This window comes from Triticum aestivum, chromosome 3B (genome assembly GCF_018294505.1).
Source record: "Triticum aestivum cultivar Chinese Spring chromosome 3B, IWGSC CS RefSeq v2.1, whole genome shotgun sequence".
NCBI classification, from domain to species: Eukaryota; Viridiplantae; Streptophyta; class Magnoliopsida; order Poales; family Poaceae; genus Triticum; species Triticum aestivum.
Genome location: NC_057801.1, coordinates 678,925,297 through 678,997,385, shown reverse-complemented (window position 1 = coordinate 678,997,385; position 72,089 = coordinate 678,925,297). Strand labels below are relative to the sequence as shown.

At 43.8% G+C, this 72,089-nt stretch overlaps 1 protein-coding gene across 1 annotated transcript; it reads right to left on the bottom strand.

Moving 5' to 3' along the window:
- Positions 1–42,373: 42,373 nt before the first annotated feature.
- Positions 42,374–70,073, bottom strand: LOC123067688 (protein PLASTID TRANSCRIPTIONALLY ACTIVE 10). Its single transcript, XM_044490381.1, has 13 exons — positions 69,969–70,073; positions 47,052–47,855; positions 45,928–45,987; positions 45,807–45,836; positions 45,636–45,709; positions 45,217–45,298; positions 44,411–44,484; positions 44,191–44,257; positions 43,938–44,030; positions 43,652–43,828; positions 43,491–43,541; positions 43,257–43,408; positions 42,374–43,178 (listed from the first exon to the last, which is right to left on the bottom strand). The coding sequence occupies exons 1-13, from the start codon at positions 70,071–70,073 to the stop codon at positions 42,785–42,787; spliced, it is 2,163 nt and encodes a 720-aa protein (XP_044346316.1). The 3' UTR covers positions 42,374–42,784.
- Positions 70,074–72,089: the final 2,016 nt, after the last annotated feature.

The following is a 72,089-nucleotide window of genomic DNA, read 5'->3' as shown; positions in this document are numbered from 1 at the left end:
TTCAACATAACATACAAACCACGGTGGGCCATCAAGTCACAAGTACTGGCAGACTTTGTCGCCGAATGGACAGAAGCCAAACTCCCTAAAGAGTACGGCGCGTACTCCAACTAGATCATGCACTTCAACGGCTCTAAAATGCTGGCCGGATTGGGAGCGGGTGTAGTCTTGACGTCTCCCACCGGAGACACGGTCCAGTATGTCCTCCAAATATTATACACAGACTCCCAACAATGCAGCCGAATATGAGGCTCTGTTGCACGGTCTTCGGATGGCAGTCTCTATGGGCATCCAACACCTAGAAGTGCGTGGGGATTCGAACCTCGAAATATCACAAATTAACGGAGACATTGATGCCAAGGATCCAAAAATGGCGGCCTACCGTAATGCCGTCCTCAAAATGTCAGCTCGGTTCGAGGGGCTCGAATTCCACCATGTGGCTCAAGAAAACAATCAAGCGGCTGACGTCCTCGCCCGCATCGGTGCTAAACGCGACCCTGTCCCACCTAACATATTCCTGGAAAGGTTGTTCAAACAATCCGTAGTATGGGAAGGGGAGTCCGGCAATACTAGCACGGACCTGAACTCACCCCCAGATTTCGAACCGTCAGACATAATCGGAGGCTCTGCCACCAAAATTACATCTTTGGCCCACGAAATCATGGCCGTAGTTGCCCCGTGGACTGAACCTTTCCTGGCCTACCCAAATAGGCAGGAGCTCCCTGAGGACCAAAATGAAGCACGCTGCATCGTCCGGCATTCTAAGGCTTACAAGGTCCACGAAGGGGAACTCTACAAGAAAAGTGCTACCGGAGTGCTCCAAAGATGCATCTCTGAAGAGGAAGGGCGGCAGCTCTTGGTTGAAATCCATGCCGGACTGGGCGGGTACCATGCCGCGGCTCGAGCACTAGTCAACAAGGCCTTCCGTACAGGCTTTTATTGGCCGATGGCCCGAGCAGACGCACATGACCTTGTCCAACACTGCGTTGGTTGCCAGCTCTTCGCCAATCAGAGTCATATGCCCCCTACCGCTCTCCAAACAATCCCCATAACTTGGCCTTTCGCGGTCTGGGGGCTGGATATGGTCGGACCTCTTAAAGGGGAAGCCATAAGAAAAAATACTTATTGGTCATGGTGGACAAGTTCACCAAATGGATAGAAGCCAAACCAGTCAAAACGGCCGAATCCGGACCAGTCATAGACTTCATATCCGGGGTCGTACACCGATACGCGTCCCTCACAGCATCATCACTGATAATGGCTCCAATTTCACAACCGATGAAGTGAAAACTTAGTGCGGCAAAATGGGCATTAAGCTCGATTACGCTTCCGTCTACCATCCCCAAACAAATGGCCAGGTCGAACGGGCAAACGGTCTCATCATGAGCGGCATCAAACCTAGACTAGTGCGATCTTTGACAGAGTCAGATACGCACTGGGTCAAGGAGCTTGACTTCGTACTCTGGGGGTTGCGGACCATGCCAAATCGCACCACTGGATACACACCATTTTTTATGGTGTACGGCGCGGAAGCAGTACTACCCTGTGACATAATACACAATTCGCCACGCGTACGCATGTACGAAGAGAAGGAAGCCGAATTAGATCGGCAGGATAACTTGGATGCCCTGGAGGAGGAGCACGACGTCGCAAAAGCCCGCTCCACATTCTATCAACAGCAGGCTCGACGATACCAAAGCAGAGAAGTACGGGCCAAAACTCATAATATTGGCGAACTCGTTCTACGCCTACCGGAGAAGAAGAAGAACAAGCTCAAACCCAAGTGGGAAGGTCCCTTCTTCATTGACAAAGTTCTCACCGGAGGAGCATACCGCTTACGTAATGCATCCAATAACAGACTCGAGCCGAACCCATGGAATGCGGCAAGACTCCGGAGATTCTACGCCTAACGCCGAACTCAATGTTCGTCTCCTTATTCCCTCCCTTTTATTTATGCTCCATCCCTTTTCCTTTCTCGACTTTTCTTCCTCTTCACACAAAATATTTAATATAGTACGGACTTTCGGATAACTCCGGCCGCACTGTGTGTGTAAGCAGCACCTGGGGGCTTCCTATATGGAAGCTAAAAATAATTACTCTAATGGCTTTTCTCCCATCACATGTGCATTTCTTTTCCACATGTGCCTTTTCTTCACCATTATATGCATCGATATGACTTAAGATGTGGCCAAGCTGGGTTGCCTGGCTCTTGTGTTTATGCCCTACGTTCCCCTTAATTCGGCTAGGGCATAAGGGGAGCACCTCTGCGCTTGTTACTGCCGGTTCAGCCGGATGTGTACCTCAGACTGGGTGAAGCCGAAAGCTAGTTTCCTTAAGAGAATATTCGGTCGGTGAACAAAAGATGTATTCGTTTATTACAACGTAAATCCCCAGAAGTCTTGTATCCTGCGCCATCATTCGCAGTCCGGACATGTGCATTGTCTCATGCGTACCCAGGGAAAGGAACCCCTAACGGAACTATTCTCCCTGGAAGATGTTTCTTACTATCCATGTAATATAACATAACTAGTTGGGTACTTGTCTATTCAAGCACTTATGACCCCTACGCCTGGTTTCCATGCATACCCCGATTTTGTATAACTGAGTGGGTATTCGGACACACCCCAGACTATAGTATCCAGGGGCTGAAGCGAAAAGGTCCGCCATGACAAATGATTTTAATCCGGCTAGGGGCTAGTTATGCCCATCAAATTACACAGTCACCTAGATTGACTATATTCCTCCTCTATACCATCCAACAGGCTATCTAGCTTACAATCCTATTGAGAATACTTGGCGGCTAATGCTACCTGGTCATATACCAGACTTACGGGAATTTCTTGCCCATCGGGCCCCGCTGGTCCTACTTCAGCCATATGGTTCGGGTCCAGCCTGGTGTAGCGCATCTTCACCATAGCCCAGGCTTCTCTTGCACCTTGCCGGCAAGCTGACACCTTCCACGATCGGAAGCATCGCCGTGCTCCTTGAAGCATATCCACAAGCTCCCCCATGCCATTCGGCAGGGAACTTGTTGGCCACAAGGCTTGAGCAACGCCGTGCAACACCCAACGAGCTCGCTCGTGCAACTGTGAAAGGTCTTGTAGCAAATCGCCCGCAGATGAGGGCATCTCCTCCCCGGGGCGACCCGTTAACATTCCTACAAGCAAAATTCTTTCAATATACTTCCTCGTCGAACTATAATATAGTTTGTCTGGATACTTACCATAAATTCTGCATCGAAGCCTTTTGTTCTCCTTCACGGAGTCCGCCAGCTAAGCGCGGACGTCCTTCAATTCCACGTCTAGCCGGACATTGGCGTCTTGAAGATTGTTCTTCTCCTGCCTAACTTGCGTAAGAATGCGCTCACCAGCCTTTAGCTGCCTTTTGAGATGCGAGTCGTCATCCGTTATGCCCTCCGGATTCACCCCGTGATTGTCTGCAGAATTCTCTGTTAGACTTGTTATACAAATCATTCAATACCTGGTGCATCTTTGTACAATTGAGACAAATGTTACCAGATGAGGCCTTTTGGGATACCTCTAACTTGGCAACCGTGTCCCTCAGCTGGGCCTTGCATTCCTCTAGTTCCCGAGCCAATTGTTCATTCTTATCTACAACAGTCTGTGCATAAATTGATCCTTAAAACAGTTGTTCCAACCATTTCAAGTCTCAGGGGCTACTGTTATACATACTTATCAAAATTTCTTACCCGTATATCTTTGGTATACTGGTCCGTTGCTCGGCAAGCCCGCCTTGAGCTGCTCGGATGTATGTGTCCCCCGAATTGAAGGCATTAAATGCCTCTTTGGAGAAGATGTTGTTCCGAAGCACGGCCCTCCGGAGCCGGTGATTCATGGCGCTCTCTACTTCGGAGTTCGTGGCCGATAGCATATCCGCATCCTCTGTCGGAGAACTATGCGGTGCTGGCCCAGTGTCCGCCTCCGCTCTCGAAGCCGGTTCTGGAACCTGGCTGGTGGAAGCGTGATTGGTGGGAGCCCAGGATATAGTCCGTCTGCTCCTCTTCCTGCCAGGACACGAAGGGCGCCGTTATACTTCAAATACAATAATCGTAGGACAGGTTTTTGCTTTACCTCTGCAGTGGTGTGTCGACCCTCACCGCCTTCCTCTTGAGCCTGCCCAATCCGGACGCCCGTGGTCGACGAGTCCCTAGGGGCTCGACCCCGCGCTCCGACCGTCGTCTCTGCAAACAGCACAACGCCTCAAGGGTAAGGCATGACACCTGAGGGGAGTCCTCTTCGAAGGATAGGGTTTTTAGTTTGGCTTACACGCGACACAGGGAGCAGTCCGGGATAGTCGGCAATAATGGCCACTGAGGCACCATCATAGCTCGCTTGATAAAATACCCCGTTGACAAGCTCCACGGTAATATCCGGATCTTCTTCGAGTCCTGGATCTAGGGCCCTTCCGGGGTCCTCTGGCTGCGGGGAGGGGCTGAAGATTCCTTGTACGGCCCTCCTCAGTTCCTGCTCGGAAACATCGATGCGGGTAATCTTAGCAGAGGGCGCTAAAGTAAGTGAAGCAGGGAAAGGAATGACGACTTACCCACTCTGGGGGGTTGTGCATGGAGAATCTGTCCCGCGGTTTAATGCGAAGGAATTCTTCCTCTTCCCCTTTGTATAAACTGGACAATATCATTGCCAGAGCAGTGGCGGAGTCCGGACCCTTACGGCCGCAGCGGGTGGCGTCGTCTTCCCCGTTGTAGTGCCACATGGGCCTCCCCCGATATTAAAGCGGTTGCACTCCCTGCATTATGCATATTGCCATGACCTCGACTATCATCAGTTCGGATTTGGCTAATAACTTTATCCTGCTCATCAAGAAATTTATTTCCCTGGTATCCTCCTCTTGGGGGCCCCGGGGGCGCCGGCTTAGACGTGCCCTCGGCGGAGCGTTACTGAACTTGGGGAGACCTGTCCAGACTGGATCCGGAAGGGGAACGTCATCAATGTAAAACCACTCTAAAGGCCAGTTCTCTGGTGCCTTCTTGGGAGTGCCGGATAGGTATCCAGTCTCGGCAATGCGCCATACTTCGGCCCCGACCACTTGACATAGGGATTCTCCCTGGGTGCGGGGGACAAGGCAGAATAGCTTCTTCCATAATCCGAAGTGAGGTTCACAACCCAAAAATAGCTCGCAAAGGGCAACGTACCCTGCTATGTGTAGTACGGAGGCAGGGGTAAGGTTGTGCAACTGGAGACCGTAGAACTCCAGGAGCCTGCGAAGAAATGGGTGGATGGGAAACCCGGCGCCCCTTAGCAGATGCGGGATGAGGCATATTCGCTCCTCCGAAGATGGATTAGGAGATCCCTCCGCTTGTTCCTCTCCGTTATAAGTGGCTATTCCGGCTCGAACGGGGACCATAAACGCTGGTGGGAGAAACTCTTGGATTTGTAACTTTATCAAACGACTATGAGGAACTGAACACTCTTCCCAATCCCCCGACTTGGAGCGAGGAGAGCAAGCAGAAGAGCTGCGACGACCGGCCATGTTGGAATGGTTTTTTTCCGGAGCGCTCTGTGAGATGCTTGCTCGAGGGGGGAGAGTGAGGTTTGGATCTGAGAATTCCCGTCTCTTCAAATAGACGGCCAGCCTGAAGGATCGGGGGTAGAAAATGCAAAAATGCCTCGGCTCCTCGCATTCGCTTGACGCGTGGAGATGGTCATTATTGAGGCACTGAAGCCGAGGAGTGCAACATTGATGGGGAGCCGGACACTATTCATCATAGTAGGTACATTGGAGTATTCAGAGAAGGAACCCGCCTTGCAATGCCGAAGACAAGACTGCGCGCCGGACTCATCGTCATTGAAGCCTGGTTCAGGGGCTACTGAGGGAGTCCTGGATTAGGGGGTGTCCGGATAGCCGGACTGTATGCATCGTTCGGACTATTGAAGCGTTAAGATACAAGATTCAAGACTCCGGCCCTTGTCCGGATGGGACTCTCCTTTGCGTGGAAGGCAAGCTTGGCGATCCGGATATTGTTTCCTTCCTTGTAACCGACTCCATGTAAACCCTAGCCCTCTCTGGTGTCTATATAAACTGGAAAGGTTGGTCCTTAGAAGGCCGATCACGATTACAATCATAACATCATAGGCTAGCTCTTAGGGTTTAGCCTCTATGATCTCGTGGTAGATCTACTCTTGTACTACTCATATCTTCAATATTAATCAAGCAGGAAGTAGGGTTTTACCTCCACCGAGAGGGCCCGAACCTGGGTAAATATTGTGTCCCTCGCTTCCTGTTACTATCAGCCTAAGACGCACAGATCGGGACCCCCTACCCGAGATCCGCCGGTTTTGACACCGACAGAGGCCACCAACGATGGGGTGCGATAGAGAAAATGTCTGTAGAGAGGGAAGAGAAGGTGTGTGCGCGTGAGAGGAGTCGATATCTAGAGAACGTGTTTGTTCGAGAGACACCGAGGAAGACTACTATATATGGATGGTGCATGTAGGCGGGAATTAAACAAAGGGATGGTCTTATTGGTTTCAGGGATATAGGGGAAGAGTGAGAGGCGGGTGGGGGTGGGGGGGTAGCTAGAAGGAGATTGTTAAGTGTGAGTGTGTGTTTTACCCATCCAGGCGGAAGTTATGTGCACAAAAGAGGAGAACAATTCGATGTGACATTAGGATTGAGGGTAATTAACTATGTATGGAGACATAGAGACCTTGAACGTGCATGTGTGAGAGTTATACATGTATACGTGGGATGTGTGTGTGTGTGTGCGCGCGCATGATCAAGATAAAAGAAAGAAGACATAAGTCATAAGATCAATGACATGGGAGAGACGGATCGGTATGACAATATGCATGCATGTGAGAATGCAGGGAAGAAGGCCCGACAATTGAGCATGTGTTTTTGTCTTTAAGAGATAGTGGCGTGGGCTGGAGCATGCATCTATGGCGAGCAGAGGGTGTGAGGCACAACGATTGTGCAAAAGAGGTCAACCTATAAATGCATATGTATGGAGAGACATATATAGTGTGGGTGATAGGAAGCAAGACTCCGTGCGGGAAAGAAATGTTGACGGAGAAACTACAGATAGATACAGAGATGGAGATGCTAGCTAGAGGGACATCCGCTAGTTTGGGTGTTGGAGATGACCGCTGGGTGGTTCAGAGGGTGAAGTTATATATGTGTGTGAGATGGCACTTGACTGCATGTAGAGAGAAACATATGTAGTGTGCGTGATAGGAATCAAGAGTGAGGGCGAGAAAGAAGGTTGATGGAGAAACAGATAAATAGAAAGATAAAGATGCTAGCTAGTGTGCGTTAGAGATAGGAGTCGAGTGGATCAGAAGGCTGAGTTATGTGTGTGGGTGTGAAAGAGATAGAGAGAGGGTGCATGTGCGTCACATACAAACAGATATTAGAGAGAAATGAGATCCCGAGAGAGAAAGATATTTCACAACGAGAGTGATAGATAGAGAGACATATGAGGGAACACAAGATATATCTAGGGAGAGAGAGTGTGTGTGAGCGGCATACAAGAGAACAATGGAGAAATATGAGACCCTGGGAGACGGAGTTTGTGTTTGTGTGTGAGAAAGAGATATTTAAGAGGAAGAGTCGTAGGTTCTCATATCTAAGGAGCGAAAGACATCTCTGTATGAGGGGTGTGCGAGTGGCACACATGGGAATAGTAGAGAGAAATGAGACCCCGGGAGACAAAGTTTTGTGTTTGTGTGAGAGAAAGAGAGTCCACATGGAGAATCATAGTTAGAGACACATAGCAGGGAGCGAGATATACTTAGAGAGAGATAGAGTGATGAAGGTCGAGGGAGAGAGTACCATCAGTGTGTTACGAAGATAAAAGATCATTGTCGACATACAAGTAGCACGAGAGATACCTGAGAGACGATGAACGCGTATAGGTCCAGAGAGATAGTCCTATATAAGCATGAGTGATAGCTATATAAGACGAATATATGGATTAAAGGGGATTCAAATATTTAAACTGGAGACCACGACATCGATAATAGCATAACGCAAATTGGTGTATCAAACATGCATATTCATTTGAATTTGGGCACACGTGTAATGTTATATAGTTTATCAATATTGGTGATCCATAGATTCTTTAATTACAAACAATGCATGGTTTATATGCAATTAATGTCTAAATGGGATTACACTATATGTTGCGTGTGTGAAACACATTATACATGTTTGAGAAGTAAAAAAAACTCGCATGAAACACACATTAATTGGAGACAGTTAGCGAGGAATGCATACTTTGGATTTCAACATAAAGTGGTTTCAAATATTTGAAAATCCAAATTGATGGATACAACCTTATGAATTTGAGATCATGCCATTTGTAAACCACATTTATGTATAAATGGTGTTGTGCTTTTGAAAGTATATATAAAAAATGATGTATATAGAATCTAATTCCAATTAAAAATGGATCTCGCCCGAAAAAAATAGAATACAAACGGGATTCGAATTGAGTTGGCACAAGCGTAAATGTCCACTGTGCAAAATTTGAACGAAGCGGGGAAAGTCGCAGTAACCGTCCGAAACCAAAATCTGCGAGACGGAAATTACTACTGCCTATCCCTGTCACGCAAAGCCTATCTGCTGGATTTCTATAGGTTTCGATAGGGGTAGGTTTGTAATTTCACCCAAATGTGACGTAACCGCCTCTCACCTGGATTCATACACGGTGGCCGCCAAAACACAGTGTGTCCTCGGCCGAAATCAACTCCCTCCCCGATTCATATTCATATACACGATGGGCGCCAAAAACAAACTCTCGTCGGCAAATATTCGGTGTATGCGAGATTACCGTCCTATCCCCAACCTACTAATGTTGTTGTGATGTAGTAGAAATTTGAAACGGGGGCTAAGTTTGTAAATTTCCTTGCATTTGAGACAAGCGCGCCCTGAATACATGTTTCCCTCCTTCCTCTCTACCTCCCTTTTCCCCATTCGTACGCCGTGGGCGCCAAAACACCCTCTCCACCCCACCCTCCTCCGTCCGCCATCGCCCACCACCCCATCCACCGCCGTCCTCCTCCACCATGTCGGAGCTGATACACCGACGCCGCCGTCCATTACAAGAGATCGACCTCTCTCATCCACGGCTTCGAACCGGGATCCTTGCATCCCGTCCTCTCGCTTCATCCCCGTCATCATCCACCTTTCTGGTGCCGCTCCTACGACCATCTCGTCCACCGCGCCCCGCCACCACCGTCTACCCTCCTAGATCTGGTTCCACACCGCCAACAGCCATTGCTACCGCAACACCATCAAATTCTCAGCAGATGTGTACACGGCGCCGCACCAGAGGCGGTACTCTTTCATATCTGCTCAACTTATTTATTGCATCAAGAAAATAGATCGCCACTGCTTTACTCTGATTTCTTGTCTTGGTTGCGAAGTTGCCTTTGTCCGGTTTGCACCTTCAGATCCGCCATGACACGCTCAACACTATACTCCCAATGCTTATGGTTTTCCCCTTTTGTATTCCACACTAGTTAAATCACAGTAGACTAAATTTCAAAATTGGGTCAGTCGATTTTTCAGAGCTTGCCGGAGTTCGCCGGTGCGATCCAAGGGGCTCGGGTGGTTGTGGGGCCTCACCGAACAAAGAAAACTAGACGCGGGTGGGGGGTGGGGGTGGCAGAGGAACACGGGCGGTGGGGGCCGGTGGTCCGGCCGGCGGCCCATGCGGTGTTCTGTATGGGAAGAATCAGAGATGAGGAAGAAGAAGGGTTAGGAGACGTAGGATCTTCATCCAACCGCCTGAAATGGTCGAGAGACGGCTGGGAGTTGCATTCTTAATGCGCTCTGGTTCATCATGTGTGGGCACTGCGCAACCAACATTTTATTATCCAAAATCTGCTTTCTCTTCTTTACCATGTTCCCCTTCCGTTCTTCTTTAATATGTACTCTCTCTGTTCCTAAATACAAGTCTTTGTATAGATTCCACCATGGACTACATATGGAGCAAAATGAGTGAATCTACACTCTGAAATGTATCTGGATACATCTGTATGTGATCCATAGTGGAAATCTCTACCAAGACTTATATTTTGGAATGGAGGGAGTTTGATAGTAGTACAGTATGTTCCTTGTACTGAAGATGAGCAGGGACATTTGCAGTGTAGAGGTCTATATGGTCGGTTGTGATGGACACTTTGAGCCTCTTTGATTCGTAGGATCTTGTAAACATAGGAATAGGATTTGTATTGGCCTGCCCACTTGAATCCTATAAGAACAACAAGGAAATGCGGGGAGCTGTGTCGCCTTTGAGAGTTACACTAATATTAACAGTACCACACCTTCACTTGAAGAGAGATGGTATCCGAAGCCTTTCTAGCCGTACCGGCAAACTAGCACATATATTCCAGCAAGTTCCACTTTGCTGATTTTACTCTGATGCTTAAGGTTTTCCCGTTATATCTACACTATGATCTGTGTAGCTGCTTTGTGTCGCACTAGCAGCAGTCCACTCTTGAAGCTAAACACTGCAATGACTCACAAAATTGGCACCAAGGCATTGGGTGCCATTCTGGATGCAATGAAACTCATATGCTCCCCACTTGTTGACTCTTGTTCAGAATATGATCCTAATGACTCATTTTCAAAATTGCCACATATAGAGAGACAACATGGAATTGCATTTCTTTGGGCGTTGTGATTCATCATGAGTGGGCAACCAACATTGTATGCAATGAAGCGGAACCTCAAGAATATGCTTCCTCTTCTGTTCTTTAACATGTTCCTCTTTGTTTATTCTGTATTTAGTACGTACAGTATGTTCCTTGTCAGGAAGGGGCGCAGGGACATCTGCAGTCAACAGCTGATAGAGCTGGCCTGTACGTGATCGATAGGCTTTCAATTACTAGCGGCAATACAACACTGTATTTTCAAGCCAGTTCCACTTTCCCGATTTATATATCGTGGTTATGGTGTACCCCTGTTATGTACACTATGATCTGCCTAGTTGTTGTGTGCTCTTGTTATCATGGTTTGGCAATAAACTCTCTATACAGTATATTATGAACCTGTCATCTGCCAGCTATCCTTACTTCTGGAGCCTATTTTTGTGTGTACTTGTGCCAGATTATATAAATGCACACACCATATTACAGCACACCTGAGCTCTCTCATCAGAATCCAGTGATAGCACACAAGTGTTTATAGGGGCGCGCCTATATTAGAATATCATCTGCATTACAAAGATAATCTCACAACTATTTATGTTTTCATGGTTCTTAGATATTATACGCAATTACAGTGAATATCAGAATCCGTGCATCAGAAGAATATTGTGGAACACTGCAATGACTTACAAAATTGGCACCAAGGCATTGAGTGACATTCTGGAAGCAATGAAACTCATACACTCCCCACCTGTTCATTCTTGTTCAGAATATCATCCTAATGACTATTCTAACCTCGAGGAGTCAAAGGCAGATGGCCTATCCTGTTCACCCATCAAGGTGCCTGTTCTAATTTGGCAAGATTTTATTGATTGCGTGTATCTTGCATATGTTGTCTTGCATTTCTTCTACTTTGTTGCACCGCCATCTGCTTAGTTTACTCATCATATAACTCGAGATGCCATGCCCATCCATTATCAATACATATTCCATCTGTCATCATACCATGTTTTTTCACTCAAATGCTGTTCTTGTGAATCAGACATAAAAAGGAAGAGGGTGATTGCCGAACCCGAAGGAGCACCAGCAAAGTCCTTGGAAAACATGGTGGTGCCGAAAAAATCAGACAGCGCCCCACTTATATTGGTTGTACAACCAGTGACACAAAACATAGGACCGACTCCAGCAGACTGTACCCATACTTCACTGGCCACACCACTAGCCCCACCACACAGGACCTGCACTCCAGCAAAAGGTATACCGATTTCATTTGCCATAGCACTAGCAGTACCACAGAAAAATCCCACTCCAACAAAAAGTACAGCAAGTCCACCGGCCGAAGACCTATCCCAACTATAGAGACGGCCAATTCCTGCAGATTGGAACCCCATTCCATTTATTCCCAATTTAAAAGACAATGCTTTCAATGTTGTTAGGGACTACGTGCATATATTCTCATCATGGGAAGATTATAGTGAAGACAAACACCATTTTCACATCTTCCTGTCCAACTTACGTGTAAGTGCTATTATTCATGGTTATTATTTTCCTGTTTTCTGCTGATCGAACACATCAATGATTTACATTACATTGTTGTAACTAGGCGAGGGTCAATCTGGATAGTCATGACGAGCAAAGCTTGCTTGTGCTTTTCAAGGAAGCATTGCAGCAGTATCGGTGTTACCTGAGGAAATCACACTTTGATGGCAAGTCTATAAACGAATTTCCGGTGAAGTCTCCTGTGCTAAATTTAGAAGACATTGAATGGAAAAACCTTGTTATGCACTGGTCTCATTCCCAGGATGAGGTACTGTCTATGAAATCACATGACAATTTGAACTTCTACTTTTCCGCATGTGCTTTACGGATCTTTTTTGCAGGAAATCTGCTCGAAGAAGAATTCCGGTTTGAAAAGAACGACAGGATATCACAAATATGCTGCCCGCTGCTTTGCTCTTGTTAGTACCTGTTGTCCTGTATCACTGTACTTGCATACATACCTGGTTCATTATGTGACAGCAGTATGCATGATAGCTTGCTTATCAATTGTTCGCTCCAAATTATCTGATCTGTATGAATGGTTACATTAGTGTAGAATATATCCAATGCCAATGAATTTTTTTAGCTCTGCATTGTTCTTGTAAGTACATGATGTCCTTTATCAGTGTACTTATATTGACAGGTAGTTGTTCATGTACCATCACTCTGCAGCTTATTTTCCTTTGCCCTCCATTTTCTACACATCAGATCTATATTTACTCTTACCATAAGGTTGGTACTGAAGAAGTTTAGCTGTGCATTGCTCTTGGCTTGTGCCTTTTGCCTGTATCGCTGCACATACATTTATAGCTACTTGGTTATGTAGCATCACTCTTCATCTTATCTTAAATATTCTCCATTTTTTCGTATATTATCACATCTATATATACTCTTAACAAAATGTAGAATAAAGGCAATGCTTATGAAGAAGATTCTGTGGTAAACGTCTTGAATTGCCCCCCCCCATCAGCATGGACAAGGGCTTTATAGAGCCTGTCTTCACCAGTAATGTAAGTTTGTCCTTCTCAAGCCTTCAAACTTTGTTGTGTATATTTGGTTAGGCATGAATGCAACAGCTGTTTATTTTTGGTGTTTGCATCAAATTGCATGTTTAAAGTTTATTATGTACTCCCTCCGTTCCTAAATATAAGTCTTTCTAGAGATTTCAATATGCACTACATACGGAACAAAACGAGTGAATCTACACTCTAAACTATGTCTATATACATCAGTATGTAGTTCATATTGAAATCTCTAAAAGACTTATGTTTAGGAATGGAGGGAGTAGTTCATAAACAAAAGTTTGTCCTTCTCAATTTAAGTTTTCAGTTGTACAACCAAGTTCCTTCTTCATACCATGTAAATTAAACTATACAGAGCAAGTGATCTTCTTTTGCACTGCATGTATGCTTCTGTTCTTCATCCGTAATCCAGTGGTGTGGTGAACCTACCCACTACAGCACAATGTCATATTCTGCAATGTCTTAACTATGAACAATGTCATATCATTCTACTATTATTTAAACCGTCTCTTTATTTGCCAATCTGAAATGGGATAAATTGACAGCACACTAACCATTGATACTTATGAGTTCTTGATCTGTAATCCAGTGGTGTCGTGAAGCTGCCAACTCCTTCACAATGTCATTTCCTGCCATGTCTTGACCTGAACAATACCATATTGTGTTAATGCATTTTTAAACTGTGTCACTTTATTCGTCAGTAAGAAATGTGATGAATTGTCAGCACTGATACTTTTATGTGCAAAACCTGTCATCTGTCTGCTTGTTTATCTTTCAAAATGAGGAAGATATAAGTGTTGAACAAGCGCAGTCTCATCATCTTGCTCAGGTGCTTGCGCTACAGCTCGCCAGCAGGGCTAACCTTTCTTGAACTCTATTGAAGTGATGTCGGTTTTGTATATTATTTTGTCGGCGTGTTTATTTACACTAGTGGCGATCTTTGATGCCCAGTGTATGTAATCTGTTGTCTGCTTGTGCTTTATTATCATAGTGGCGAACTTTGATGCCCAATGGATATAATATGTCGTAATTTCTTTATTGTATAGTCTAGGTTTTTTCTTATTCATGATGCTGCAATTATTTTACTGTATATATATCCTGTCTTCGCAGTAAAGCGACCAAACCGTAAAATTACGGTACATAATCGGGCCGTCATGCAATCATGATGTATGATCCGCATCATGGGCCCTGTCAAACTGGCCCACTAGTAGATTCGGGCCTTTAATAGGCCGAGTAACCCCCGACCCTCTTTTCGCAAGAAAACTCAATGGGCATTTAGGAGGCTGAGAAGTAGGTTGGGCCCGAAACGTGCCGAACAGCTCACGGGTCGGCAGCAGCCCGAATTGGACCCCGGCCCATGATTGTGCGAATCAAATCACGGGCTTTTAACAGGCCAAAATTGGCTCGGTCCTTGTTTGGCCCAATCAGATATCGGCTGCAAGTAGGCCAGATGCAAACCGAGCCGTAGTTAGGCCCAACTATATGACGGGCTTTTAACAGGCCAAAATTAATATAGGGCCGAAATGTTAAACGGGCCCTTAACAGGCTGAAACTAATATCAGGCTGATTTACTAAATGGGCCTTTAGCAAGTGGGCCCAAAAGCATAGCGTCCAATTAACGGGCCGAATCTGATATGGGCCATAATTGAGGCTGAAGCCTCTTAAAGGGCCGGACCTGATCTGGGCCGTGATTTGGCCCAGAACGTGGGAGGCTTTTAACGGGACGGATCTCATATGGGCCATTATTAGGCCCGGAACGTGGCAGGCCATTAATGGACCGGATCAAATATGGGCCGGCATTTGGCCCAAAACATGGCAGCCAGTTAATGGGCTGGCCTACTAGGGTCCTCAAAATCTTGTGGGCCTACAGCTGGGCCGTCCCATTAGTGTCGGTGAAATCTCGTGGGCCTTTAGCTGGGCCGGCCCATTATGATCCACAAGAATTTTGTGGGTCTTTACCTGGGCCGGCCCATTATGGCACACAAAAATCTTGTGGGCCTTTACCTGGGCCGGCCCATTATGGGCCGCAAAATCTTGTCGGCCTTTAACTGGGCCAGCCCATTATGGTCCGCAAAATCTCGTGAGCGTTTAGCTGGGCTGGCCCATTATGGTCCACAAAATCTTGTGGGCCCTTAGTTGGGCCGGCCCATTTAAACTCGATGGGCCGTGCCACGTGTCGACGTATCATAGGCGCATTCTGTCCAATGAGTGGACGACATCTGTCCCAGCGATGAGCTGACACGTGTTTCCTCCAGCGAATGATGATTTTACATGTGGAAAATCCCCATTGGTCGGGGCTGTTAACGGGTTATCGGATCCAAAACCCAACCCGATAGCTTAACGGTGTTGCGTTACGGTGGATGCCACGTGTCGATCACCCTTGACGAAAGCACTTCTGTGACACATGATTTATCGTCATGGAAGTGGACACTTTCATGATGATAATTTTGGTAATGTCATGGAACACTTCTACGACAGCACAGGTATGACTATCTTGATTCTGTCATAAATTTTTCATGGATGTACATGCATGACAGAAAACGCGACCTACTGTGACAAACACGTATCATCACGGAAGTGTATGTTTTTTGTAGTGGGGATTGCCACTTTTACATAATGCATTGTTGTGTTCACACCATTAGAGTTGCTTTAGCTCAATTCTTAGAGTAAAGCTCCCCCTAGATGTGAGATCCCCCCTAAGAGGGATGAACTAACCTTGGGTTTTGTCGATGATGACTTCATGTATATGTTGAAGATGTGGATGCTCTATGTTGATGTAGATCATTTGGAGCAATCCTTTGGAGTGAGTTGCACTTTCAATAACTACACGGGTTAGTCCCACAAGGAACAAACAAGGATATCCATAGACATAGAGAGAGGCACGCACAAAATGATGTCTATGAAAGCATTGGTTTACCTTGTCCCTTGTCTTACCAACAAGAGGGTTTGTGACTCCATGAACTAGTGCAAGATGTGGAAGTTGATTGCACTTGTTCTTGCCAAAATGATAAGAGTGAAGTATGTTGGCGGAGTCACCCTCAAGAACTCTCTAGTTCTTCTTCTTCGGGATCCACATCATCTTGATGGGAATACTTGGAGTTGTAGTCATACTTTATGAAGTAGAACTTGATGTAGTCTTGGGAACCCACTTGACCAAGGCCTTAGGAGCTTCTTAAAATGCATCAATCTCCTCTTGAAGCTTGTCCTTGCCTTTCTGCTTGTGGTCTTGTGGTGGAAGATCATCTTGAGCTTGTGTCCCTTTGAAAGAAGTAGGATCATACTTATCTTGTTGAGGAACAAACTTCGTCTTGGGGTATTGATCTTCTTCCCACTCAACTCCATTGGCATTGAACTTTCGTTCAAAACCAACACCTTGGTTCTTCCGGTGCCTTCCTTGCTTGTGTACAATTTCCTCGAATTACTTACTTCCGGCAAGGCTCTTGTAAACACCTTTCTCTATAATTCCCTTCAATAAGCTGTTTTCTTGCTCAAGTGTAACTTGGCTAAGAGAATCATTAGTGGAATCAAGAGAACTACTAGAAGCAACAACATTGGATTTAGCATGATGATTGTTGTTACTACTAGAGGATGAATCTTTCTTGTTCTTGTTACTAGACTTGACTGGAGGCATGTAAGTATATAAGAGTAAATGCTTGGCAATGTAAGAAGAACTTTTCTTACGAAGATCATCATTCATTGCCTCTAAGAACTCATGCTCTTGCTCAAGATTGAGCTTTTCAAAGCGTAACTTCTCATGAGTCCTTAAAAGTTCTCGATGATCTCCTAAGATAGTTTCATGAGCCAACTTAAGAGTGTTTAGTTCTTTAGTTAGGAGCTCAATCTTCTCCTTATCATTGTCATTCATTTTATCTTGATTAGCATGATTAATTGACCTTTCATCATACTATTCATCACTAGAGTTGTCAACAAATAAATCATCATCACATAGCAAGTCATCTTCATCACTATTGAAATCAACATACTCGGGGTGTGATACCTTTGGGCCTTTAGCCATGAAGCATCTTCCAAGTCCTTCATTTGGTGAATCAAATATGTCGTAGGAGTTGGTTGACACAAGTGCTAGACCGGCAACACCTTCATCTTGAGTATGTTCTCAGTCGGAGTGATAGCTTCTCCCGGGGTGATGTTCGGAGTCGGAGCCGGATACCCATTCACCAACATGAGCTTGATGTCTTTGTTTTGTGTAGATCTTTGATGATTTGTCCTTCCTTTCCAAATCCTTGCTTCTCCGGGATGTTCTTCATTCATAACGATCATATCTACTCCTTCTCTCTCTTGGTGGTGATTCTTCTCTTCTACTTCTTCTTTTAGGAGAATCTTCTCTTCTTTTGTAGGGTGCCATACACTCATTGGAATAGTGTCCGGGTCTTCCACAATTGTAGCAATTATGCTGTCGACTCAAAGATCTTTTGTCATTGTAGGACCTTGACTTGGAACTTCTTTCCTTGCTTTTACTCTTGTAGAATTTGTTGAAGTTCTTCACCATTAGGCTCAACTCTTCATTGAAGGTTTGTTTCTCAGTTGATGATGTGGGAGCTTCACATGAGGCTTTGTAAGCACCACTTGACTTGTTGTGGAGCTCTTCCTTGTCCTTGAGTGACATCTCATGAGCAACAATTCTTCCAATGACCTCTGTTGGCTTGAGATTCTTGTAATTGGGCATCATTTGGATCAATGTGCACATGGTATCATATTTTCCATCCAAGGCTCTTAGGATCTTCTTGATGATGAATTTTTCCGTCATCTCTTCACTTCCTAAGCCGGCAATCTCATTTGTGATGAGAGCAAGCCTAGAGTACATTTCAGCGACGCCTTCACCATCCTTCATCTTGAACTTGTCAAGTTGACTTTGAAGCACATCCAACTTGCATTCCTTGACGGAGTCGGTACCTTCGTGCTGTCAATCAAAGTGTCCCAAATTTCCTTTGCATTCTCAAGACGGCTGATTTTGTTGAATTCTTCGGGGCACAATCCGTTGAAGAGGATATCACAAGCTTGAGCGTTGTATTGCAGCATCTTCAACTCTTCCGCGCTAGCTTCACGGTTCGGTTCTCTCCCATCAAAGAATTCACCTTGCAAGCCAATACACACAATAGCCCATACGGCGGGGTTGTGTCCAAGAATATGCATTTTCATCTTATGCTTCCAACTAGCAAAATTAGTACCATCAAAGTAAGGACTTCTACGGTGATAGTTTCCCTCGCTAGACGCCATACTCTCCTAGGTTGTGAAACCAAGGCTATGACTACCAAAAGCTATGGAAATCAAAGCAAATGGAGACCAAAGCTATGATACCACTTGTAGGATCGGAAGTATGTCTAGAGGGGGGGTGATTAGACTACTTGACCAAATAAAAGCTTAGCCTTTTCCCAATTTTAATTCTTGGTAGTTTTTAGCAAATTAGCACAAGTCAAGCAATCAACCTACACATGCAATTCTAGGGTATAGCAACGGAATTTAACACAATTGCATATGAAGGTAAAGGGGAGGAGTTTGAGAAGGCAAACACAATTGATGACACGGAGATTTTTGAGCCGTGGTTCTGATAGGTGGTGCTATCATACATCCACGTTGATGGAGACTTCGACCCACGAAGGGTAACGGCTGCGCTACTCCACGGAGGGCTCCACCCATGAAGGGTCCATGAAGAAGCAACCTTGTCTATCCCACCATGGCCGTCGCCCACGAAGGACTTGCCTCACTAGGGGTAGATCTTCACAAAGTAGGCGATCTCCTTGCCCGTACAAACTCCTTGGTTCAACTCCACAATCTTGTCGGAGGCTCCCAAGTGACACCTAGCCAATCTAGGAGACACCACTCTCCAAGAAGTAGAAAATGGTGTGTTGATGATGAACTCATTGCTCTTGTGCTTCAAATGATAGTCTCCCCAACACTCAACTCTCTCTCATAGGATTTGGATTTGGTGGAAAGAAGTTTTGAGTGGAAATCAACTTGGGGAAGGCTAGAGATCAAGATTCATATGGTAGGAATGGAATATCTTGACCTCAACACAAGTGTAGGTGGTTCTCTCTCATAAAATGTAAGTTGGAAGTGTAGGTTCGTTCTGATGGCTCTCTCCACGAGTGAAGAGGGGGTGGAGGGGTATATATAGCCTCCACACAAAATCTAACCGTTACACACAACTTACCAATCTCGGTGGGACCGAATTGAGAAACTCGGTCAGACCGATTTAGCCAATCTAGTGACCGTTAGGATTTTCGGTGGGACCGACATGCAACTCGGTAGGACCGATATGGTTAGGGTTAGGGCATAACTTAATCTCGGTGAGACCGATTACACAAACTCGGTGAGAACGATTTTGGTAATAAGCTAACCAGAGAGTTGGTCAGGCAAACTCGGTGGGACTGATTCGCTCATCTCGGTGAGACCGAAATGTTACGAAAGGGAAATAGAGAGTTTGCATTGCAGTCTCGGTGGGACCGATCGCTCATCTCGGTGGGACCAAAATGTTACGAAGGGAAACAGAGAGATTACAATCCCATGTCGGTGAGACCGAGATCCCTATCGGTGAGACCGATTTGCCTAGGGTTTGTGGCAGTGGCTATGACATCTGAACTCGGTGGCGCCGGATAGAAAGAATTGGTGGGGCCGAGTTTGACTTTTGGTTTAGGTCATATGTGGATGTGAGAAAGTAGTTGAGGGCTTTGGAGCATATCACTATGCATTTTGAGCAAGCACCTCATTAAGCAACACCTCATCCCTTCTTGATAGTATTGGCTTTTCCTATAGACTCAATGTGATCTTGGATCACTAAAATAGATAATGTAGAGTCTTGAGCTTTGAGCTTGAGCCAATCCTTTTGTCCTTAGCATTTTGAGGGGTCCACTTTTCTCATCCATGCCATGCCAATCATTGAGCTTTCCTGAAATATTTATCTTGAAATAGCATTAGCTCAATGAGCTATATGTTGTTAGGAATTACCAAAACCACCTTGGGATAGTTGCACTTTCAACTGACATTACCGATCATGAGGTGGTGAAGAAATTGCTAAGATCACTTGATTCCTCATTCGATACTCTTGCACTGATGATTCAACAGCGAGCTGATTACAAGTCTCTAGATCCCGCTGATATCCTTGAGAGGCTAAACACTCATGAGTTGCAGCTTGCTGAGAAGAGAGACCTCTATGGACCGAGCTATGGTAGATCACGTGCACTGAAGGCCAAGGAAGTCTCTGATTTTGAAGTTGAAGACTCTGGTAGCAGCCTTGGTGATCCTAAATAACTGAGCCCGGAGCTAGCAATGCTCGTGAGGAAATTCTAGAAGTTCTCTCGCCGCGGTCGCTTTGGAAAGTCCTCAAGAAATGATGATTACTCGTCTCGTGACTACAAAAAGAGAACCTGCCACAAATGCAAGAAACCTGGTCACTACATGTCTGATTGTCCTCTGTGGGAAAGGGAATCAAAGAAGAAGAAGTGATGACGATTTTGATGACTCAAAGAAGAAGAAGAAGAAATCTTCAAAGTCTTAATCATCAAAATCTTCATCTCATAAGAAGAGCAGTTCCAAGAAGGCCCGGTCATTCATTGGCAAGGAAATGGACTGTAAAGCTGAATCTGAGGATAATGTGGAAGAGGAGGAATCTGAGCAATCAGACTCTGGTGTGTAGAGCTTAGCCCTCGCTACTGCTTTCGTCGACAAGTCCATCTTCAACACTGAAGAAAATGACCTCCCCAACTCTGCTGACAAAGCGTCAATGACTATGCTCCCACCTACTGCTTCATGGCAAAAGGTGCCAAGGTACTCAAACATTGCCCCTCTGACTCTAGTGAGGATGAATCTGATGACAATCTCAATCCTAGCTATTCCAAACTTACTTAAATTGTTGTTAAAAAATAGAAGGCTTTAGAAAAGATTCAAAATCAACTAGACAGAAGTGATGACCTGTTGGTGAGGAATTGAATCGAACCAAGACTCTGACAAATAATCTTCAAAGACTTCAAACTAAGTTTGACAACCTTCAAAATCACCATAACACTGTCTTAACTGATCATGAGAAGCTTTCTTATGAATTTCTTCAGAGAAAGCAAGATCTTGAGAAGTTAAGAGTGAGTTATGAAGATCTTCAGAAGGAAAACAATTCATTGCTTGCTCAATAGACCAGTTCCGCTCAGGAAGAATTTATTCCACCATGTCTGAAATGCATTAAGCGTGAATCTGCTAATTCATCACCTGAATGTTCAAATGCTTCTATTGCTGCAAATTCTTCAACTGTCTCTGTGGTCACAAATTCCTCATCTGAGGATACCACAAGTATCACTGGTGATAATGCAGGGTTGAAGGAATTGTATGTGACAGGCATTTACAAAAGCCTCAAAGGGCATCAGACTCTATGTGATGTGCTCAAAAAGAAGATCTTGAACAGGAACCCTAGGAAAGAGGGTATTGCCTTTGAGAGGAAACTCAATGCTGATGGGACCTACTAGAAACCTAAGCAGTATCCCAAAACCTCATGGGTTGCTGCGAAAGGACCTCCTATAGATCCATGCACTCTATCTGGCTTTATTTGTGATTCTTCATATTCCTCTGATGAGTCATTTGACTCCAACTATAAACTGTTTAAGAATTAGAATGGTGAAGTATTTGCTCGATATGTTGGAACTAACTGCAGGAACGGTCCCCCTATGAAGAAAATCTGGGTTCCTAAAAGGTGCCTTGAAAATCTTCAGGTGAATGTCATCATGACACCACCCATGAAGAACAGGAACCCCAGATCAAATTCTTCATATGGATCAAATTCCTCACGTGGATCAAAATCCTCATATGAACATCATCGTGCTAACACTTCTGTTTCGTAGGGAAAGTTTAAAGGCTATGAATATGATCATTATTCTTCAAACCATTATGTTCATAAGTCCTCAAAGAATTTCTCTGCTTATTCATATGCTTATCCTAACCAATATTCTGTGAAACGAAGTGCACTGGCTTCAATGCCATCATTTTCATATGGAGCTTGCAGAATGATGAATTCTTTGCCACCCCTCCAGATGTGGATGGTGAAGAAAAAGAACTAACCTCTTATGCAGGGTTAGGTCTCCAAAAGAACTTGATCGTCTGAAGAAATTGCTGGAGCCCTGAATGTGCTTGAATGGACGCAAGCTAATCATGAAGAAATGAATCACTCATTTCTCACGTCCTCATATTACTATGTCTATTACTGTTGATGAAAGTGAAATCATATTCTTCACTGATGAAGTATATGGGTTCGTAAGTTGCACTAATTCATGTGCAGTATGAACAACCTAAAGCTACTGAGTGGGTCCTCGACAATAGATGTACAAATCACATGACCGGGACAGGAACTTGTTGATGGACACTGATTTGTCACCATCTCATCTGAAGCATATCACCTACGCTGACAAAGGCAAAAGCAAGGTATTGGGCCTAGGTAAGGTTGCGATCTCAAAGGATAGACACATGGACAAAGTCATGCTTGTCGAGTCCTTAGGATTCAACCTCATGTCTGTCTCAATGCTTTGTGATCTTGATATGGTTGTTTTCTTTGGCAAATATCGTTGCATTGTGCTGATGGAATCTGACAATTCCAAAGTCTTTGAAGGCTTTAGGAAATGAGACTTGTATATTGTTGATTTCTCTGTAGGACCACAGCCTGCCACATGTCTACTTGCAAACGCTTCAGAATGCTGGCTATGGCATCGACGACTTGGTCATGTTGGCATGAGGAACTTGCATACACTTGCAAAGAAGAAGCATGTCATTGGCATCGAGGGTGTCAAATTCCTCAAAGATCATCTTTGTGGGGCTTGTGAAGCTGGAAAGATCACCAGAGCCAAGCATCCCTCGAAGACTATCATGACCATGTCTCGTCCCTTTGAATTACTTCATATGGATCTCTTTGGCCCTACTCATTATGCCACGTTCTCTAGTTCTGCATCATTATATGGCTTTGTCATAGTTTATGACTATTCTCATTACACATGGGTGCATATCATCACTTAAAAAATGAAGTGCAGGAAGTCTTCAGACGATTTTCCTCAAGAGCTTCTACTAACTTCGGTGTGAAGATCAAGCATATCAGGAGTGATAATGGAACTGAGTTCAAGAACACTGGTCTCGATGAATATCTTGATATACTTGGTATTACTCATGAGTTATCTCCTCCCTATGCTCCTCAGCAGAATGGCGTCATGGAGCGCAAGAACAGAACTCTTGTTGAGATGGCTCGCACCATGCTTGATGAATACAAGACACCTCAGCGCTTCTGGCCTGAAGCCATTGGTACTGCGTGCCACATCATCAACAGGGTATATCTTCACAAATTCATCAAAAAGACCTCATATGAACTCCTCGCCGACAAGAAACCCAATGTAAGTTATTTCAAAGTCTTCGGTGCTAAATGTTGGATTAGAGATCCTCACCATCACTCTAAATTTGCACCGAAAGCACATGAGGGTTTATTGATTGGTTACAGAAAGGACTCGCACACCTACAGAGTCTCAACATCAATCATCACAAGATTGTTGAAAATTTAGATGTGCGGTTTGATGAAATTAATGGCTCGCAAAGAGAGCACCTACCTCCTGGGCTAGATGAAATGTCACCTGAGGAATCCATCAAGTTCAAAGCTACTGAGGATATCATCCCTACTGAAGAATCTGCTGAAGAAGTCATTCCAGATCGTGAAGAAAATCACACTGGTGCTGCTGAAGAAACTGGTCCTGAAGAAATTGCTGGGCCTAAGAAAAGTCATCAACTCGCACATCCTCGCGTTGCAAATGAAGTGCAGATCGAGAAGATCATCGATGACATCAACGCACTAGGTCCTCTCACGCGCTTAAAAGCTTCACATTTATCTAACTTTTGTGGGCATTTTGCGTTTGTCTCTATCACAGAACCCACTAAAGTTGATGAAGCATTCATGGAATCTGAGTGGATCTAAGCCATGCAAGATGAATTGCATCAATTCGAGCTCAACAATGTGTGGGAGCTTGTCAAGCGACCAGACCCACGCAAGCACAACATCATCGGTACTAAATGGATCTACCACAACAAACAAGATGAAAATGGCCTTGTGGTGAGGAATAAGGCTCGTCTTGTAGCTCAAGGCTACTGATAACCCACAAGTGTAGGGGATCAATTGTAGCCTCTTTCGATAAGTAAGAGTGTCGAACCCAACGAGGAGCTAAAGGTAGAACAAATATTCCCTCAAGTTCTATCGACCACCGATACAACTCTACGCACGCTTGACGTTCGCTTTACCTAGAACAAGTATGAAACTAGAAGGACTTTGTAGGTGTTGTTGGATAGGTTTGCGAGATAATAAATAGCACGTAAATATAAACTAGGGGCTGTTTAGATGAAGACACAACTAAGTTAGTTTTAGTTGAGAGCTTTTTGTCACGAGAAAGTTATTTGTCCCTAGGCAATCGATAACTAGACCGGTAATCACTATTGCAATTTTATTTGAGGGAGAGGCATAAGCTAACATACTTTCTCTACTTGGATCATATGCACTTATGATTGGAACTCTAGCAAGCATCTGCAACTGCTAAAGATCATTAAGGTAAAACCCAACCATGGCATTAAAGCATCAAGTCCCCTTTATCCCATACGCCACAACCCCCTTACTTGGGTTTATGCTTCTGTCACTCAAGCAACCCACTATAAGTGAATCATGAACATATTGCAACACCCTACAGCGGGAATCCCGCACGCTTGCGCGACACGGAGAGCACCATAGGACATCACCAATAATAAAACATGCAACTCAAACCAATCACGATCATCAATTAACCCATAGGACAAAACGGATCTACTCAAACATCATAGGATAGCCATACATCACAGGGAAATAATATATAGCGTTGAGCACCATGTTTAAGTAGAGATTACAGCAGGTAAAAGAGAGGTTACACCGCTGCATAGAGGGGGGGGAGTTGGTGATGAGGGCGGTGAAGTTGTTGGTGTAGATCGCGGTGATGATGATGGCCCCCGGCAGTGCTCTGGCACCACCGGAAGCAAGGGGGAGAGATCCCCCCTTCTTCTTCTTCTTCTTCCTTGAACTCCTCCCTAGATGGGAGAAGGGTTTCCACTCTGGTCATTGGCTCGCATGACGTGGGAGGGGCGAGAGCCCCTCCGAGATTGGATTTGTCTCTCTGTCTCTCTCTGTTTCTGTGCTCCCAGATTCTGCCCTTTCGTCGTTTCTTATATATCCGAAGATCTGTAACTCTGATTGGATTGAAACCTTCGCCCGGATTTTTCTCCGAAAATTAGCTTTCTTGCAGCAAAAGAAGAGCGTAAACCGCCTTACGGGGTGCCCACGAGGGTTAGGGGCGTGCCTCCCTGCCTCGTGGCACCCTCGGGCACCGTCTCATGTTGGTTTTTCTTCCCAAAAATCATAAATATTCCAAAAAAATGATCTCCGTCCGTTTTTGTCCCGTTTGGACTCCGTTTGATATTGGGTTTCTGCGAAACATAAAACATGCAAAAAAACAGGAACTGGCACTGGGCATTGGATCAATATGTTAGTCTCAAAAAATAATATAAAAAGTTGCCAAAAGTATATGAAAGTTGTAGAATGTTGGCATGGAACAATCAGAAATTATAGATACGACGGAGACGTATCAGCATCCCCAAGCTTAATTCCTACTCGTCCTCGAGTAGGTAAATGATAAAAAAATAATTTTTGATGTGGAATGCTACCTAGCATAATCTTGATCATATGTCTAATCATGGCATGAATATTAAGACACGAGTGATTCAAATCAATAGTCTATTATTTGACATAAGAACAATAATACTTCAAGTGTACTAATAAAGCAATCATGTCTTTTCAAAACAACATGGCCAAAGAAAGTTACTCCTACAAAATCATATAGTTTGGCTATGCTCCATCTTCATCACACAAAATATTCAAATCATGCACAACCCCGATGACAAGCCAAGCAATTGTTTTATACTTTTGATGTTCTCAAACCTTTTCAACTTTCACACAATACATGAGCGTGAGCCATGAATATAGCACTGTAGGTGGAATATAGTATGATGGTGGAGGTTGTGTGGAGAAGACAAAAAGGAGAAAGTCTCACATCGACACGGCTAATCAACGGGCTATGGAGATGCCCATCAATTGATGTCAATGTGAGGAGTAGGGATTGCCATGCAATGGATGCACTAAGAGCATTAAGTGTATGAAAGCTCAAACTGGAAACTAAGTGGGTGTGCATCCAATTTACTTGCTCATGAAGACCTAGGGCATTTGAGGAAGCCCATCGTTGGAATATACAAGCCAAGTTCTATAATGAAAATTCCCACTAGTATATGAAAGTGATAACTCAAGAGACTCTCTATATGAAGAACATGGTGCCACTTTGAAGCACAAGTGTGGTAAAAGGATAGTAACATTGCCCCCTTTTTTTCTTTTTTTCTTTCTCTTTTTTTTGCGGGCTTCTTTGGCCCCCTTTTTTTTATTTAGGCTTCTTTCGCCTCTCTTTTTTTATATTTTTTTATGGGGCAATGCTCTATAATTATGATCATCACACTTTTATTTACTTACAACCCAATATTACAACTCGATACTAGAACAAAGATATGACTCTATATGAATACCTCCGGCGGTGTACCGGGATGTGCAATGATCTAGCATAGCAAAGATATCAAAAAACAGACAAGCCATTAAAACATCATGCTAGCTATCTTAGGATCATGCAAAGCAATATGACAATAAATTCTCAAGTCATGTATATGATGATGATGGAAGTTGCATGGCAATATATCTCGGAATGTCTATGGAAATGCCATAATAGGTAGGTATGGTGGCTGTTTTGAGGAAGATATAAGGAGGCTTATGTGTGATAGAGCATATCGTATCACGGGGTTTGGATGCACCAGTGAAGTTTGCACCAACTCTCAAGGTGATAAAAGGCAATGCACGGTACCAAAGAGGCTAGCAATGATGGAAGGGTGAGAGTGCGTATAATCCATGGACTCAACATTAGTCATAAAGAACTCACATACTTATTGCAAAAATCTATTAGTCATTTAAACAAAGTACTACACACATGCTCCTGGGGGGGAGGTTGGTAGGAGTTAACCATCTCGCGCCCCCGACCTCCACACAAAGGATGACAATCAAAAAATATCTCATGCTCCAACTTTGTTACATAACGGTTCACCATACGTGCATGCTACGGGAATCACAAACCTCAACACAAGTATTTCTACTAATCCACAGTCACCCACTAGCATGACTCTAATATCACCACCTTTATATCACAAAACTATTGCAAGGAATCAAACATATCATATTCAGCGATCTACAAGTTTATGTAGGATTTTATGACTAACCATGTGAATGACCAATTCCTGTCATCTCTCTGAATAAATATAAGTGAAGCAAGAGAGTTTAATTCTTTCTACAAAAGATATGCCCACGCTCTAACAAATATAAGTGGAGCAAAAGAGCATTCTACAAATGGCGATTTTCTATGTGAAAAGAAACAGGCAATCCAAACTTCAAATGATATAAGTGAAGCACATGAAGCATTCTATAAAGCCACACTCAAGAGATTGAAGTGAAGTGCAATGAGCATTCTATATCAACCAAGACTATCTCATACCAGCATGGTACATAAACGAAAAGTGAAAACTAAATGCAAAAGACGCTCCAAGACTTGCACATATCGCATGAACGAAACAAATCTGAAAACATACTGATACTTGTTGCAGAAAGAGGGGATGCCTTCTGGGGCATCCCCAAGCTTAGACGCTTGAGTCTTCTTGAATATTTACTTGGGGTGCCTTGGGCATCCCCAAGCTTGAGCTCTTGCCTCTCTTCCTTTTCCTCATATTGAGACCTCCTTGATCAAACACTTCATCCACAAAAAACTTCAACAGAAAACTCGGTAAGATCCGTTAGTATAATAAAGCAAATCACTACTCTAAGGACTATTGCAAACCTATTCATATTTTGTTTTTGCATTGTGTCTACTGTAATATAGCTTTTCCATGGCTTAATCCACTGATAGAAATTGATAGTTTCATCAAAACAAGTAAACTATGCATCAAAACAGAATCTGTAAAAAAACAGAGCAGTCTGTAGCAATCTGAACATTCACCATACTTATGGTACCCCAAATATTCTACCAAATTTTGGAAAAATAAACAATTTCTACCGAAAGACAGTGCAAAAGGAATCAGAACCATTTTACGTTCCAGTAAAAAATGTAAAATCACGCACTACAGCCAAAGTTTCTGTCCTGCACCGTACAAACCAACAAACATTGTAAACATCCTAAATGCAAACCTTGGCACATTATCTCTACTCCTAACGGAGCAGTTGGTGAATAGTCTCCACAGTTTATTTTTGCTGAGTTTTTTTTGTCTCTCCTCCCACCACCCCCTCCCATCCTGGTCCATCGGTTTATTTTTCTCTCCATTCTTTATTACAACCAGGACTTTCCTAACGTATAACAAAACATGGATCTAACTTTCTTAAATTATTCATATCAATCGATTCCTTTTATTGGTTCAATTTGTCTTAGGAAACAAATAACAAATTTTTAAGAAACAAATAATAGATTTGAATCTAACTTTCCTAGCTTATCTAAATCAATCGATTTCTCTCATTAGTGAAATTTGTTTTAGGAAACAAATAGCAGACACGTCACAAACTTTCCTCCTAATAAACAGTTTCTTAACATTTGCAAACTTTCCTAATCAGACATGTCACAAACAGGCAGGTACTGATATCATGTTACCAAACAATAAAACCCCATTTGCATAGAAATCAGTTCAAAATCCTAACTTTCCTAAATTTTTACCTTTCCTTGATAACATCCAATATTTCCTATGTTTTCCACCTATTGAAGGAAATCACCCCTCCATTGATATTAGCATTTTTTTGGAATGAGATCTCCAGGTTATGATTTTTTTGCGATTCTTTCCAATTGTGACCTCTCCTTCCGCTCCGGCTCCTTCTCGCATAATCACCTCCACCACAGCCAGCTGACGCCACCCTAGACCTCTTTCCTCCCCACACCTTCTCCGCCACCTCCTCCTCGTACTCCATTGACAATCCCTCCGCCACGTTTGTCCACGGCAGTGTCGAGGGCGTGGTGCAACAGCATACCAGTGGTAGAGCAGCACATAGCAACAGGAAGAAGCACGCAGCAGGCGAGGCGAGCGGTTGATGGTGGAGGGCAGAGATGCGGCCGACATGGCTGAGGGGGCGGCCGACAGAAGATGGCCGCGATAGGAGGCGGCACGAGACAGGGGCGCGACATCAGGGCGAGTGAAGGGATAGGCGGCAGCAGACGGGGCGAGTGCAGCCAGCGAGAGTGTGACGTGCAGCCAGGGTGTGCGTCGCGCGGGGAACAGTGGTGCGGTGGTTGTGGCGAGCGTGATGGCAACGGCGGGCGCGACAGACGCGTTGTGGCACGTGCATGGGCATGGAGAGACATAGAGGGAGTGGCCCCGCGGGCGCAGAAGAAGAGCTGAAGGCTCGGGCATGGGCGCGCATAGGAGCGGGCATGTGCCACGGGGTCAATCCGAGGAGCTCGGTGGCTACCCCTGCAATGGCCATGGCATACGGCGGTTCTGCGGTTCTCGGCCACGGCGAAATACCTAATGAGAGAAAACGAGAGGGGAAACTGGGGAAAGGCAAGAGGAGATCACGGCCGTGTCAATGGCACCCTAGGGGAAGACATGGGAGCTCGGGGCGGTGCGGATCAAACGACAATGTCGCAGTGGCCGAAGGTTGAGGAAGACGGCAACAACATCGATCTGGGGGTGCTGGACTTGATCTCGTTGGCGCAGACGAAGTAGCGGAGGCATTTGGAGCTCCTCGACAAGCTCCTAGCCAGCAGGGAGGGCAGTGGCCGTGTGGACGGGGTCGGTCATGGTGGTCGTGGCATCTGACTTCGTTTAGATAACCGGGATCGAGCGAGCGAGGAGGAGAAGTGGATCTGGGAGGGGGCGTCAAGGAGGAGTGAGGCCATGGGGGCAGGGGAGGCAGGGTGTCACCCTTATCCATTCCCCTTCGATGCCGGCGAGGTGGTCGGGCGGGAGCCCGGCTCTGTAGCGACGGGCTCGGGGAACAGGAGAAGACGACCGTGCAGGGACTGGACCACTGGGCCGGTTCGGTGGCAAGGCTCGGGGGGTCAGGGGAATCCCCTTTTTCATCGTCCTTTTGGTTTTTAATGTATTCTAATCCATTTCTCCTTTTTTAACACCGTTTTATATTTATTCTTATATCAACTAAATGGATTTTGTTAATTGTGAAACTATGCACACAATTCGAGCACAATATTTTTAGGTAGCACAAAAGTTTGGGGCCAAAAGGAAATACATAAAATTAGGTTTATATTTAATTGGTTATTTTAACTACTGTTGGACCTCTTATTAATTTGACAAGATTTAATTTTTGGGTCAAATAATGTTGGGTTCAACATGTCAAAGATCACTGGAATTTATAGAATGTGGTGAACATTTTAGTTTACTGTTTGACAAAATAATTTATTTGACTTTATTTTAAATTTGAATTGGGCTTTGATTTTTATCAAGTGGCAGTTTGGCTTAGCAAGCCTGATGACATGGCATCATTAGGGGGAGGTCACTGTAGATAACGACTTGAGGTGTTACATAATCTTCCCATTTCTGAAATTTCATTGTTAAATGATTGGGGAATATATCACACTATCCATTAGTTCAGTCAAGCTCGCCACAAGTCCACATATTATTGCCAATTGAGTAAGTCTTATTGGCGGGGAGAATATGCTATGTGTGTGTGTTTTAGAGAGTGAGGAAGCGGGAGGGGGAGAGAGTGTGTGTGAGAGGATTTGATGGTAGAAAAGGTCGCCAATGTCGTAATATTGAACTCTTAAAGTTAATGTGGCCCCGTTGCAACGCACGAGCGTTCTTCTAGTTTTTATAATACAATTGAATTGTACAAGGGGATAATTATTTTTGATGAAAAGTTTCTGTAATTAAGATTCACAAAGTTTTTATCCCGTTTGGACTCCGTTTGATATTGGGTTTCTGTGAAACATAAAACATGCAAAAAAACAGGAACTGGCACTGGGCACTGGATCAATATGTTAGTCCCAAAAAATAATATAAAAAGTTGAAGGAATTGATTTCAATGAAACTTTTGCACCTGTTGCTAGACTTGAGGCTATTCGCATATTGCTTGCTTATGCTAACCATCATAATATCATCTTATATCAAATGGATGTGAAAAGTGCATTCCTCAATGGTAAGCTTGAGGAAGAAGTATATGTTGCTCAACCACCAGGTTTCGAGGATCCAAAATTTCCAGATCACGTCTACAGACTAAACAAGGCCCTCTATGGCCTCAAGCAAGCACCTCGGGCGTGGTGTGCCAAATATATGGTGATGATATTATCTTTGGCTGTACTAACCAACATTACAGTGACGAATTTTCCTATATGATGAGTGAAGAATATCAAATGTCTATAATGGAAGAATTCAAATTCTTTTTAGGTCTTCAAATTTGTCAACAATACAATGACATATTCATATCTCAGGAGAAATACCTCAAGGATGTGTTGAGGAAATTCGGCATGCAAGATTGCAAAGGCGTCAAAATCCCTATGCCCACAAATGGCCATCTATGCACTGATGAAAATGGTAAAGACTTCGATCAAAAGGTATACTGCTCCATGATTGGCTCTTTATTGTACCTATGTGCATCTAGGCCGGATATTATGCTTAGTGTTTGCATGTGTGCCTGATTTCAAGCTACACCGAAGAAATCACACCATAAGGCTGTGAAGCATATTCTTTGATATCTATCTCACACACCAACACTTGGATTATGGTATCCCAAGGGCTCTTCCTTTGATCTCATTGGATATTCAGACTCTGACTATGCTGGTGATCGAGTGGACCGCAAGTCAATGTCAGGCACATGTCATTTCCTCGGATAATCCTTGGTATGTTGGTCCCCGAAGAAACAGAACTGTGTATCACTCTCTATTGCTGAAGTTGAATACATTACTGCTGGATCTTGCTGTGCTCAATTGCTATGGATGAAGCAAACCCTTAAGGACTATGGCATCAATGTGAAGAATGTACCACTCTACTGCGACAATGAGAGTGCTATCAAGATTTCTCACAATCCAGTTCAGCACTTGAAGACAAAGCACATCCAGATTCGTCATCATTTTCTTTGTGACCATGTGTTGAAGGGCGACATCTCCATCGACCATGCAAATACTGAAGACCAGCTGGCTGATATCTTCACAAAGCCCTTGGATGATAAGAGATTTAGCAAGTTGTGGTGTGAACTAAATATCTTAGAATCTTTGAATGTTCTTTGAAAAGTACACACATCCTAACACTTATGCAAACTTGATGACTTAGATGTGCAACACACGAAGTAACGTGTTTCTTCAATCAATGAAGACTAACCCTCTAAGTGTGAAGAAATTAATGAAGAATTTGGTTCTCAGAACCCTACGACAATTGTACACGGTGTCTGAAATCATCATTCTTATACGGTGGGTTATGCCACCAACCAAAGTTGAAAATCTTCTATTTGAGTATTTCTTCATTTTTGAAATTTCCTCAGTTTTTTCAAATTCTTCAACTTTGCATTGTCTTCACTCTTTCCGTCGTTGTTCCTCATTGACTATATATACATTTGAGTTTATATCCTCTACAGCATTCACTTATTGCTAATTCTTCAAGTTGATTTTTTCTGCTAAGTGAATGTGACCGGACCCTTTCCCCCTCTATGCTAAACTCAACCCAGTCTGTTCACAAACTCTTCATGTGCATTCTATTTGAAACTCGTTCAAAATCTTCACTGTGTCCTTGTCAGCTAAAGAAATTGCAAATGAAACTTTAAAATATTTTTATCTGAATTTTCGGCTTTTGCCGCTCAAATCGTTACACATCCCATGATAAGAGTTATCTATCCACCCATGATCTTACACGATCTCCACAACACTGTACGTGGGTGACACATGTCGCTAGGATGAGAAGGGTCAGGGGCACGTTCGTCCATTTTCCTTGGCCGAGCGGTTTTTTCACTGTGGTTATAAATACCCCTCACCATCCCCAGACTGCATTTAACCCGCTCGATCTCACTCCCCTCGCTCGATCTCTCAAGCCCTGGCACCGCTGCTACCTTCATCATCGCCGGTGAGGAAGAGCTTCACTGTCTCGACCTCGTCGTCGTCGCACTCGCACCGGCCGCGGACATCTTCTCTCCGCCGTTGTTGTAGCCGTCTTCCTCTACCAAGTTAGGGTGTGGAAGATCTGGACTGACGAACTTCTAAATCTACACTCCCAGTTTGCCATGTTCTTCGTCAAGGGTAAATTAAAAGTTACTTTTATTGCCTTTTGTTCTACTGATTTCATAAAATCTTCAAAAGGTGTTTATTCTTCAACTTCCACACTCTAAACACCTCGCACAATCTGAGAACGCATATGACCTCTCCAAATTCTTCGCACCTATACTCTGTTGACACGTACACATGTCAGCTGCTGAATCACTAGGTTCTCATCAACTTAACTCATTTGCAGCGTTCCTCAAAGAAAAGCTGCATACTTCTTCTAAAAACTCAATAGTTCAAATTCCTCAACTGAAGAAAATGACAGATGGCAAAAGACCTTAGAAGGAAGGAAAGAAACTGGAAGTCAACACTGCTTTTGAGATCCCTGCTGACATCTATGCAGGGTACTGCACACCTGATGAGGCAACTCATGGGAAGGAAACCAATAATGAGCGCAAGGTGCGCATACAGAAAATTGAACGAAGATGGGCACGGGAATGGAGGGAGTACATATATGTTACTCCAAAATATATGAAGAAATTCGCTCTAAACCCTCCTTGCCCAAGACCCCCCTTGGCACCTGGCCAAAGAGCTGATCCCACAAGCATCAAACGTGGTGAGTATTTTGCAAATGAATGGGCCAAGCGGCAAGCCAAGTTGGCCAAGCAGGCCAAAGAAGTAGTGAAGAAATTCAATGAAGATTCTGTTGTTGCTGCTGCTGAGGCAACCACAAGCAAGAAGACAATGCCTAAGAAGCCTGCTCGCAAACCACCATCCTCAGCAATGCCCTCACCAATGCCCTCATGGCCAAGTTCTGCAATGCCCTCGCGGCCAAGCTCATCAGTGCCCTCACGGCAAATACCTCAAGCTTCTCCAGTTCCTCCAGTTGCAAAACCCTCAGCTCCTCCGGCAAAGTCCTCGGCACCTGTGCATCTCGCCACTTGCCAAAGGACCACAGGCATTTCAATTGCCTCAGGAGCTTCTGCAAGTTCTTCAGCTCCTCTTCTGTCTTCAAAAGGCCCTACTTTGCTGAAGACCAAGGCCACTGCAGGACGCGGCACTAGACCAAGTCCTCACAAGAAGCAAGTTGTCTTCCAAGTACCATCTGATGATGATGAAGTTGATGATGAAGAATTAGCCAATATCATCAAAGACAGACAGCAAAGAGCCGCTAGAGCCAAGGGAAGTGTTGTGCCTCTTCTATTGGATCCAAAGAAGATCCTGGATTTCATTGACCTCTGGCACAAAGACCCAAACACTCCTTTGCCAGAGTTAGGCCTCACTCTTGGACAAAGTCACATGTTGACAGCGTTCATCGCTGAAGAAAAATGGAAATATGATCAAGCCAGGACTGGGAAGAAAGCGCAGTATAAGAAACAGCGCTATCTGAAGGACAATGTTCTCAAGCTTTCGCCTGAACAACTCCTCGCTCTGCAAGCTGAGATCAAAACGATCAGTGATGATTTTGACGCCTACAAGGCAGAATGGCTGGGAGCCAAAGTCAGATTTGTCAAACTGATGAAGAAAATCACTTCCAATGTTGCCGATCCAACGCACACTAAAATTCCTCAGGCTGAAGTATCTGCTCCGCAAACTGATGAACATGCCAGCACCGCTGATGAAAATCAGGCTGCTGATGAAACTGCAAGCACCAGGGCTGAAGAAATTCCAGTTGCTAAAGAAACTGCCAGGGCAACCACTAATGGTGCGCCTGAAGAACATGTCAGGCCAGCCGAAACATCTGAAGCTACACCTGAAGAAGCTGAACAAGACAGAACAATTGCATCAGTTGTGCCTGAAGAAATTGCTCCAATTTCCTCTGCTCCTCCTGCACCAACACCAAGCCCAGTTCTTCCTTCTGCTCTGGAAGTGAAGAAACCAAAGGCTGCGGAGCGAGCTGCTCTAAAGAAAAGGAAAGCATCTTGATCCTCAGAATCTTTTGCACCGAAGAAGGCGAAGATTTTGACAAGCTCTCTTGAGAATCCAATTGATGCAGTTCCTCTCTCAAGCCAGCCATCAAAGGAACTTATTCCTTTTGGTGAAGATTATGAGATTCCAGATGAATCTGATGAAGAAAATCCTTCTACTGCTTCAACAGAGCAGATGGATGAAGAAATTGAAGTGGACACTTTCACTTCAACTCCCCTGGTATCATCGCCAATGCCTCAGTTCACTGCTGAAGAGGCAGGCGTGGAAGAAATGAAAGAAGATGAAGATGTGGACATTGGGAGCACCACACCAGTGATGAATGATGACTTTTGGGAAAGTCATCACCCCAACTCTCCTTTGTTCACACCACTGCAACAAATTCCTCAGTCCCTAGTACCTACTGAAGTTCGGATGGGCTCTGATGACATTCATACTGCCCCTTCCATTCCAGAAGATATTCCAGCCACTTGTGTTGATGACGAAGCTGCTGAAGAAATGGAGACCCAGGCTGCTGCTGAAGCAGAAGCTGAAATTCCTCAGCCTGCGGCTCCAGAGATTGATATTCCTGAGGTTATACTACAATTGACTGATACTCCTCTGCCTAAGCCGAAGAATCCATTCTCGAAGATGCCAAAATTCAAGGCTGATGATTTCTTCCATGAGCATGTGTTCTTCACCAACTACAGTCCTTATGACTCTGCTCATCTTAGAAGGAAGCGTTTCTGGACTGCCAGCCAAGCAAACTTCTATTCTTCACTGCTTTTTGATAAGGACAAAATCTTCGATCATGCGCATATTCCTCATGTGGACATGGAATCACTGACGTGCTTCACACCAGTGCTCAGTGCTCTTCATGATGCTGGATTGCTCAACTTTTGCACAAACATATGTGATTGGAATGAAGAACTGATTCTTCAATTCACGCTGCACATCACTGGAAATTTTGACGATGTGAACTCTTGGGTGTTGGACTGGATAACAGAGAATACTCATTTCAAAGCGTCGGCCTCTGAATTACTTCATGTCCTACCTGTAAGTCCTCCCCTTGACAGTGCCCATCGTAGGTATCTTGAGTCTGGACTGTCTGATCACTGCATGCAAGTCCTGATGAAACCGCTGAAGCTTGGTCAAGCCCCAAGAACCAAATTCCTCGTGAAGGAATTGCTATATGTGCCTCAAACTGTCTGTCGCATTCTAACCAAGACATTGAGTCTAATAAAAGACCACGACTCAAATGATGAAGAAGTCATTGGCATCATGAAGAACATGTTGTTCAATATTATGCATGGTATCCCAATAAACTACCATGACTTCTTCATGCGGACTATGGCAAATGTTGCACTGTCTTCCTTTGAATTGAAGCCTTATGCTCCCTGGATTATGAGATTCCTCAGATCAAGGTCTTCAATCAACTACAAGGCTAACACACTCAACCATGGCAGTTACTTGCCCCCTATTGAAGTCTTCAAGCGGACATTTTCCTCATTTGATGAAAAGGGCAAGGCCCCTGCAATTATTGATGAGGGCATTCGTCCATTGGATGGACAATTCTGTAAAGCTGCCTCATACTCCACCAATGATGACTCTGCCACTCATGATTCTGCTGCCAATGCCTCAAAGCTAAGTCCTCAGGCAATGATACGTCTCCAACGTATCTATAATTTTTGATTGTTCCATGCTATTATATTACCTGTTTTGGATGTTTATGGGCTTTATTTTACACATTTATATCATTTTTGGGACTAACCTACTAACCGGAGGCCCAGCCCGTATTGCTGTTTTTTGCCTATTTCAGTATTTCGAAGAAAAGGAATATCAAATGGAGTCCAAATGGAATGAAACCTTCGGGGGCGTGATTTTTGGAACAAACATGATCCGGAGAACTTGGAGTGCAAGTCGAGAAGCAAACGAGGCGGCGAAGAGATAGGAGGGCGCGCTCACCCCTCCTGGGCACGCCCCCTATCTCCTGGGCCCCTCGAGCAGCCACCGACGTACTTCTTCCTCCTATATAAGCCTACGTACCCCGAAAACATTCAGGGAGCCACCAAAGAAATATTTCCGCCACCGTAACCTTATGTATCTGTGAGATCCCATCTTGGAGCCATCGCCGGTGTACTGCCGGAGGGGGAATCCACCATGGAGGGCTTCTACATCAACACCATAGCCCTTCCAATGAGTTGTGAGTAGTTTACCACATACCTTCGGGTCCATAGTTATTAGCTAGATGACTTCTTCTCTCTTTTTGGATCTCAATACAATGTTCCCCCCTCTCTTGTGGAGATCTATTCGATGTAAACTCTTTTTGCGGTGTGTTTGTCAAGATCCGATGAATCGTGGGTTTATGATCAAGTTTATCTATGAGAAATATCTGAATCTTCTCTGAATTCTTTTATGTATGATTGAGTCATCTTTGCAAGTCTCTTCGAATTATCGGTTTGGTTTGGCCTACTAGATTGATCTTTCTTGCCATGGGAGAAGTGCTTAGCTTTGGGTTCAATCTTGTGGTGTCCTTACCCAGTGACAGAAAGGGTTGCAAGGCACATATTGTATTGTTGCCATCGAGGATAAAAATATGGGGTTTATATCATATTGCTTGAGTTTATCCCTCTACATCATGTCATCTTTCTTAACGTGTTACTCTGTTCTTATGAACTTAATACTCTAGATGCATGCTGGATAGCGGTCGATGTGTGGAGTAATAGTAGTAGATGCAGGCAGGAGTCAGTCTACTTGTCACGGACGTGATGCCTATATACATGATCATGCCTAGGTAATCTCATAATTATTCTCTTTTCTATCAATTGCTCGACAGTAATTTGTTCACCCACCGTAATACTTATGCTATCTTGAGAGAAGCCTCTAGTGAAACCTATGGCCCCCGGGTCTATCTTTTATCATATAAGCTTTCAATCTACTTTTATTTGCATCTATATTATAAAATACCAAAAATATATTTATCTTATCATGTTATCTCTATCAGATCTCACTTTCGCAAGTGGCCGTGAAGGGATTCACAATCCCTTTATCGCGTTGGTTGCGAGTTCTTTGTTTGTTTGTGTAGGTTCGTGGGACTTGTGAGGAGCCTTCTACCGGATTGATACCTTGGTTCTCAAAAACTGAGAGAAATATTTACGCTACTGTGTTGCATCACCCTTTCCTCTTCAAGGAAAACCAACGCAAGCTCAAGACGTAGCAGGCAACGGCTCCAAGGGTGATGACTGATCGTGAGCTTCTCCTCAGTCTTCATCAAAAGGTCGATCGCAATCATAAATGGGCCAAGCGTCAGTTTGGTTCAATTCTTCACAACATGACTGCTACGTATAATTCAGTGAAGAAGAACCATTACTACCTCAATGAAGTTTTTGATCGCACCTGGGCTATTCTGTCTCATCTCTACGGTGATGAGGATCTCAAGCAGATGGGTTTCAAGCAGGACGTCAGCTAGTCTAAGCCTCCGGCGAAGAAATTCAAGAAGGTCGAAGTTCCTCCTTTGGTGCCCAGCTCATATTCTTCATCACGCGACACAGATGAAAATGAAGACTTGGACGACACTGTGGCAGGCCCTACTCCAAAAACCGACCCCAACAATGTTGGCGCTCCTCCATCAACTTCGTGATGAAATTCTTCAGGGGCGTTAGTCCTCATTTTTGTCCCTTTTGGTCATTTGATGACAAAGGGAGAGAAATTTGAGTTAGTCTTCAAGCGGGTCTATCTATATGGACGTTTTTTTGTTAAGTTACAATTCTCGCTCTTCTGAAGTGTTTGTTGATTGAGTTGTAACTTAAGTCCGGCGGTGACCTGATACTTTTGCTTTGTTTTCTGCATGCTATTTCCTCATATATGCTATGCACGCATGCTGAATTACATCAGTCACCACATTTCATCATGCATTTCAAATTCTTCATTCGATATGTTAAATGCGTGTATGAATCACAAGATATAGGGGGAGATCTCCTTGATTCTACTATTCAAGTGTTCATTGCTTCAAAAGCAAATTCCTCACTATGCACATCTTCAGGGGGAGTTCTTCTATATCTTGCAATTAAATTCCTCAATATTGAGCACTTTCAATTCATATGTTTATCCCCGTTGAAAACTTAACCTATATTGTCATCAGTCACCAAAAAGGGGGAGATTGTAAGTGCATCTAGTGCCCCTTAGTGATTTTGGTGTATTGAAGACTTATAGATTAAGGGACTAATATGTTTGTGAGTGTACACAGGCTCTATAAGTCGATGAGGAGTTTGGTATTTACAGTGAAAGTCGATCCCTAAAAAAGAATGTCTTCGGCTGAAGACTTTGGTTCTCCTGAAGACTTTGAAAGTGAAGAAATTGGTGTGACCTTGAAGACTTGGATATTCATGCGAGGATTATGAAGCGTGAAGACTTTTGTTTTCGTAGTTTTATTTTCTCCTTCTTGAGTCATAGGAAACACCGTACTGTTAAAGGGGGTCGAGGTAATACTAAGAAAATTGATTTCCAAGTGATGCTCATCTCAAATCCTACACCTACCTAGTCCTTTCTAGTGAAGTCATTGAAAATCTCATATTATCTCAGTCAATTTTTTTAGTGATAGAGACGAAGATCTTTTGGTCTCTGAGGAATTTGTTCTGACTGGGGAGTTAGGAATTCGCCAGTGCGAATTGCCTACATAGTGAGGAACATGATAGCCCTAAGGAATTCGAACCTCAAATCCGACCGTTGTTGTGCTACGCGCTAGTTGTCCAAAATATCCTACCATCTAACGGTCATATCCTGGAAGGGCATTTATGTCTTATCATGTCGGGCTGCTCCCTAGGCTATAAATAGCCGCCCCTTTCAACCACTAACTGGTGGTTGCTTCGAGAGAAACTGACACTTGTCAATTGAGAGCATCCCATCCTCCGAGTACTTTGAGCGAAAATCATCAAGTGAGGAAAACCCAAATCCCAAACCCAAACCTACAAACCCAAAGTGATTGAGCATCACTGAAGAGATTGTTCCTGTGTGAAACCGACGCTTGTTACCTTTGAGGACTGTGTATCCTCCAAACGGTTAGGCGTCATGGTCTGAGCATCCAAGAGGAATTGTGGATTGCCGAGTGACCAAGTCTGTGAAGGTTTGGAAGTCACCTGTGAAGACTTACCACGAGTGTTGGGCGAGGTCTGTGTGATCTTAGCTCAAGGAGAATACGGTGAGGACTGTGTGTCCAGAACTGTGTGTCCTCGAGTTTAAACACTCAGCCGCTCCAACCAGACGTACAACTGTCATAACAGTTGGAACTGGTCTACCAAATCATTGTCTTCACTAAGCCTACTGGTTCTATTTTCTCAACCCTTTCATTTCCTCATTCATATGTTGATAAACCTGATCATTACTGTTTGAAGATTTTGACTGAAGACTTTCTTAATTTTCTCAATTCAATTTCTTTAATCACATTGTCTTCAGCCTGCTTATTCTGTGTTTACGCTTTCTGTACTCTATGTTTGTCTTTCATTTCATGATGATGACTGTGTTATTACCAGCCCCGTTGATGAGGGAGGCCAAGTTGGCCGACCGCACAGGCCCCCAGTCCAGCAAATAATATGTATCTATATATAGAAAAAAAAAGTGGCAGTGAACAAGCAATACATGCACGTGCACAGGCCGGCAGCCCACTCTAGCACTTCCGATTTCTTCGATTTGCAATACATGGACGTACACAGCCCAACAGCCTGCCTGTTAGCACTCCTGATCCAATCGCACGCATCAGTTTCGCTCAGGTTAACCATCCACCGTTAGAACTTAGATCGAGGAGAGAGAGGTCTCGACTCTGGAGCAGGGCGAGGGCGGCAGATGTCGGGTTAGAAGTGCGTACGCGGCCGCCGGCCGGCCATGCCCCACGCCAGAGTTTATATGGCGGCATGTTGCATCGTCCCTTGCCGCCCTTGTCAGCGTAAGTTTTTCATAGGAGGCTCGACTTTATTTTGCTAATGCATGCTACTTTTTGTTAAACTTTTTTTTTTCAAAATCTTGCATCTAGATAAAGTCTTATTGATTATATTAGCTATGAAGTCCTATTCGTAGTGTAAATTGATTCATGTTGTGTTTGTTTTATAAAACAGGAAGAATAATCAATCATGTATCCTAGAAGGAGGTATGATTCCAATACATTCGCGTTCGTATATGATATATTTTATAAATATTATATGAAATAACACATATTTGAAGTTATTTAATTAAGTGAAAGTTTGCTTTACTTACATTGGTTCTTTTTTTTTTTGGAATTTAGAGCCCTATTTTGATTTCGGTCCCGGGCCCCCAAATTTCTGGAGACGGCCCTGGTTATTACTCTCTGATGCTTATACCTGAGTACTTATTTCGCTGCTAGTTGTTTGTGACTTAGGAATTTCCTCACCCTGAAATTCCTTAGTGACGAATTTGTAAAAATCGCATATTCACTCTCCCTCTAGTCGACTTAAAGCATTTTCACTAGGGCAGCACGCCGCCTCGTAGTTTATTTTTTTTTAATATTTAATTAATGTAATGTGGACGTGTGGACTCTCTCGGCCTTCGTAGCCGGCTTTAATGTTTGTTTGTTTTTTGAAATATTTGTGTGTGTGTTTTGCGCGCCGTCAAAATAGGTCGGGCTAGCATTGGGCACATGCGTCGACCCAAATGCAAAAGCGGACGTGGGCGTCCGCCGGACCGATCCAAATGAACAAAAAGCAAACAAAATTATTGTCCGTTTAAATCGGCGCGTTGGAGTTGCTCTAACGGTTCTGGTAAACGACTTGGGTCAGGCATCAGGGACAGGGACGCGGTACTGGCGCCCATTCTTGCAAGCACAAGCATTTGCTTGCACGCACACACGGAACGTCACACACTTGCACCAAAGCTTCACGCATGAACCACTCGTACTACATTCTAGTCTCCTACAATAATAACAACCAGTAAAGGTACCAACAAACAGCTTGTCGCGGCCGTCTCGTTAATTAATAATAATAATAATAATAAACGTACCAAATCCGTCTGGTTGAGCAGAAAAGGGGCTCAAAATGCAGCCTGGTCAACAAAGACAACACCAGATCGCTCTCTCTATGCTTATGACTAGTACTCCACATCTACAAAACCAACCAACCAACAATTTCTTATACTACTACTAGAGTAGAGGCAGGGTCTGATCCATCATCCATTCTAAACAAGGTCAGGTTCACCTGCTTTGACCTGGAACTGTCTCTTCCTAAATTCTCCTTTGCATTTGATCAGAAAGTCATCATAGGCTATTCTAAAAAAAAGTAATCATAGGCACGCACAACCGCACAATTGAGTGCCAAATATTCACATCCCTCGCACACAACAGAACAACAGCTACACCTAAAATCTCTACACCACGCCATCTTCATTTCGTGATGTAGAACCGGTTGTGCGGGGCGCGGGGGTCGGTCATCTTCTCGAAGTCGAGGTCCATGTCGTCGTCGTACTCCTCCTCCTCCTCCTGCGGCTCCGACGCCCTCCGCCGCCGCTCCCGGGCCTCGGCGGCCTCCCGCAGCGTCTTCTTCCGGACGTAGTCCTCGTATGACGTCTCGCACCACTTCTTGGCGTCCCCGATGATCTGCTGGTTGTGCCGCTCCACGTCCCGCTCCAGCTTCACCTTCTCCGTGTTGCGTGGCTCGCCCCAGTAGTCGTACCGGTACATCGGCTTCGACGGGTCGTAGTAGTCCTTCCCGTACACAATGGTCTCGTCCACGTCGTACCGCCCCGGCTCCTCAATGGGGAGGCCCAGGGCCTTCCGGCTGCCGGTTTATATAGATGTTAATGATGAGAGCGTGTGTGTTGGATGTGATGAAACTTGTTGTTCAGTTGCAGGTTACCAGCATATGTCTCTGAGGAGAGCTTCCCTTTCTTCGTAAGAGCGACGCCACTGCAGCAGATCGTACTCGTCCATTTCTTTGTTCCGTCGCATCTTCCCGATTTTGTACTCCTCTCCTCTTTCTTGTGCTTCCGCTTTGAGCCTTTTAATCTCCTGCGTCAGTTAAATTTCAGCATCAGTAAAGGAATGGCAGAGTGGCTAAACAAAATCCAGCTAATGATGGAAGAAACGGTACCTCACGCTCAGCACGAGCAGCCTTCATATCGAGTTCTTTGATGTTTACATTCTACAACAGAGAAAGTTCAGAACCACAATGGGCGTATCATTAAGGGATCGCTGTACTGTGAAATAAACACCCAATGATGATCAACGTAATCATGGCACACAAATGCGTACCACAACTTTCTTTTTAAGCACTGTTTCTTTGACACGTCCTTCAGTGTATTGAATCCTGTTTTCTTCGTCGAATGAGGATGTATCAACTGTTGACTCGTACGTCACATCCTTGAATTTATCTGGATTTTCATCCTCGTGGTCTAAAATCATCTGCTCTGCATTATGCCATTCCCAAAGCTGCAAGCAGATAAAAAACATTCCTGCTAAACCTATCGAATGGGAACCAAATGTAAACACTAGGAGGGAGCAAGAGACACAAGCATGTTAGAGGTAGATATGTGTCTACCGTTTCAACAAAGGGGTGGTCTGACACCAAAGGTTCTGTTTCCATGTCTGTCAAAGGCTTTTTCCTAGGAATGGGCGGCCTTCCACCTTCGCGCTGTCAGTGCATATAAAGGTAAGAAGCACACACAAGCACATAACACTGATGAAGCAAGAACAAAAATAATGTGAAAATCCTTGAGGGAATTACTAGATTTAACGAAGTAGCAGAAAACAGAATCAGGAGAGCAAATGTTAAATCAATTGAAAAGTCATACCCACAGCTGCTCTTCGTTTGTATCCTCCTTTCGGTGAAATATTGGTGGGAAGTCAAACCTATTAAATCTGCAGCAAGGAAGCAGATAGACAACCCTGAGTCAACCGAGACTGAAGGTAAATCGAAGCAATGCATAACACAACGGACATTAAAGCCGTCACACAATCAGGACTCGTCAGAGTGACCGAGGATAAGGATAGTGAGTTAGTGACGGCACTCACATTAGGTGATCAATGTTAGGATAGACAAGGCGCATTTCAAGTGGGAAACGAAACCGGTATGGATCTCGTTTGGCCTGCAAAACAATAGATAGTTATAATTCACTAGTAAGGCATATCTACGAAAGTTACTGAAATTCCAGGGTCCAGGTTGCAAAGAAAAATATATATATCTTATAAAAAAAAACTACTCCCGATCCATATTACTTGTCGCAGCTTAGTATAAAGTTGTACTAAAGCTGTGACAAGTAATATGGATCAGAGGGAGTAACAAAATTGTACTTGAAAGTGCTCATTTGATCCCGAGCTCACATGCTCTCTGATGAACAGTAAAATCATAAAAAAAATCTGATTTTTTTTGTGATAAACATTGATGAAAGTTTTAACATCCTGCAAAATATCGTGATGAAATAACATTCGTGGAGGTCTGGACAAAAAAAATCAATGCTTCCAACAATAGTCTTTTCAGAGCATCGATTTTGATTATTTTTTTTGGCCCAGACCCACATGAATGTCATTTCATCACAAAAAATTGCAGGCGGTAAAAACATTCATCAATGTTTATCACAAAAAAAACAGATTTTTTTTATTTTGCTTACTATTTTTTCGGATGTTACTGTTCATCAGGGACATGCGAGCTCGGGTTCAAATACTCGAGGTCCAATTGTACTTTGGTAATGCCAAAGCACCACTAACATATCATAATGCAATGTGGATAACCAGGCATTCCTCCACTACATATTGTTTACCATTAGATATCTTCAGAAGCAGCAACAGAAATTGGAAAATGAACTTCAAGGATAACTAACCAGAATTTCCACATAGACATTCATGCCAGGTTTGATATGGTGGCGGATCCAATACCAATCGTTTCCTTTTATTGGCACCCACCTAAACATATAAAGAGATGCAACCACACAAATTAAATATTTTCTTTACTATAACAAGTTATGTAAGAACAGTAGAATATTCTAAGAAGGCAAAGGTAGGCCTGAGTGCCATTCATTAATCATCATTCAACATAATGCTATTGGTAGAATATTGTGATGCAGTTTCGTGCCAACATGCAGATGTCCTTAATATTTCCATGTAGTATTATTCACCGTAGCTAACAGGTCACATTTAAAAGCAAGACAACAACAAAATGCTACTAAAATATCATAACACATCATCTTATATCAGCCATGGTAACTCCACAATTGCGCAGAAGATTTAAAGGAGTACATACCCATCATGTGTGCCACCAATGTCCACAAAAGCTCCTTGATGGAGGTGAATAGAGATCACTTTACCGTAACATATCTGCATGTGGTAGATTGAACCATTTACCAAAGGTTAAAATGGTAACAGTCAGCAAGTTACTGAAGAGGGAAGGTACAATCAAAAGTTTAAGTGGAACCTGTCCAGGGTAGAAGAATGGAAGTTCCAGCTGCACAAAAGCAATCAACAAATCAGCAATTAACAGGACCAGGAAAAATAGAACTAAAATAGGCAGCAAATTCAAGAGCAAATGGACATACCATATCTTCTCGGTAGTCCTTACCTCTTTTTCGTCTACCAGGGTAGTAATCCTGATCAAACTGCATAACAAAAATAGCCAAGTAGAATATTACTGCTCAGTCCTGAAATGATGAGAATGGCTACAAACACTTGAGGAGATGACAAGCCAGACTCAAAATCATTGTGATAATCCAAGTATATGAAGAAACCAGAACAATTGAAGGAACCAAAAGTAGTTGACTAGCTTGCAGGGCTATCATTAAAAGGCTGTGTTTCTTAAGTGAAATGCAACCATCGCTGGCCTGGATAGTAATAGTGGCAAAATACAATCATTATTAGCTGTATAGCTTATAGGAAATCATAGTGCTAGGTCCACAATAGTAACGTCCATAACCCGACAAATAACAAGTTAGGCTACTGGCTCCAAAGTTCAGTTACTGGGGAAAGTATGAAGTTAACACTTATTTTGCAGTCCAGGGCAAATGCAAAACAGATATCTTGAGTTTATCTAAAAATAAATAACAAGGCACCGCCAGCCAACACCAATCACAAGAGTTGAAAGTTGAAACAAAGGTGTACGCGGATTGCAGAACAACATTGTTCACAACCAATGTGCAACTAAACAGACACATGACAGGCTACTGAATAGTGTACACTAACATGATACCGTGCTACTGCATTTGAGCATTTATACAGTCTACTTCAACAAGGAAATATATCATGGAACAACTATCACAATGCATCACTATAATCATTCTACAAGGGTCCTCTTGAACTAACTAATAACCATTGAAATAATACTACATCTCCTTTTTGAACTAATCACGAGAAGGTACTTCCTTTCGAAATTATCAAGGGTGATAACATACTGGGGAGCAGTGATCAACACATCTCATGACAAATATGTGGCTGATGAAGCTCCCCTGTATGTGGGCTGCAGATTTGCAGCCACAACAATCATTTAACTACAAGCAGGCCACTAATTTTAAAAGCCAACTTCAATTGCATCATACCAGAACAAATTTACAATGTTCTGCTGTGAGCTGCAATGACGAACTATTTTCTCATAGAATCATAATGGCCATTGCGGATTTGCAGAGTACTGGACACAGATAATTGATCGAGTTATAGTGATATACATTACCTTGTAGGACTCCTCCTCCAGCCTGTCCCTGTTGGTATCCACCCACTCCTTGTACTGCTTCAGGAACACCTTGTACCGCTCCAGCGCCAGATCCTGCGGCGCGTCCTCCACCTTCTCCACGTTGGTCACCCCCTTGGCGGCGGCCGCCTCCATGTCCACCCGCTCCGACGCCGCCCTGTGAGCCTCCCTTATGAAGGCCAGCTCGTCCTGGTCCACCTCCCAGCCGGGCGGCGGCCAGTCCCGCGGCGGGACGAGCCGCAGCGGCAGCCGGCCGGCCCACGAGGTCTCGAGGGGCTCAGGCGTCTCGCGCATGGAGAAGAGGCGCTCGAGGTACCCCGGCTCGGACTCCACCTTCTCGCGGTACGCCGGGGTGAGCATGCGGAACGCCTCGACGGACTCCGGCGAGGTGAGCGGCACCTCCTCGCCCTCGTTCAGGCTGTGGCGCGCGAAGGCGACCTCGGGGCTCATCGCCTCCTCCCAGGGCGCCCACCCGTGCTCGACCCAGCTCCGGCGGCGCGCGACGTCCTCGGGCTCGGTGTTCTTGACGAGGATGGAGGGGAGCACGGGCGGGTCGTCGGCGGGGATCTCGTCAGGGCCCGAGGGGGAGACGGACAGGGCGAGGCGGCGGAGGCGGGACCGAAGTACGGGCTTGGGGCGGAGGCCCGGAGGGGCGAGGAGGTGTAGGAAGGTGGCGGTGGTCGCCATTTTCTTGCGGGGTTTGGAAGGACGGCACGGCGGTCGGTCGGTCGTCCCGTCGAGGGGTTTAAGACGCCGGGAGGATAAGGTGCGGCCGCGGGGAGCCACCTGTCAGCGAGCGATCCAGCTCCGTTATTACCAGTTATTTTTATTTCAGAATCTCGCCTTTTCTTTTCCAAACTCCCGTTACTCACTCACTCGTTCCTGCTACCTCCGTCCTGGTTTACAGTCCGCTTACATTTTAGATCATATTTTAATTAATACTCCCTCTGTCTCATAATATAAAAACATTTTAGCCATTATATTAATATTAAAAACATTTTTATATTATGGGACGGAGAGAGTAAAATCTAAATTATACATAGCAAATCATTATAAACTGTTGCATTTGAATACTACCAATATAATTTTTTTTTGACATGGGTTAACATTTTGCTAGTCAAATATAGGTCAGACTTTGATCGAAAATGTTAGTGAATGTCAACAAATATTATATCTTTGGATTCGTATTTAAATGTAGTTTTTAATGATATAATTTTTGGTGACATGCATGAATATTTTGTTAGTTAAATTTATGGTCAAAGTTTGACATAGATTGCAATGGGGGCCAATAAACCAGGACGAAGGTAGTAATTCTCTGGCCATGGCACCAATAACAATGACTTTCAATGCAACCAATGAAGTGATTGCATGCATGTCCCTTTTTATGAAGCCTCGCTTTGAAAGCGAGGCTTTATAAAAAGGGACATGCTTGTGATGTTGTAAGGCCTAATAAACTCGGACAGAGGGAGTACTTCCGTCCTGGTTTACAATGCACTTATATTTTAGACCATATTTTAATTAATAAAATATAAGTTATACATAGCAAATCATTATAAACTACATTCAAATACTACAAATCTAATAAGAAAAATTGTGACAATGTGTTAACATTTTGCTAGTCAAATATATGGTCAGACTTTGATCGAAAATATGATGAGATTCCCCCGCAAAAAATATATGATGAGATTAATAAACCCAGATAAAGGTGATGCTAGAGTAGTGAGAGTAGTGCATATGATATATTAGCCTCGAGAAGTAATTATTTTTAAAAGCCAATCTTTGCCAAAGATTGTCTTTTCATATATAAGCATTTATATTTTGAAATGGATGGAAAAAGTGTTACTTTCACATAGTTATATACTCCCTCCACTCGCACCCTTAAGCGTAATTATGTCTCAACTTTTAATTTTCCCGTTGAACAAGGCGGACACCATCAACACGTCTTTGCTTTTATCGTAGTGCGCCTGTTATGACCCTCCAAAAGCACCTATCCCCATAGGCAAATATGACCCTCCAAATATCTGCATACGTTTTCAGAAAGTGTTTAGGTGTGCTCTGTATAAGTTCTTACATTTTCTGTCACATAACTACACCCCCTGTACTTCCCATTCCAACTCATTTCAACGTGTATGTTGTGTGTGACACATCGAGAGCATGCAACAACAACAAACATGATCGCGGGCACAAGGCCCTCCAAGGTGACTGTAAGTGCATCTAGTGCCCCTTAGTGATTTTGGTGTATTGAAAACTTATAGGTTAAGGGAGTAATATGTTTGTGAGTGTACATAGGCTCTGTAAGTCGATGAGGAGTTTGATATTTACAGTGAAAGTCGACTCCTAAAAATGAATGTCTTCAGCTGAAGACTTTGGTTCTCCTGAAAACTTTGAAAGTGAAGAAATTGGTGTGACCTTGAAGACTTGGATATTCATGCGAGGATTATGAAGCGTGAAGACTTTTGTTTTCGTAGTTTCATTTTCTCTTTCTTGAGTCATAGGAAACACCGTACTGTTAAAGGGGGTCGAGGTAATACTAAGGAAACTGATTTCCACGTGATGCTCGTCTCAAAATCATACACCTACCCAATCCTTTCGAGTGAAGCCATTCGAAATCTCATATCAGTTCAGTCAATTTCTTCAGTGACAGAGACGAAGATCTTCTGGTCTCTGAGGAATTTGTTCTGACTGAGGAGTTAGGAATTTGTCACTGTGGATTGCCTACACAGTGAGGAACATGATAGCCCTGAGGAATTTGGACCTCAAATCCGACCGTTGTTGTGCTACGCGTCAGCTGTCCAAAAATATCCTACCACCTAACGGTCATATCCTTGAAGGGCATTTATGTCTTATCATGTCAGGCTGCTCCCTAGGCTATAAATAGCCCCCCCCCCCCTCAACCACTAGCTGGTTGGTTGCTCCGAGAGAAACTAACACTTGTCATTTAAGAGCATCCCATCCTCCGAGGACTTTGAGCAAAAATCATCAAGTGAGGAAAACCCAAATCCCAAACCCAAACCTATAAACCCAAAGTGATTGAGCATCACTGAAGAGATTGTTCTTGCATGGAACCGACATTTGTTACCTTTGAGGACTATTTATCCTCCAGACGGTTAGGCGTCATGGTTTGAGCATCCAAGAGGATTTGTGGATCGCCGAGTGACCAAGTCTGTGAAGGTTTGGAAGTCACCTGTGAAGACTTACCACGAGTGTTGGGCGAGGTCTGCGTGATCTTAGCTCAAGGAGAATACTGTGAGGACTGTGTGTCCGGGACTGTGTGTCCTCGAGTTTAAATACTCAGCGATCCAACCAGACATACAATTGTCACATCAGTTGGAACTGGTCTGCTAAATCATTGTCTTCACCAAGCCTACTGGTTCTATTTCCTCAACCCTTTCATTTCCTCATTCATGTGTTGATGAACCTGATCATTACTGTTTGAAGACTTTGATTGAAGACTTTGTCTATTTCCTCAACCCTATTTCTTCAGTCACATTGTCTTCAGCCTGCTTATCATGTGTTTACGCTTTCTGTACTCTGTGTTCTTCTTTCATTTCATCATGATGACTATGCTATTGCTCTGTGATGCTTATACCTGAGTACTTATTCCGCTATTAGTTGTTTGTGACTTAGGAATTTCCTCACCCTGAAATTCCTCAGTGACGAATTTGTAAAAATCGCCTATTCACTCCCCCTCTAGTCGACTTAACGCACTTTCAATTGGTATCAGAGCAAGGTACTTCTTTATTCTGTGTGATTTTGGTTTAACCACTTGGAGTTTTAGTTATGTCAACTGCATGTATGATCAAGGTCTCGGCTAGGTGTCCTACCTTTGATGGGACGGACTACCCCTACTAGAAGAACAAGATGTGCATGCATCTTGAGGCAATTGATAACAATCTCTGGTATGTTGTGGAAAATGGTGTTCCCTCAGTCACTCCATCTGCGAATGATGCTAATGTGAAGAGATTCAAGCAACTCGATTCTCAAGCGAAGAATATTATATGTGGCCATCTGAGCAAAGGACAGCACGACAGAGTGAGTGCCCTGGAAACTGCCAAGCTGATTTGGGACAAGCTGTCCAAGGTCAACGAAGGAGTCTCAACTCAACGTGACTCCCGAGTTGATGTTCTTCGCAATCTCTTCAACCGCTTCAAAAGACTCGACAACGAAAATGTTCAGCAAACCTTCGATCGCCTCACTGACATCTCAAATGAACTTCAAGCACTTGGTGCCACTGACATCACCGACCATGAGGTGGTGAAGAAATTGCTGAGATCACTTGATTCCTCATTTGATACTCTTGCACTGATGATTCAGGAGCGAGTTGATTACAAGTCCCTAGATCCCACTGATATCCTCGAGAGGCTAAATACTAATGAGTTCCAGCTTGCTGAGAAGAGAGATCTCTATGGACCGAGCTATGGAAGATCACGTGCACTGAAGGCCAAGGCAGCCTCCGAATCTGAAGCTGAAGATTCTGGTAGCAGCCTTGGTGATCCTGAAGAACTGAGCCAGGAGCTAGCAATGCTCGTGAAGAAATTCCAGAAGTTCTCTCGCCGTGGTCGCTTTGGAAAGTCTTCAAGAAATGATGATTCCTCGTCTCGTGACTACAAAAAAAGAACTTGCCACAAATGCAAGAAACCTGGTCACTACATGTCTGATTGTCCTCTGTGGGAAAAGGAATCAAAGAAGAAGAAGCACAAAGATGATGATTCTGATGACTCAAAGAAGAAGAAGAAATCCTCAAAGTCTTCATCATCAAAATCTTCAAAGTCTTCATCTCACAAGAAGAGCAGTTCCAAGAAGGCCCGAGCATTCATTGGTAAGGAAATGGACTCTGAAGCTGAATCTGAGGATAATGTGGAAAAGGAGGAATCTGAGGAGTCAGACTCTGGTGTGGCGAGCTTAGCCCTCGCTACTGCATACGTCAGCAAGTCCATCTTCAACACTGAAGGAAATGACCTCCCCAACTCTGCTGACAAGAGCGTCGATGACTATGCTCCCACCTACTGCTTCATGGCAAAAGGTGCCAAGGTACTCAAACATTCCCCCTCTGACTCTAGTGAGGGTGAATCCGATGACAATCTCAATCCTAGCTATTCCAAACTTGCTAAAATTGTTGTTAAACAACAGAAGGCTTTAGAAAAGATTCAAAATCAACTAGACAGAAGCGATGACCTGTTGGGTGAGGAATTGAATCCGACTAAGGCTGTGACAGATAATCTTCAGAGACTTCAGACTAAGTTTGAAAACCTTCAAAATCATCATAACACTCTCTTAACTGATCATGAGAAGATTCTTATGAATTTCTTTAGAGAAAGCAAGATCTTGAGAAGCTAAAAGTGAGTTATGAAGATCTTCAGAAGGAAAATGATTCATTGCTTGCTCAACAGATCAGTTCCACTCAGGAATAATTTATTCCACCATGTCTAAAATGCATTGAGCGTGAATCTGCTAATTCATCACTTGAATGTTCAAATGCTTCTATTGCTGCAAATGCTTCAACTGTCTTTGTAGTCACAAATTCCTCATCTGAGGATACCACAAGTATCACTGACGATAATGCAGGGCTGAAGGAATTGTATGTGACAGGCATTTACAAAAGCCTCAAAGGACATCAGACTCTATGTGATGTGCTCAGAAAGCAGATCTTGAACAGGAAACCTAGGAAAGAGGGTATTGAAGGAAATATGCCCTAGAGGCAATAATAAAGTTATTATTTATTTCCTTATTTCATGATAAATGTTTATTATTCATGCTAGAATTGTATTAACCGGAAACATGATACATGTGTGAATACATAGACAAACTGAGTGTCACTAGTATGCCTCTACTTGACTAGCTCATTAATCAAAGATGGTTATGTTTCCCAGCCATGGACAACAAGTTGTCATTTGATTAACGGGATCACATCATTAGGAGAATGATGTGATTTACTTGACCCATACCATTAGCTTAGCACTTGATCGTTTAGTATGTTGTTATTGCTTTCTTCATGACTTATACATGTTCCTATGACTATGAGATTATGCAACTCCCGTTTACCGGAGGAACCTTTGTGTGCTATCAAACATCACAACATAACTGGGTGATTATAAAGGTGCTCTACAGGTGTCTCCAAAGGTACTTGTTGGGTTGGCATATTTCGAGATTAGGGTTTGTCACTCCCATTGTCGGAGAGGTATCTCTGGGCCCACTCGGTAAAGCACATCACTATAAGCCTTGCAAGCATTGCAACTAATGAGTTAGTTGCGGGATGATGTATTACGGAACGAGTAAAGAGACTTGCCGGTAACGAGATTGAACTAGGTATGGAGATACCAACGATCGAATCTCGGGCAAGTAACATACCGATGACAAAGGGAACAACGTATGTCGTTATGCGGTTTGACCGATAAAGATCTTCGTAGAATATGTGGGAGCCAATATGAGCATCCAGGTTCCGCTATTGGTTATTAACCGGAGACGTGTCTCGGTCATGTCTACATAGTTCTCGAACCCGTAGGGTCTGCACGCTTAAAGTTCGATGACGGTTATATTATGAGTTTATGTGTTTTGATGTACCAAAGGTAGTTTGGAGTCCCGGATGTGATCACGGACATGACGAGGAGTCTCTAAATGGTCAAGACGTAAAGATCGATATATTGGACGACTATATTTGGACATCGGAATGGTTCCGGGTGAGATCGGGATAATACCGGAGCACCGGGAGGTTATCAGAACCCCCCGGGAGGTATATGGGCCTTAATGGGCTTTAGTGGAAAGGAGGGGAAAGGAGAAAGGGAGGGGGCGCCCCCCCCCCCCAAGCCCAATCCGAATTGGGAGGGGGCCGGCCCCCCCTTTCCTTCCTCCCTCCTTCCTCTTCCTTCCCTCTCCCTCTCCAAGTAGGAAAAGGAGGAGTCCTACTCCCAGTGGGAGTAGGACTCCCCCCTTGGGCGTGCCTCCTCCTCCTGGCCGGCCTCCTCCTCCCCTCCTTTATATACGGAGGAGGGGGGCACCCCATAGACAGAACAATTGATCCCTTGGATCTCTTAGCCGTGTGCGGTGCCCCCCTCCACCATAGTCCACCTCGATAATATCGTAGCGGTGCTTAGGCGAAGCCCTGTGTCGGTAGGACATCATCATCGTCACCACGCCGTCATGCTGACGGAACTCTCCCTCAAAGCTCGGCTGGATTGGAGTTCGAGAGACGTCATCGAGTTGAACGTGTGCGGAACTCGGAGGTGTCGTGCATTCGGTACTTGATCGGTCGGATCGTGAAGACGTACGACTACATCAACCGCGTTGTGCTAACGCTTCCGCTTTCGGTCTACGAGGGTACATGGACACACTCTCCCCTCTCATTGCTATGCATCACCATGATCTTGTGTGTGCGTAGGAATTTTTTTGAAATTACTACGTTCCCCAATAGTGGCATCCGAGCCAGGTTTATGCGTAGATGTTATATGCACGAGTAGAACACAAGTGAGTTGTGGGCGATACAAGTCATACTGCTTACCAGCTTGTCATACTTTGGTTCGGCGGTATTGTTGGATGAAGCGGCCCGGACCGACATTACGCGTACGCTCACGCGAGACTGGTTCTACCGACGTGCTTTGCACATAGGTGGCTGGCGGGTGTCAGTCTCTCCAACTTTAGTTGAACTGAGTGTGGCTACGCCCGGTCCTTGTTGAAGGTTAAAACAGCACTAACTTGACGAAATATCGTTGTGGTTTTGATGCGTAGGTAAGAACGGTTCTTGCTCAGCCCATAGCAGCCACGTAAAACTTGCAACAACAAAGTAGAGGACGTCTAACTTGTTTTTGCAGGGCATGTTGTGATGTGATATGGTCAAGGCATGATGCTATATTTTATTGTATGAGATGATCATGTTTTGTAACCGAGTTATCGACAACTGGCAGGAGCCATATGGTTGTCGCTTTATTGCATGCAATGCAATCGCCCTGTAATTGCTTTATTTTATCACTAAGCGGTAGCGATAGTCGTAGAAGCAATACTTGGCGAGACGACAACGATGCTACGATGGAGATCAAGGTGTCGTGCCGGTGACGATGGTCATCATGACGGTGCTTCGGAGATGGAGATCACAAGCACAAAATTATGATGGCCATATCATATCACTTATATTGATTGCATGTGATGTTTATCCTTTATGCATCTTATCTTGCTTTGATTGACGGTAGCATTATAAGATGATCTCTCACTAAATTTCAAGATAAAAGTGTTCTCCCTGAGTATGCACTGTTGCCAAAGTTCGTCGTACCCAGACACCACGTGATGATCGGGTGTGAGAAGCTCTACGTCCATCTACAACTGGTGCAAGCCAGTTTTGCACACACAAAATACTCAGGTTAAACTTGACGAGCCTAGCATATGCAGATATGGCCTCGGAACACTGAGACCGAAAGGTCGAGCGTGAATTATATAGTAGATATGATCAACATAGTGATGTTCACCATTGAAAACTACTCCATTTCACGTGATGGTCAGTTATGGTTTAGTTGATTTGGATCACGTGATCACTTAGATGATTAGAGAGATGTCTATCTAAGTGGGAGTTCTTAAGTAATATGATTAATTGAACTTTAATTTATCATGAACTTAGTCATGGTAGTATTTTGCAAATAATGTTGTAGATCAATAGCTTGCGTTGTTGCTTCCTTATGTTTTTATATATGTTCCTAGAGAAAACTATGTTGAAAGATGATAGTAGCAATGATTTGGACTAGGTCCGTGATCTGAGGCGTATCCTCATTGCTACACAGAAGAATTATGTCCTTGATGCACTGCTGGTGACAGACCTATTGCAGGAGCAGATGCAGACGTTATGAACGTTTGGCTAGCTCAATATGATGACTACTTGATAGTTTAGTGCACCATGCTTAACGGCTTAGAATCGGGACTTCAAAGACGTTTTGAACGTCATGGACCATATGAGATGTTCCAGGAGTTGAAGTTAATATTTCAAGCAAATACCCGAGTTGAGAGATATGAAGTCTCCAACAAGTTCTATAGCTAAAAGATGGAGGAGAATTGCTCAACTAGTGAGAAAGTGCTTAGATTGTCTAAGTACTACAATCGCTTGAATCAAGTGGGAGTTAATCTTCCAGATAAGATAGTGACTGGCAGAGTTCTCTAGTCACCATCACCAAGTTACTGGAACTTCGTGATGAACTATAATGCAAGGGATGACGAAAATGATTCCCGAGCTCTTCGTGATGCTGAAATCGACGAAGGTAGAAACCAAGAAAAGAGCATCAAGTGTTGATGATTGATAAGACCACTAGTTTCAAGAAAAGGGCAAAGGAAAAGAAAGGGAACTTCAAGTAGAATGGCAAGCAAGTTGTCACTCCCGTGAAGAAACCCAAAGCTAGACCAAAGCCTGAAACTAAGTGCTTCTACTGCAAAGAAAATGGTCACTGGAAGCGGAAATGCCCTAAATATTTGGTGGATAAGAAGGATGGCAAAATGAACAAGGGTATATTTGATATACAGGTTATTGATGTGTACCTTACTAGTGTTTATAGTAGCCCCTGAGTATTTGATACTTGTTCGGTTGCTAAGATTAGTAAGTCGAAACAGGAGTTACAGAATAAACAGAGACTAGTTGAGGGTGAAGTAACGATGTGTGATGGAAGTGGTTCCAAGATTGATATGATCATCATCGTACACTCTCTATATTTTCGAGATTAGTGTTGAACCTAAATAAATGTTATTTGGTGTTTGCGTTGAGCATAAATATGATTAGATCATGTTTATTGCGATATGATTATTCATCTAAGACAGAGAATAAATTGTTATTTTGTTTACATGAATAAAACCTTCTATGGTCATACACCCAATGTTGATGGTTTATTAAATCTTGATCATGGTGATACACATATTCATAATATTGATGCCAAAAGATGCAAAGTTGATAATGATAGTGCAACATATTTGTGGCACTACCGTTTGGGTCATATCGGTGTAAAGTGCATGAAGAAACTCCATAAAGATGGATTTTTGAATCATTTGATTATGAATCATTTGATGCTTGCGAACCGTGCCTTATGGGCAAGATGACTAAAACTCCGTTCTCCGGAACAATGGAATGAGCTAGTGACTTATTGGAAATAATACATACTGATGTATGCGGTCCAATGAGTATTGATGCTCGTGGAAGGTATCGTTATTTTCTGACCTTCACAAGATGATTTGAGCAGATATGAGTATATCTACTTAATGAAACACAAGTCTGAAACATTTGAAAAGTTCAAAGAATTTCAGAGTGAAGTGGAGAATCATCGTAACAAGAAAATAAAGTTTCTACGATCTGATCATGGAGGAGAATATTTGAGTTACGAGTTTGGCCTTCATATAAAACAATTGGAATAGTTTCATAGTTCACACCACCTGGAACACCACAATGTTATGGTGTGTCCGAACATCGTAACTGCACTTTATTGGATATTGTGCGACCTATGATGTCTCTTATCGGTTTACCACTATTGTTTTGGGGTTATGCATTAGAGACAGTTGCATTCACTTTAAATAGGGCACCATCGAAATCCGTTGAGATGACGGCTTATGAACTGTGGTTTGGCAAGAAACCAAAGTTGTCGTTTCTTAAAGTTTGGGGCTGCGATGCTTATGTGAAAAAGTTTCAACCTGATAAGCTCGAACCTAAATCATAGAAGTGCGTCTTCATAGAATACCCAAAGGAATCTGTTGGGTACACCTTCTATCACAGATCCGAAGGCAAGATATTCGTTGCTAAGATGTATCCTTTCTAGAGAAGGAGTTTCTCTCGAAAGAAGTGAGTGGGAGGAAAGTAGAACTTGATGAGGTAATTGTACCTTCTCCCTTATTGAAAAGTAGTTCATCATAGAAGACAGTTCCAGTGATTCCTACACCAATTAGTGAGGAAGTTAATGATGATGATCATGAAACTTCAGATCAAGTTGCTACCGAACCTCGTAGGTCTTCCAGAATAAGATCCGCACCAGAGTGGTACGGTAATCCTGTTCTGGAAGTCATGTTACTAGACCATGATGAACCTATGAACTATGAGGAAACGATGATGAGCCCAGATTCCGCGAAATGGCTTGAGACCATGAAATCTGAGATGGGATCCATGTATGAGAACAAAGTGTGGATTTTGGTTGTCTTCCCCGATGATCGGCAAGCCATAGAAAATAAATGGATCTTCAAGAGGAAGACGGACGCTGATAGTAGTGTTACTATCTACAAAGCTTGACTTGTGGCAAAAAGTTTTTTTGACAAGTTCAAGGTGTTGAATACGATGAGATTTTCTCACTCATATCGATGCTTAAGTCTGTCCGAATCATGTTAGCAATTGCCACATTTTATGAAATCTAGCAAATGGATGTCAAAACTACATTCCTTAATGGATTTATTAAAGAAGAGTTGTATATGATGCAACCAGAAGGTTTTGTCAATCCTAAAGGTGCTAACAAAGTGTGCAAGCTCCAGCAATCCATCAATGGACTGGTGCAAGCATCTCGGAGTTGGAATATATGCTTTGATGAGTTGATCAAAGCATATGGTTTTATGCAGACTTTTGGAAGGCCTGTGTTTACAAGAAAGTGAGTGGGAGCACTACAGCGTTTCTGATAAGTATATGTGAATGACATATTGTTGATCGGAAATGATGTAGAATTTTCTGGAAAGCATAAAGGAGTGTTTGAAAGGAGTTTTTCAAAGAAAGACCTCAGTAAAGCTACTTACATATTAAGCATAAAGATCTATTAAGATAGATCAAGACGCTTGATAAGATTTTCAATTAGTACATACCTTGACAAGATTTTGAAGTATTTCAAAATGGAACAATCAAAGAAAGAGTTCTTGCTTGTGATGCAAAGTTGTGAAGTTGAGTAAGACTCAAAACCCGACCATGGCAGAAAATAGAAAGAGAATGAAAAGTCATTCCCTATGCCTCAGTCATAGGTTCTATAAAGTATGCTATGCTGTGTACCAGACCTATTGTATACCTTGCTCTGAGTTTGGCAAAGGAATACAATTTTGATCTAAGAGTAGATCACTAGACAGCGGTCAAGAATATCCTTAGTGAGGACTAAGGAGATGTTTCTCGATTATGGAGGTGATAAAAGAGTTCATCGTAAAGAGTTACATCGATGCAAGCTTTTACACCGATCCAGATGACTCTAAGTCTCAATCTGGATACATATTGAAAGTGGGAGCAATTAGCTAGAGTAGCTCCGTGCAGAGCATTGTAGACATAGAATATTTGCAAAATACATACGGCTCTGAATGTGACAGACCCGTTGACTAAACTTCTCTCACGAGCAAAACATGATCATACCTTAGTACTCTTTGGGTGTTAATCACATAGCGATGTGAACTAGATTATTGACTCTAGTAAACCCTTCGGGTGTTGGTCACATGACGATGTGAACTATGGGTGTTAATCACATACAGATGTGAATATTGGTGTTGAATCACATGATGATGTGAACTAGATTATTGACTCTAGTGCAAGTGGGAGACTGAAGAAAATATGCCCTAGAGGCAATAATAAAGTTATTATTTATTTCCTTATTTCATGATAAATGTTTATTATTCATGCTAGAATTGTATTAACCGGAAACATGATACATGTGTGAATACATAGACAAACTGAGTGTCACTAGTATGCCTCTACTTGACTAGCTCATTAATCAAAGATGGTTATGTTTCCTAGCCATGGACAAAGAGTTGTCATTTGATTAACGGGATCACATCATTAGGAGAATGATGTGATTGACTTGACCCATTCTGTTAGCTTAGCACTTGATCGTTTAGTATGTTGCTATTGCTTTCTTCATGACTTATACATGTTCCTATGACTATGAGATTATGCAACTCCCGTTTACCGGAGGAACACTTTGTGTGCTACCAAACGTCACAACGTAACTGGGTGATTATAAAGGTGCTCTACAGGTGTCTCCAAAGGTACTTGTTGGGTTGGCATATTTCGAGATTAGGATTTGTCACTCCGATTGTCGGAGAGGTATCTCTGGGCCCACTCGGTAATGCACATCACTATAAGCCTTGCAAGCATTGCAACTAATGAGTTAGTTGCGGGATGATGTATTACGGAACGAGTAAAGAGACTTGTCGGTAACGAGATTAAACTAGGTATTGAGATACCGACGATTGAATCTCAGGCAAGTAACATACCGATGACAAAGGGAACAACGTATGTCATTATGCGGTTTGACTGATAAAGATCTTCGTAGAATATGTGGGAGCCAATATGAGCATCCAGGTTCCGCTATTGGTTATTGACCAAAGACGTGTCTCGGTCATGTCTACATAGTTCTCGAACCCCTAGGGTCCGCACGCTTAAAGTATGATGACGGTTATATTATGAGTTTATGTGTTTTGATGTACTGAAGGTAGTTCGGAGTCCCGGATGTGATCACAGACATGACGAGGAGTCTCGAAATGGTCGAGACGTAAAGATCGATATATTGGACGACTATATTTGGACAGCGGAATGGTTCCGGGTGAGATCGGGATAATACCGGAGCACCGGGAGGTATCGGAACCCCCCGGGAGGTATATGGGCCTTAATGGGCTTTAGTGGAAAGGAGGGGAAGGAGCAAGGGAGCCCCCCCCCCAAGCCCAATCCGAATTGGGGGGGCCCGCCCCCCCCCCCTTTCCTTCCTCCCTCCTTCCTCTTCCTTCCCTCTCCCTCTCCAAGTAGGAAAAGGAGGAGTCCTACTCCCGGTGGGAGTAGGACTCCCCCCTTGGGCACGCCTCCTCCTCCTGGCCGGCCCCCTCCTCCCCTCCTTTATATACGGAGGAGGGGGGCACCCCATAGACACAACAATTGATCCCTTGCATCTCTTAGCCATGTGCGGTGCCCCCCTCCACCATTGTCCACCTCGATAATATCGTAGTGGTGCTTAGGCGAAGTCCTGCATCGGTAGAACATCATCATCGTCACCACGCCGTCGTGCTGCCGGAACTCTCCCTCAAAGCTCGGCTGGATCGGAGTTCGAGGGACGTCATCGAGTTGAACGTGTGCTGAACTCGGAGGTGCCATGTGTTCGGTACTGGATCAGTCGGATCGTGAACACGTATGACTACGTCAACCGCATTGTGCTAAGCTTCCGCTTTCGGTCTACGAGGGTACGTGGACACACTCTCCCCTCTCGTTGCTATGCATCACCATGATCCTGTGTGTGCATAGGAATTTTTTTGAAATTACTACGTTCCCCAATAGGTATCGCCTTTGAGAGGAAACTCAATGCTGATGGGACCTACTGGAAACCTGAGCAGTATCTCAAAACCTCATGGGTTGCTGCAAAAGGACCTCCTATAGATCCATGCACTTTATCTGGCTTTACTTGTGATTCTTCATATTCCTCTAATGAGTCATTTGACTCCAACTATAAATTGTTCAAGAATCAGAATGGTGAAGTATTTGCTTGATATGTTGGAACTAACTACAGGAACGGTCCCCCTATGAAGAAAATCTGGGTTCCCAAAAGGTACCTTGAAAATCTTCAGGTGAATGTCATCATGACACACCCGTGAAGAACAGGAACCCAGATCAAATTCTTCATATGGATCAAATTCTTCACCTAGATCAAATTCCTCACATGGATCAAAATCCTCATATGAACATCATCATGCTAACACTTCTGTTCCGCAGGGAAAGTCAAAAGGCTATGAATCTGTGCATTATTCCTCAAACCATTATGTTCATAAGTCCTCGAAGAATTTCTCTGCTTATTCATATGCTTATCCTAACCACTCTTCTGTGAAACGAAGTGCACTGGCTTCAATGCCATATTTTTCTTATGGAGCTCGCATAATGATGAACTCTTTGCCACCCCTCCAGATGTGGGTGGTGAAGAAAAAGAACTAATCTCTTATGCAGGGTCAGGTCTCTGGACGAACTTAATCGTCTGAAGAATTTGCTGGAGACCAGAATGTGCTTGAATGGACGCAAGCTAATCATGTAGAAATGAATTCCTCATTTCTCACATCCGCATATTACTATTGTTGTTGATAAAATTGATATCATATTCTTCACTAATGAAGTATATGGGTTCGTAAGTTGCACTAATTCATCTACAGGACGAACAACCTAAAGCTACTGAGTGGGTCCTCGACAGTGGATGTACAAACCACATGACCGGTGACAGGAACTTGTTGATGGACACTGATTTTTCACCATCTCATCTGGAGCATATCACCTACGCTGACAAAGGCAAAAGCAAGGTATTGGGTCTAGGTAAGGTTGCGATCTCAAAGGATCGACACATGGACAAAGTCATACTTGTCGAGTCCTTAGGATTCAACCTCATGTCTGTCTCAATGCTTTGTGATCTTGATATGGTTGTTGTCTTTGGCAAATATCGTTGCATCGTGCTGATGGAATCTGACAACTCCAAAGTCTTCTAAGGCTTAGGAAAGGAGACTTGTAATTGTTGATTTCTCTGCAGGACCATAGCATGCCACATGTCTACTTGCAAAAGCTTCAGAATGCTGGCTATGGCATCGATGACTCGGTCATGCCAAGATGAGGAACTTGCATACACTCGCGAAGAAGAAGCATGTCATTGGCATCGAGGGTGTCAAATTCCTCAAAGATCATCTTTGTGGGGCTTGTGAGGCCGGAAAGATCACCAGAGCCAAGAATCCCTCGAAGACTATCATGACCATGTCTCGTCCTTTTGAATTACTTCATATGGATGTCTTTGGCCCTACTCACTATGCCACGTTCTCTAATTCTGCATCATTATATGGCTTTGTCATAGTTGATGACTATTCTCGTTACACATGGGTGCATATCATCACTTACAAAAATGAAGTACAGGAAGTCTTCAAACATTTTTACTCAAGGGATTCTACTAACTTCGGTGTGAAGATCAAACATATCAGGAGTGATAATGGAACTGAGTTCAAGAACACTGGTCTCGATGAATATCTTTGATATACTTGGTATTACTCACGAATTGTCTGCTCCCTATACTCCTCAGCGGAATGGCGTCGTGGAGCGCAAGAACAGAACTCTTGTTGAGATGGCTCACACCATGCTTGATGAATACAAGACACCTCAGCGCTTTTGGCCTGAAGCCATTGATACTGCATGCCACATCATCAATAGGGTATATCTTCACAAATTCTTCAAAAAGACCTCATATGAACTCCTAAGTGACAAGAAACCCAATGTAAGTTATTTCAAAGTCTTCGGTGCTAAATGCTGGATTAGAGATCCTCACCATCACTCTAAATTTGCACCGAAAGCACATGAGGGTTTTATGCTTGGTTACGGAAAGGACTCGCACACCTACAGAGTCTTCAACATCAATCATCACAAGATTGTTGAAACTGTAGATGTGCGGTTTGATGAAACTAATGGCTCGCAAAGAGAGCACCTACCTCTTGTGCTAGATGAAATGTCACCTGAGGAATCCATCAAGTTCAAAGCTACTAAGGATATCATCCCTATCGAAGAATCTGCTGAAGAAGTCATTCCGGATCGTGAAGAAAATCACACTGGTGCTGCTGAAGAAACTGGTCCTGGAGAAATTACTGGGCCTAAGCAAAGTCGTCAACCTGCACATCCCTGCGTTGCAAACTAAGTGTAGATCGAGAAAATCATCAGCGACATCAATGCACCAGGTCCTCTCACGCGCTCAAAAGCTTCACACTTATCTAACTTTTGTGGGAATTTTGTGTTTGTCTCTATCACAGAGCCCACCAAAGTTGATGAAGCATTCATGGAATCTGAGTGGATTCAAGCCATGCAAGATGAATTGCATCAATTTGAGCTCAACAATGTGTGGGAGCTTGTCAAGCGACTAGACCCACGCAAGCACAACATCATCGGTACCAAATGGATCTACCACAACAAACAAGATGAAAATGGCCTTGTGGTGAGGAATAAGGCTCGTCTGGTAGCTCAAGGCTACACACAGGTTGAAGGAATTGATTTTGTTGAAACTTTTGCACCTGTTCCTAGACTTGAGGCTATTCGCATATTGCTTGCTTACGCTAACCATCATAATATCATCTTACATCAAATGGATGTGAAAAGTGCATTCCTCAATGGTAAGCTTGAGGAAGAAGTATATGTTGCTCAACCACCAGGTTTTGAGGATCCAAAAATTCCAGATCACGTCTACAGACTCAACAAGGCTCTCTATGACCTCAAGCAAGCACCTCGGGCGTGGTATGACACACTGAAGGAATTCCTCATGAAGAAAGGCTTCAAACCCGGTTCACTTGATCCAACTCTTTTCACCAAAGCATATGATGATGAATTATTCGTGTGCCAAATATATGTTGATGATATTATCTTTGGCCGTACTAACCAACATTACAGTGAAGAATTTGCCTTTATGATGAGTGAAGAATATCAAATGTCTATGATGGGATAATTGAAAGTCTTTTTAGGTCTTCAAATTCGTCAACAATACAATGGCATATTCATATCTCAAGAGAAATACCTCAAGGATGTATTGAGGAAATTCGGCATGCAAGATTGCAAAGGCGTCAAAATCCCTATGCCCACAAATGGCCATCTATGCACCGATAAAAATGGTAGAGACTTCGATCAAAAGGTATACCGCTCCATGATTGGCTCTTCATTGTACCTATGTGCATCTAGGCCGGATATTATGCTTAGTGTTTGTATGTGTGCCCAATTTCAAGCTACACCGAAGGAATCCACCATAAGGCTGTGAAGCATATTCTTCGATATCTAGCTCACACACCAACACTTGGATTATGGTATCCCAAGGGATCTTCCTTTGATCTCATTGGATATTCAGACTCTGACTATGCTGGTGATCGGGTGGACCGCAAGTCAACGTCAGGCACATGTCATTTCCTCGAACGATCCATGGTATGTTGGTCCTCGAAGAAGCAGAATTGTGTATCACTCTCTACTGCTGAAGCTGAGTACATTGCTGCTGGATCCTGCTGTGCTCAATTGCTATGGATGAAGCAAACCCTCAAGGACTATGGCATCAATGTGAAGAATGTGCCACTCTACTGCGACAGTGAGAGTGCTATCAAAATTGCTCACTACCCAGTTCAGTACTCGAAGACAAAGCACATCCAGATTCGTCATCATTTTCTCCGTGACCATGTGTTGAAGGGCGACATCTCCATCGACCACGCAAGTACTGAAGACCAGCTGGCCGATATCTTCACAAAGCCCTTGGATGAGAAGAGATTTAGCAAGTTGTGGTGTGAGCTAAATATCTTAGAATCTTCGAATGTTCTTTGAAAGGACACACATCCTAACATTTATGCAAACTTGATGACTTAGATGTGCAACACACGAAGTAACGTTTTTCTTCAATCAATGAAGACTAACCCTCTAAGTGTGAAGAAATTAATGAAGAATTTGATTCTCAGAACCCTACGACAATTGTACGGGTGTCTGAAATCATCATTTTTATACGGTGGGTTACGCCACCAACCAAAGTTGAAAATCTTCAATTTGAGTTTATCTTTTTTGAAATTCCTCAGTTTTTCAAATTCTTCAACTTTGCAAAGTCTTCACTCTTTTCGTCGTTATTCTTCATTGACTATATATATACTTGAGTTTTTATGTCCTCTACAGCATTCACTTATTGCTAATTCTTCATGCTGCCTTTTCTGCTAGTGAATGTGATCGGACCCTTTCCCCTCTATGCTAAACTCAACCCAGTCTGTTTACAAATTCTTCATGTGAATTCTATTTGAAACCTGTTCAAAATCTTCACTCTATCCTTGTCAGCTGAAGAATTTGTGAACGAAACTTTAAAATATTCTTATCTGAATTTTTGGCTTTTGCTGCTCAAACCGTTCCACATCCCACGATAAGACTTATCTATTCACCCACGATCTCACACGATCTCCACTACATTGTATGTGGGTGACATATGTCGCTAGGATGAGAAGGGTCAGGGGCACGTTCGTCCAATTTCCTCGGGCGAGCGGTTTTTCACTTTGGCTATAAATACCCCTCACCCTCCTCAGACTGCATTTACCCCGCTCGATCTCACTCCCCTCACTCGAGCTCTCAAGCCCTAGCACTGCCGCTACATTCATCATCGCCGGTGAGGAAGAGCTTCACTGCCTCAACCTCATCGCCGTCGTACTCGCGCCGACCGCGAAAATCTTCTCTCTACCGTCGTCGTAGCTGTCTTCCTCTGCCAAGTTAGGGCGTGGAAGATCTAGACTGACGAACTTCTAAATCTACACACTCAGTTCGTCATGTTCTTCGTCAAAGGTAATTAAAAGTTACTTTTACTACCTTTGTTGATCCTGATGATTTCCATAAAATCTTCAAAAGGTGTTTATTCTTCAACTTCCACACTCTAAACACCTTTGAAAGGGCTAGTTATCGACTAGAGGGGGGGTGAATAGGCGATTTTTATGAATGTCTTCAATTCATGGGAGTTTCGAAGACCAACAGTAGAAACAACACTATTCCAATGCAGCGGAAGGTAGACTACACTAGACAAGCCATAGTCAAGTATTCAATGAAGACTATTAGCAGCTAGGTAGAAAGGATCAAAAAGAAAGATAGTACGAAGCCAATCAGGATAAGTAGTCACGTAGTGAAGCCAAACAGATAATTGCAAGTAGGCAATGACTTCACGAAGACAAATGGTAAGTAAAGAGAAGTGAGAGATATAACCAGTGACTTCAGAAAGGCAGTGGTTTGTTCGACCAGTTCCAGTTGCTGTGACAACTATACGTCTGGTTAGGGAGGCTGAGATTTAACTTAGAAGACCGTGTCTTCACCTTATTCCCCTTGAGCTAAGGACTCTTAGTCCCCGCCCAATCACTCTGGTAAGTCTTCAAGGTAGACTCCCGAACCTTCACAGACTTCGTTCACCGGCAATCCACAATGACACTTGGATGCTCAGAACTTGACGCCTAACCGGCTGGAGGATTCACAGTCCTCAAGTGAAATAAGTCTTTAGATCACGCGGACAGAAAGACTTAAGTGATGCCAAACACTCTTTGGGCTCTGGGTGGTTTGGGCTTTGTCCTCGCAAGGATTCTCTCTCTCAAAGGCTTCGGAGGTGGGTTGCTCTCAAACGACAAAAGCCGTATCTAACTCTGAGCAGCCACCAATTTATGGTGTAGGGGGTGGGCTATTTATAGCCAGTGGCAACCCGACCTGATTTGTCCGAAATGACCCTGGGTCACTAAGGAACTGACACGTGTTGCAAGGGTCAGATTTCAAACACACGCGGCAGCTTGACTTGGGCTACAAGTAAAGCTGACTTATCCGACTCTAGATAAGATTTGCTCTCATTGTCTTCGCTCGAAGACATAGGATTTGGTTGAGCATCACTTCAGTCACTCTGACTTTGTTCACTTGGACCCCACTTAACAGTGCGGTGGTTCCTATGACTCAACAAAGAAGGAAAGAAATAATGAAACAACTAAGTCTTCACGCTCCATAGTCTTCAGACATTTTCTTCACATGTCATAGTCTTCAACGTGATTAGCTTCACTGACCACCATTGGCTTCAATGTCTTCACACATTTTTAGGGGTCAACTCCGGTAGGTAAACCGAATCAATGAGGGACTACTACTTGTGTTATCCTGCAATTCTCACAAACACATTAGTCCCTCAACCAGGTTTGTCGTTAATACTCCAAAACCAACTAGGGGTGGCACTAGATGCACTTACAATCTCCCCCTTTTTGGTGATTGATGACAAACTAGTTGGAGCTTTCAACGGGGATAAAAGTATGTGAAATTGTAAGGGATTAAGGCATTGTCTTCATAAGTGGCAAAAGGCTCCCCCTGAAGATGTGCATATAAATGTTTTGCATTGGAATGCAAATGCACATGGCAGGTTGTACTTGTGGAGATCCTTCTCACCATATGAAGACAATACATCATGCATGAAAATATATACAAGAATAATGACATACATAATGAAAGATGGATGTCTGCGAAATGACTTCATGCGGGATTTATCATCGTACATGCGGAATTTATCGTCGCATCTCAGAATAGCAGTGAAAAGTAGCAGACAACCATCGAGTTTAAGTGTTACAACTCAAAGAACCAAATGTATCAAAATGAGAGTTGTAAACACTAGGCAAAATTATAGCAACCACCCATATGGACCCGCTTGAAGACTATCAACCTATGCTTCTCCCCCTTTTGTCAGTAAGGACCAAAAAGGTTTGAAGACATAGTCGCTACTCGTTCCCATGAGGAGTAGGTGAAGCAGCAGGGTCGTCGTTGAGGGTTGGTGGTGCAGAAGAACTTGCTGCAGTGTCGATATGCGTTGATGTTGGAGGGGATGAAGTGGCATCATCGGCTTCATCAATGACTCTAGCATTTACCGTGGCGGCGGACGACGAGTACTCTAAATCTTCAAGAGATGGGGTTCGACGTAAAACAACATTACTGGGAGGAGTGGAGTCAAACTTGAATCTTTCGGTGAAGCCATCGTCTTGAAGATCAGCTTCAGCACTGAGCAGTGTCAAACTCTTCCAAGTCCTCCGACAGGTTTGATGAGTGACAAAGGCATTCTTGGTGGCGAGATTGCGAATGCGATTGACATCCACCAAGAGGCTTTGCATTTGTCTCTTCAACCAGAAATGATGCTTGTCTTGTTTTTGATGCAGTGCCACAAGAAGCTCTCGGTCATTGAGCACACGGGATCGCTTGCATGTCCTTGGAGCAATGGTGCTTTCTGTCGCTTCAGTACGTGCACGACGAGTGTTGCCGGCCAATGGATAGACACGAGAAGCAGCCTGAACACCTTCAACATCTTGAGAGAAACTCTGACGATCTATATTATGAAGATATATCGCCTCCTTGGCAGGCTCTTGGTAGATGGCTTCAACTGACATATCAACCTCTGGCAGGAATATAAGATGATTGCGTGCAGAGGGCTGATAGTTAATTGTAGAGTGAACCTTGATCAGACGCATAACCCAAGGAGCATAAAATTTCAGACCAAAGATGTCAGAGCCAGAAGCAGCAAACTGTCTAATGAAGAAGTCCCGAGCATTGAAGCTTTTGCCATTCAGAATGTAGAAGACCAATGTCTTCATTGCACCTTCAAGCTTTGCAGAGGAGGAATGCCCTTTGATGGGCCATAGAGTTCACCTTATGATATGATAAATGGTGCGGGGCAGATACTCTAGGTCTTCAACAAAGAATTCCTTTGGATATTCAGCGTCAAGCGGCAGTGGCTTCATCATGCTCAGCATTTGGCTCATGTTGGGCTCTGGCTTCTGAAAGATGCTTTCTACTGCATTGCGGTGAAGCTGACAACCAGTTTCATAGAGGTCACCTAGAGTGGAAAGGCCGGTAAGCTCAATGAGGTCAAAGGCTTTGGCTTCATGATGGACATTTCCTGTCATCCACTCAAGGACCCATGTCTTCGGATCCCTGTTGTAGCCTCGAATGTGAATAGTGGCATAGAACTGGAGCAGAAGCTCTTCATTCCAGTGCTCCTTATCAATGACAAACTGTAGTAGGCCTGCATCTCGAAAGCAGTCAAGTGCTTCTTCTAGGCATGGCAGGCCAGCAATAGCTTCAGAATCTAGACGCATATGAGGAAATATGCGCCCTTGGTTGTACAGAACATAGGAGTAATAGGTGCATTGCTGATAACTCCAGAATCTATCAGACGATATTATGGGCTTGGAGTATGGGTTTTTGGCACTATTGAAGAAGGTGTTGTGTGCAATGAAGCCATTAATATTGAACGATCCTGGTGCAGATGCAGTACCTGGAAACCTTGGCAATTGGGGTTTTGGCTTCTGAACCTGAGGCCTATGCTCCACATGATAATCAAACTGGGGACCAGGAGCAGCCGGAGGAATCAGAATAGGCCATCTGATAGGAACAAGTTCACCTTGATAGAATGCATGCTCAATAGTGTGTGGCCTTGGTGGCGGTACAGGAGCAGATGCATTGGCAGAGGCGTCAGCCTGCACATTGGATGCAGGTGCAGTATTGGCTTCATCCAGAGTGTTGACTTGAGGCGCCACATTGGCTTTAGTCATGATAACGTCATTGGCTTTAGTGGCGTTGTTGGTGGCCGCCTCAGTATTCTCAACCTCCACTTGAGTAGCTGGAGGGCCAGTTGCCAATGGCTTCACTCGAGAAGCTTTTGGTGCAGCAGTGGGTTTGGAAGCCTTAGCTTTCTTCTGCTTTTTTGGCTTAGGAGGAGGAGCTGGTGCATCATCAGTGTCAGCATCATCATCAGAATGATCCATATTTGCACCTTGAACGGCGATGTATGCGAAGAGGCCTTCAAAGTTGTAGAAGGGACCGATCATGTTTTCATTGGCTTCACGGGTGCCATCTTCCCGTGGAGAGGACGGACCAGGGTTGAAGCCAAGTCCGAATGCCTTCTTGTTCTTCAAAGCAGAATCTTTGGCGAACTGGTAGTTGCGCTTGAAGAGATGGTCTTCGCGACACCACGGCAGAGAAGAAGGGTCAGCATTCTCTGGCTCTCATTCACGAACCATGCATGGATAGAAGCCTTGCTCAATAGCTTCAGTTTGGGTTCTGGGTTGAAGATTTTTGTACAAAATATCTCCCCAGGGTCGCTTGATGGCATTTTTCTCAGCATACTCTTCAGTGACAAAACGGTACGTGAACCATTCCTCATCCCAGTATCTTCGAATCCATTGAATGCGATTCTTGCGTCCAGTATAGGTTTCCTCTGGGTCTATTTTGTACAACTCATGCAAATCCGGAGGCAAATCCTTGGAAGTGTTCCCACGACGCTTTCTGCCACCCTTTCTTGCTGGTTTCTCAGTAGCCATGAAGCTTAACCTGAAAGGCTTCAGAACTTGCAAAGGCTTCTTGCGGCTAGTCAGACAAGAACTTGCTTCAGGAGAATTTATATGATTCTGTAAGAACTCTGCAAATGAATGCAGACTATGAGAACCAAGGGATTCTCCCACGGACATGTACCTGTGACAGCATTAGAGATGCGAGGGAAGGGGAAGAGGTCATATGCATTCTCAAAGGATTTTGAAGATAAATCAGTTTGAAGACATTGACCTCATATCACGAAGACATTGACTTATTTGATGAGAGTTGATTCCAGATTTGTATGAATTCAAGAATAAGTACAAGTGAGGAATCTAACTTGTACTGAAGCATAAGTGGACAGACTAGGCACAATATGAGATGCAGAAAAAAAACAGATCCAACTTTGGAGAGGTAGAAACTACTTTTGGTAAGGAGGGATGAATCTATCAGATCAAAAAGACGGTAAAAAGAGAGTTTTAATTACCACAAGAAGAACTGCTAGACGAAGGGGAAGTTGAGGCCGAGCAGTTCAATCTCCCGTGCCCTAACTTGGCAACAGAGACACGTACGGCGGCGGCGGAGAAGATGAGGTCCGCGGCTGGCGTGAGGATGGCGTCGGAGAAGTCGCGTCAGCTAAGCGCTTCGTCGCCGGCGTCGTCAGGAGCTAGCGGTGGCGCTAGGGTTTTCGGGAGGTGGCGAGGTGGAAGAAGAATTTTTGACCGTGATGGGATGTGTATTTATAAGGAAAGGGACATCACATCGTAATTACACAGGTGCCCCTGGCGATTCGCATTTGAAGGACACGTGGCATGCATGCAACTCCTTGGTAGTTGTTCCATGTTCCCACGCACGCCTGGATTGTCGGGGCGGTCGTTCCGAATTCTTTGGATTTCCGGTGATAAAGATAGAGCATTTAAAATAGACATAAATGTTTGTCAGATTGACTTCAGCTGACAAGGTTCAGTGAAGACAATCAACAGTTTTCAATAGAATGCATATGATTTGGACAGACAGAGTTGGGGTAGAAGCATAGATAGGTTAGGGTCCGATCACATTCACTTAGATCAAAAGATTCAACAAGAAGTCATAGCTATAAGTGAATGTTGTGGAGGACAGAACACAAGCAGTAATCAACCAGATGAAGATAAACTTGAATACAAGTCAGGGACGAAGACAAATCAATTATGAAGTTTTTGCAAACATAACGCCAAGAGAAACACTTCAAACAAAAGTTTGGTGGTGGCGTTACCCACCGT

What these genes read in the sequence shown, in the direction of transcription:
- LOC123067688 (XM_044490381.1), bottom strand. Translation starts at nt 70,073, where the DNA reads ATGACTAAAGCCAATGTGGCGCCTCAAGTCAACACTCTGGATGAAGCC. An exon ending in TGGAGGAGGAGTCCTACAAG is followed by an intron (nt 45,988 to 47,051) that starts GTAATGTATATC and finishes TTTGTTATGCAG; the next exon opens with TTTGATCAGGATTACTACCC. An exon ending in CTCCTCAGAGACATATGCTG is followed by an intron (nt 43,179 to 43,256) that starts GTAACCTGCAAC and finishes ATAAACCGGCAG; the next exon opens with CCGGAAGGCCCTGGGCCTCC.